This window comes from Petaurus breviceps, unplaced genomic scaffold (genome assembly GCF_028583685.1).
Source record: "Petaurus breviceps papuanus isolate PSGF00001 unplaced genomic scaffold, PetGlider_PUasm1.0 91133, whole genome shotgun sequence".
Lineage (NCBI taxonomy): Eukaryota > Metazoa > Chordata > Mammalia > Diprotodontia > Petauridae > Petaurus > Petaurus breviceps.
The window spans coordinates 88208440-88280528 of NW_027187419.1; the positions used below are offsets into that span (position 1 = coordinate 88208440).

At 36.8% G+C, this 72089-nt stretch overlaps 2 protein-coding genes across 3 annotated transcripts in view; both read right to left on the minus strand.

The window, feature by feature from the left end:
• Positions 1-3513: 3513 nt before the first annotated feature.
• Positions 3514-16024, minus strand: GCG (glucagon). Of its 2 annotated transcripts, XM_069080018.1 has the most exons (5): positions 15929-16024; positions 13055-13213; positions 7568-7705; positions 5781-5924; positions 3514-3971 (listed from the first exon to the last, which is right to left on the minus strand). In XM_069080018.1, exons 1-5 carry the CDS (start codon positions 16018-16020, stop codon positions 3965-3967), a joined length of 540 nt encoding a protein of 179 aa, XP_068936119.1. In that variant the 5' UTR covers positions 16021-16024; the 3' UTR covers positions 3514-3964. The 2 variants fall into 2 exon arrangements, with proteins under 2 accessions (XP_068936119.1, XP_068936120.1); XM_069080019.1 differs by lacking the exon at positions 3514-3971 and having other exon boundaries at positions 5777-5924.
• Positions 16025-46545: 30521 nt separating this feature from the next.
• The window catches only part of FAP (fibroblast activation protein alpha), a 92267-nt gene continuing 66723 nt past the window's right edge, over positions 46546-72089 (minus strand). Inside the window, exons 20-25 of the mRNA XM_069080190.1 lie at positions 61674-61728; positions 53541-53640; positions 52369-52433; positions 50687-50759; positions 50344-50417; positions 46546-46967 (exon numbers count right to left, since the gene is read on the minus strand). Of these exons, the coding sequence (XP_068936291.1) occupies positions 46866-46967; positions 50344-50417; positions 50687-50759; positions 52369-52433; positions 53541-53640; positions 61674-61728 (469 nt within the window). The 3' untranslated portion in view covers positions 46546-46865. The remainder of the gene's footprint in view (positions 46968-50343; positions 50418-50686; positions 50760-52368; positions 52434-53540; positions 53641-61673; positions 61729-72089) is intronic.

Genomic DNA, 72089 nt, shown 5'->3' on the forward strand with positions numbered 1-72089 from the left:
TTTATACTCAGGTCCTCCTGACTCCAGGACCAGCTCTCTATCCACTGTGTCACCTAGCTGCCCAGGATATAAAATAAAACCAAATAAATCATCAGCATACACACACACACTATATATAGTATAACACACAATATTTATATATACACACATTATACACATACACATATAACCAATAAAGTCCAACAGGAAGAAATAGAGAATATTCCCATAAAATAACTAAACAATTTAAAATTCTTGGGAATCTACCTGTCAAGGCAAACCCAAGAACTATATGAACTCAATTACAAAACATTTTGACATAAATATTGTCAAATCTAAACAACTGAAAAAAATAAGAATTGCTCATGGGTAGTCCAAGCCAATGTAAAAATGAGAATTCTACCTAAATTAATTTATTTATTCAGTGCCATACCAATCAAACTACCAAAATTATTTTATAGAGCTAGAAAAAATTGTAACAAGATTCATCTGGAAGAACAAGAGGCTGAGAATGCATACATACATATATACATACATACACGCACACATATGTTTCTAATGGCTTAAATTTTCTCAATAAAGTAAGAGGGAAAGTCCTTAGCTGAGAGGAAGGGAAGAGAGAAGTGTGGGAAGCCTTGGGGAAGGAAGAGCAGATTTGGAATAGCTTCCTTTGGGGAGTGAGAGAAGGAGTTAATTAGAGAGAATAAAAGGACTATCTTGTTACATTGAGTGCCTAATGGAAATAGGATGACATGTATTTATCATGTACCCAGCCAGCAAAGTCGTGAGACTTTCTTCAGATGTGTTCTACATTTTGTGAGTAAGAGCAGAAGAGGTCTATGGATGATGGAAGACATTTGGCTAGATATTAGTAGTAAGAGGGCAGTGGCACAAAGGATTTGGGAGAAGAGAACAGTTTGTACTCAACATGTGTAGCTATTGTGTTGAGATTGGAGAAGGAGATGTAAAGATCTGAGAAAGTACTCAGGGGTGGAGGCATCAGAGGATTCAGTGAGGGAAAAGAATATGATTTAGATGTTTAGGCATAAGGAGAGGTGGAATTATGGGAGTTTTTTGTCAGAATGTCAGAATTTCTAATTAGCATAGTGGAATGCTTGTGGATAATTGATCATGGTGAAATCTAATGTGTGACCATCCAGATGTGTGACTGAAGTAGAGTGAAGGAATAAGTCATGGGATTTAAGAAATCTGGGTAATCAGAAGATTGAGCAATCCGAGGAAGCATCTTTGTGGATATTAAAGTATAAGGATACAGATGGGGAAGAGAGGCAGATGGAAATCAAGGTGCTATACTCCTTGGGATAGGAGAAAGAATGACATGGTGTTCCGGTATATTATAGCCACCATGATTTGGATTGGGTAGAAATTTTCAATTGAGTGGGATTAAATGGAGGGAGTATTGTTGGGAAAAGGAGGCAAAGGGGGAGTCTTGTAGTGAAAGCAAAGAATATTAAACACTGTTGTTAGATAAGATATTAAGCAGATCTAAACAGTATTCTATGTTGTTATTTTGAATAGTATATATAAAATTCCATTATTTTTGTGATGATTTTCATAATTTCTATTAGTTTAATATTTCAAAGATCTATCATTTTATCAGCATTTTCTCCTCCATGTTAGATTGGAAACCCATCCAACACCTTCCTAGATTATCTTCAGCAGTTTCTGGTAGTAATTCAAAACCTGGTGGCTTCTCTTCTGATGATGAAGCTCATGTGCTTAAACAGACTGGTGAGAGAGGCTGTCAACAGGCTCATTATTTAAAAGCTTTTCCAAACTTGACTGGAGCTGCACAGTCTGCATTCCATTGGCATAGCTTTTGAGAACACAAACTCACCTTTATGACATGATGAGACATCAGAGTAGCAATTCAGTTGTATTCATTTTATTTATTTGGGGAAGTGTGAGGCAGTAAAGGATAAGGCATCTGCTAACATCAGACATAAGGAACACTCTTAAATTCCATACTGCTTTGCAACTCATTACTCAGAATGGTGAAACATTAGCCAACTGCCCTGTTGATGCCTTTTTAGACTCGGGGCATATCAGTGCCAGAAGAGATCTCTGTTATAGATTATCTGGTCTGATCTCCTCATTTTGTAGGAAATTGATGCCTAGTGAAGTGAAGTGATTTGTCCAAAGCCACAGAATTGTTTAGTGGGGGAATCAAGACTTTCCTATTCCTGGTGCATTTTTGTTTCTCCTCTGAATAATTAGCTAAGTTAAAAATTATATTTGTTAATTTTTACTGTCAGCTTTTATTTACAGGACATGGTTTAGAGCTCTACTTTTAATATCGTAGTATCTTACCATCGTATATTTCATTACATAAATTATGTCCAGGTGAAATAAAAGTCTATACAATTAATGCCTAGTTAAACACCTGTATGTCAGTAGTAGCATGGTATAGCCAACAGAAAGAGCTTCAGAGTCAGGAAGACCTGGGGTTTGAATCTGGTCTCTTGGCTTTGTGAATATGGGTTGTTTTTTGTTGTTGTTTAGTTGTTTTTGGTAATGCCCAGCTCTTTGTGACCCCATTTGGGGTTTTCTTGGCAAAGATACTGAAGTAGTTTGCCATTTCCTTCTCCAGCTCATTTTGCAGATGAGGAAACTGAGGCAAACAGGATAAAGGGACTTGTCCAGGGTCACACAACTAATAAGTGTCTGAGGTCTTCCTAAATCAGGTCTTCCTGACCCCAAGCTCTATCCACTGTACCACCTAGCTTGCCCTTGTGACCATGGGAATATCCCTTAATCACATAAAACTCCAACCAAGAAAGATTAAAAATTGCAGATCAGATCATGGTTTGGTAGCTGAAGTTTCCTATAGTCAAATAAAATCACAGATGCATACCAATAAAAAAAAACAAGTATTAGCCCAAGAGTTTTTTAAAAATTAGTTTTGTTTCTATATTTACTTTGGGACAAATTGTATTATATCTTAATTTTGGAGGAAGTTGGGGAAAGAAAGCAGGGTATAGTGGATAGAAAGCAGAACTGAGAATCTGTGCTCTCTAATTTTTTAGAGTGAATATTGAAATTTTGATAGAGTGCATTTCAGCAAAAAGACACTGGACTAACTCTTGTTAGGTGTGTGACTCATAGCACCTCTTTTAACCTCTGTTTCAATTTCTTCAACTGCAAAATGGGGAAACCTGTCTCAAAGGGTTCTTGTGGACTTCAAGAAAGATAATGCATGCAATAACTTTGTGAAACCTTAAAGTGCTATATAAATATCACTTATTATTATTATAATTCCCTTCTGTTTTGAAATAAAAAAATCTGGGAAGGGGCTAACACTCAGCCAATCTGTTCAATTGAAATTTATTGATAATCTAATATTAAGGATTATTTGTTTTCAATGGTAGTACTAGGAACACAGGATCAAAAGGAAGGGGTTAGTTGTGTGTGTGTGTGTGTGTGTGTGTGTGTGTGTGTGTGTGTGTAGAGAAACAGAACATAGTAAAGAAGCTTGAAAATTTTTATTTAAGGCTGCTGTTTGTTATCTTTGAAAGCTGAGCATTTTTATGACAAAGGTTTCAAGTGGAAAGACCTGTTTTCACATTCCCTGTTGTGGTTACCATTTCCTTTCTTCTTCTCTGATTACTAATTCAGACATTTTGTGATTGGAATCACTTATATGTACAAGCTGATTTTATAGAAAAAAAAATATTTCCATAGCTAAATGTAAACAGGTTGGAATTTTTTTTTGCCCAAAATAAATGGAAAATATGAGGATCTGGCACTTTTGTATTTTAAAGCTGTTATTTAAAGAGTCCTTTGACAATAGTTTATTCCAAAAACAATCCTTTGGCTACACAACACTGGAATGAAATTCATTTCTTGGCATGCAAAGCAGTAAGGCTTTAGGATATATTCTGTTAATTTACAGAACAGAAATTTTAAAACATCCCAAGAGGCCAGCAGGTGATGTGGTGGAGATGATCTTGAGTAATTATGCACTTTATTTCCTAGAGAAACAAAAAAACAGTGATTAAAGATAGCTATAATGCCCAGAGAATTTAAACATCCAATTTTGGAACACCTTTTCATGACTTCAGTTGATGTCACTTTTTGAAAAATTTAATCTTGCAAAACCCCCATATTTGTGGATGCTGAAAGTACTTGTTTCTAATGAAGATTTATCTTCATTAGATTTTCCACAAACCTTATATTAAAAATTTCCCATGAATACTTAGAAGAAAATAATCAATCTTTCAGCTAATTCACAAGCCTTCTTTAAATAATCTTTTTTTTAATTTTGAGATTATAACCATTATTTAGATATTTACTATAGTTTAGATGACTGTTAAGTATGTCATAATATAATGTCAGAAATGCCTTGGAGTCAGAATGACCTGGGCTCAAATCTTGACTCCTCTGCAGACTAGCTACTCAATTGCAGACAAATCATTTCACTTCATTGGCCCAAGTCACTGCCTGTGACTTCAGGTGTGTAGTAGAGAGAGAGAATGATGGCTAGCTAGATTTAGCATCAGAGACAGGGAGTTCAAATTCTGATTTTGTCACTCATTTGCTACCAGTGTTACATTGGGAAAGTCACATGCTTGCTTTGAGCTTCATTTTCCTCACCTGTAAAATCAGGTGGTTTGTCTAGATGACTTATTTCCCACCCTCACCCTCTTTTTATCTATAAATTTGGGATTTTACAAAATAACAGATTCCAATTTGCAGTGATGGATTGCATTTCTACATTGGGGGTTTTCTGCATAGATGAGTCATAGATTCAGATCAGATATCTCTCTTTTGCAATCTAGATGACACAGATAAATAACCTAAATAGACTTTTTTTTTTCCCTTTAGTGGAGAGAGTACTGGATCTGGAGTTAGGAAAGCCTGCCTCTGGAACCAGCACTTAACTAGCTGTGTGACCATGGGCAAGTCATTTAATCTTTCCGAGAGTTGGCTTCTTTTATCAATAACATGGCAATTAGGGTTCTGTGAAAACTACATCTTACATTGTTGAAAGATACGCATTTTTTTTTGTCTGCTAGACCTGTGATTGCATTGGTATGGGGCATTCCTAACAAAGAAACTTCTTGTATCAATGCAGGTGGTCACCTTCTCTGAAACTTAAGGCCGCAGTGTACTAACTTTAAAGTACTATAATATGTGTATTTAATATGCAATACTATATTATAATTAAATATATAACAATTTAGATAGATAGATAGGTAGGTAGGTAGATAGATAGATATACAGGGCATCCCAAAAATTTTAATGCATTTGTAAGCTAAGTGCACTAAGATTCTTGGGACACCCTATATTTGAACTGTTAGCTCCAGTATCTAAAATAATATTTTGAACACAATTAGTGCTTAATAAGATGCTGATGGAATTAAAATGAATCAATTTCTAATAGTACCATAATATGGAATAACAAAAAGTTGAGTAATTTTTTTTGGAGGGGGGAAGGCAAGGCAATTGAAATTAAGTGACTTCCCCAAGGTCACACAGCTAGTAAGTGTGTCAAGTGTCTGAGGCTGGATTTGAACTCAGTTCCTCCTAACTCCAGGGCCAATGCTCTATTCACTGTACCACCTAGCTGTCCTGAGTAATTAGGTTTTTAAAATGTTAAAATCTTTGGATTCTGTAGACTAAGGCTACAGAATAAAAATTAAAAATATTTATTAATTATATAAATTTAAAAAGCCCCAAACTATCTTCTTCCAATGTAGAACATAAGCAGAGGGTATATAATGATTGACTGCTTATGATAAAACTTGTTTTTTAGAACTGAGTGAAATGTAATCAATTACCTGTCAGTAACTTTAGTCTGAAGCAGCCAATTGATGAAATCCCTGGTAGCAAGGTTATCCAGAACCGTATTCATCTCATCAGAGAAAGAACCATCAGCATGTCTCCTGCCAAGCTCTTCAACTATAGTGACTTCTTCTGGAAAACTAAAGAAGGAGCAAATGAGAAACTAAAAAACTTTCTACTTAACTGATTTATTCGTTTTTTCAACACATGCTTCATGTCTTTATACCTCTGGAAATAGGTATAGAAATCTGCTAGAAAATTGTCATCAATTAAAAGCACAGAAACTGTTGCTAAGTCTGCAAGGTAGAGTGTATACCAGAGGTGCCAAATATGTGGCTCACAAAAGCCCCAAGTGAGGCCCAAACCAGACTAAAATGTAATTGGGAAATATTTTTAAAAATAAATAAAAACACAGTAAAACAGATAATTTACATTTTAAAACTGTCAGTATGTGCTCCATAGGGATTCTTATGTACAGATTAGTGGCCATGGTTTCTAATTTGAGTTTGATGCTATTGGTGTATCTAACTCACTCACAACCTCTTTACATTTCCTTTTTCTCCTTTAAACATCAGTTCCAAGAATCAGATGCTATAACTTAGCTTGAAAACAATGACACTCTCTAGGCCCATTTGGAACTGAGAAAAATCAAGTCAGTCTTTGGAAAGAGTGGGCATATCTTTGATAGCATTTCTTCCATTGGGAATTTCTCAGAGTATCAGAGATAGCATAAAGGGTGCCAGATTAGAGTAAAGAATATAAGTAGAGAAATGTGTGACTAAAAAGGAAGTTAGGCAATTCACACAGTGGGAGAAAAAGGGATAAAGGATGGCCTGTTTTTGTGTTCCCTCAGTATCCACCTGATGTCAAAAGGTCTAAAGGAAGGGTCCCAATATATCAAGTAGAGTGTCGTGGGATGAGATGACGTGGGTGAGTTAAAATCTGCACCTTTAGAAAGAGTGATCACATATTCATTCAGGTATTAAACTAGTGAGGGACATAAACTTTGTTTTTTAATTTTTAATTTTTATTTTATTTTTTGCTTTTTGGAGGGCAATTGGGGTTAAGTAACTTGGCCAAGGGTCCCACGGCTAGTTTTGTGTGTGTGTGTGTGTGTGTGTGTGTGTGTGTGTGTGTGTGTGTGTGTGTGTATTAAGTGTCTGAGGCCAGATCCGAACTCAGGTCCTCCTGACTCTGGGGCTGGTACTCTACTCACTGCACCACCTAGCAACCCCTGGGACATAAACTTTGTAAGAGATTTTTTTTTATACTTGTTTTTCACCATTTTTCTTAGCACCATGCATGGTGGTTGGTCAGTAAACATTTATCGATTTTGCTGATTTGAACAATCCTTAAATTACCCTGCATTATTTTCTTCATTGCTAGATCAGAAACCGCTTTCCTGATTTTCTATTCCAGTGATGATAGATGTGCTAGTAATGCAAATGCTAAAAATAAAGGATTATTTTCTTATCATTTTCTATTCCTTTTACCTTACCTTTTCTTGGCTGTACAATTCCCATTACCAAACATTTCTGCTTTATTGTGAAATGGACTTGTGGAAGTTACTATTTTAAAAAAGAGAATAGGAAAAATATCGGGGCTCTTAAAATTTCTCCTAGCTTACTGGGTCTATAAATTCCCTTCCTTTTGAGTAAGGAAAACTCCACCTATTAAATAAGAAAAATTGGTATTACAGATATAAGAAATTCTAGGTTTGATATTTAGACCAGAAACAAAAGCAACAAAAAAGCATTAGACAGATAGAAAGATATGCACTCACGCTCTCCTTCCTCTGCCTTTCACCAACCAAGCAATGAATTCCTTGGCAGCTTGACCTTCCAAATAAGAGCTGACATCACTGGTAAAGGTCCCCTCAGCATGTCTCTCAAATTCATCATGGCGTTTGGCAACTTTGTTCCTGAGAAAAGCAATAAAATGTTGAAATCATGGTTTGTGGCATAAATGTTGTCCTAGTGACCAAGTTAGGAAGACAGGGCAAATATTACTGTTTTGTTTTTACAGATGAGACAAAGTAGTCTCAGATTAGCTGAAAGTAACTGCCCAAAGTTACACAACTAATAAATAGTCAAGCAAAGATTCTTTGGACCCCAAGTCCAGGGTCCTATGTATTATATCAGACTGCCTTTTTTTTTTATTATTTTGTTGCTGCCGAGGCTTTTGGCTCAAATCTAATGATTTCATTTATGTAGGGAAGGTGGTAAAAAAAACTTTCCCAACCAATGCAGATTGGCACCTTCTCTGTACCTTAGAATCTTAGAGAGTTTTCTGGGACAATGAAAGATTAATTGATTGGCCCAGGGTCACACAGCCAATAGATATTAGAGGTGGGACCTAAACTTAGGCATTCTTGACTATCAGTCCACCTCTCCCTCCCCTAACTTATGTTGTCTGGGTAAAGATTAAAATAAGGTGAACAATTTGCTTCCCAGAAAGTGGAGTTCTTAACCTACCTGGACTAATTGGTAACTAACCTGCTATGTTTTGGTCTCATTCAGCCAAGGGTATCAACTGTGCTTATGATATTATCAACCCAAGAACTTTGAGTTAGTAACAAGTGTTAAGCTTTTTAAGTGTGATTGTTATTGCTTTCCTAATAATTGCTAATGTTCCAGAAGCATTCTAAGCCTGTGTGTTTGTAACATCTAAGATGAGGTTTTTCATCATCCTTACAGGACCGTGCCAAGCTGTGTACCATATTTTTGATCTCTCAAATGTGATCCTGAAGAAAGTGAATGTTTTGTAGAGAAATAATTTATAGCTTATTTTTCACTTGCCACTGTCAAAGTCTACCTTTTAACTAGCATTTATATATAATCTAGCCTTCATATAGTTTGCAAAGTGCTTTGCACATGTTAACCTATTTGATTCTCAGAACAACCTTATAAAGTGGGTGCTATTATTATCCCCATTTTACATATGAGGAAACTGAGATCAGAACAATTAAATGACTTGCCCAAGGTCACACAGCTAGTAATCACCTGAGGCTAGATTTGAACTCAGGAGGATGAATCTTCCTGACTTCAGTTCCACCACTCTATTCAGTTTGCCACGTAGTAGACAAGCATGATGGGATCTAGGTTTCAAGCTATGACCTAAGATCACAGGATCATAGTTTTTGGATTAATTTGCTTCCCATGTGTCACACAGACTTACCTATCTGAGGTAGAATTTGAACCCAGATCATCTTGACTACAAGTCTACCTCCATATGCATCATGCTATAACAGCCTTATTACTATTTTTTTTTGCTAAAATTACCTGACTGAATTAGTGAGTATATACACCTAAGTCAAACTTTATAGATTACATAGACATTCTGTTAATATTAATAACTATCATTTGCAAGCATTGCAAAGCATTTAGCTGTATGATCACATCTTATCCTCCCAGCTCTGTGAGGGAACTGCTTGCTGTATTTTACACGAAGGAAATTGAAACTGAGAGTATTTAAAGGCTATGACTTCCCCAAGTTCACACATATTGCAGGAGTCCAAAGTAGGATTAAAACTTGGGTCCCCTTGACTTCCTCTCCAGTTCTTTATCCACCATGCCACACTGGCAATATTGGTACAAAAACTTCTTTAGAACTTTGAAGTTGTGCCGTGCCCTGTCTCTACAACGCTAGAAAGTTAAATGATGACTGAAAGGTTTAATTAAGCATTGAGATATTCTCAAATATCTGGGTTTGGAGAGTTATGTCCATAAGACGTTTGGATGTTTTCCCACATATTTGATGCCACATAGACACAGCATGAAAGCAGAATAAAGAAATGGAAGAAAGACAGAAAGGCCTTGAAATTGTAACCACTACTTTGTAGAAGTCTGCTATGTGGGTTTTCTCCAAAAGGATATCCGAAAAAGATCTCCAAGTCCTTCTGGTTGCATACATACACACAAAGAAAGAAACCCCCAAAGTCCGCCAGGCCCCCAGCATTAATGATATTTTCTATACCTTACGATTAAATTTGAATCATGAAATCATACTTGACTGGTTAACCTCAAATATGTGACAGATATTTCCTCCTTCTCATCCATCCACCCTAAGCATTTAATGAATCATTTCTGATGATACGGCATAAAAGCTTCATGCTCAGGAACCAAAGGATTTGAGTTCATTATAAATGTGTCAGGGGTTGTGTCCAAGCAACAGAAAGGAAAGTGAATTGAGTCAGTTTTCAAGTATGTTTTTTCAAATAGCTGAATGTTTGACATGCCATGCCACGCCATGCCATGGATGCAATATCCAGATGACAGAGACTCACTTTTCACCCTGAGCTTTGCTGGTAACACAGATAGAGCCAAAAGATGGTCTTTCTTCTAGTTTCTATGGCTCAACAGGGACATCAAGTGGTTCAAGTTAGCACTGGCCCTTTATAAATGCTCTGTGAATTTATCAGCTGTTCTTTCTGAGGACATTCCTCTAAGAGGCCAGAATGACTCGGGCTTTGATTACCTTTCAAGGTTTTGATAACTTATTGATATCATCCTTTCTAATGATCAGTGTATATATGGAATGTCTTGGATTTGATGGTACTTGAACACAACCTTCCCTTTTCACTTGAATCCCTTCATTTTAATATCTTCCACACATCCTAGATTGAAGGTGTCACAAGTAGTTAAAATGCCCTTCCCGAATCTTTTCGTCTCCAGGCTAAAAATTCCCAGTTTTTTCAACAAATGCTTTCATGATCTGGACTTGAGGCCCTTTAACATCTTGGTAGCCCTTCTCTGGATATTCTCCAGCTTATTAATGTCCTTCCTAAATTTTGGTACCCACAACTAAGTACATTTCAGATGTGGTCTGATCAAGATAGAATATAGTGGGGCTCTTGTACTTATCCCTTGAAGCTATGTGCCTCTTCATTCAGCCCATGATTACAGTTACTGTTTTTTAAGGCTTCCACATCAATCTTCTGCTTCATAGTGAGCCAGAGGTCTTTTAACACCTTGAGATTTTTTTTCAGCGAACTCTAGTCTAACCATGCCTCCTCCCCTATTCTGTACTTGTGAAGCTGTTTTTGTTTTTTTTTTAAGCCAGGTGTAAAAATACGTTTACCTTTGCTGAATTTCATCTTGTTAGATTCAACACAAAGCTCTAGGTCAGAGATTCATAACCTTTTCTATGTCATGGATTCCTTTGGCATTCTGAAGCCTAGGAACCCTGTCTCAAAATAATGTTTTTAAATGGATAAAATAAAATACATAAGATTACAAAGGAACTCAATTACATTGAAATACAGTTATCCACATTTTTTTTTAAAGAACAACAAATTCATGGAACCCCTGCTTAGCCTGTCAAGACCTTTTGGTGGCTGATTCTGTCGTCTAGTGTTCGATAGGTTTGCCACATATGCCTTTAAGTAGTTGATAAAAATGTTAAACAAAGGAAATCAATGAAGGTGATTGTGGTTGGAATGGAATACTGAACCTCTGAGAAAAGTTGAAAGGAATCATGACCTTTTGTTAAAGGGAGAATGGAAACAATGCCATCTTCAAGTATCTGAAACATTCTCTATGACTTAAGGCAGTCCGATGTTCTCAGTTTTTACTGGGGAAACTGCTTTATTCTGCAGCAGGTGAGATTAGATGTAAGAAAGAAACTCTCTTAGAGCAAAGACTGTGAAATAGTGACATGAAGGTAATTAATAATTTAGATCTAGAGATAGTTTCAATGTCCTGCCTGGTTACAACATGATCTCTGTTTTTCCTTTCTGTTGTACAAAGAATGAGGGATAAGACGGGGGCTTTGATCACATCCCACCTCTGGTTTTCCTCACACTGTTCCCCTACCTGGAATGATCTCCCCATTCTTTTCTATTTATCCAGCCCTAAGCATGCTTGGAGATGCAGCAAAAATCACCCCTGAAGATTTTTCAACCTATCTCAGCCCACTGTGACCTTTGCCATTCCCCCCATCTTTCATTTGGCAATTATCCAATGTTTTTCTTGTCATGTTTTTAAACTGTTATTTTCTCTCTTATATTGTTTTTAACTTGCCATGTGTTTATAATTAGACTGCAAGGGCTTTAAAGGTTGAGATCATGCATTATCTTCACCATGGCCATCCCAGGTTTATATAGCACTTTAAAATTTACAAAATATATTCCTTAGAACTACTTTGCATACACTGTTGTGCCAGCCATAGTTTTTGCACATAGTAGGTTCTCAGTAAATATTTGTTGATTGACTAATGATTATTTTTAGTTCTAAAATATTGTGACCCTCCATGCTTCACTGAGTGGACTTTTAGTTCCTTAACAGGATTATCAGAATCATATTTCAACTTAGGTATTTCTAATACATAGCTCCCCTCCCTGTTTTACTTTCCAAATGCCCTTTGTCTCCTTTTTTTTTTTTTTGGTCTTTTTGGAGGGAGGAAGGCAGGGCAATTGGGGTTAAGTGACTTGCCCAAGGTAAGTGTTAAGTATCTGAGGCCGGATTTGAATTCAGGTTCTCCTGACTCCAGGGCCTGTGCTCTGTTCACTGTGCCACCTAGCTACCCTACCTTAAAGATTTTGTACAATTCCAGTCTCCATTCAACTTTTACTGATGATTTTCCTTTATTCTCCTGCCTACAGTTCCAACAAGCAATTAACACATCACAATACTAAGAATACTAAACATTGAAATTTATGCTTTACTATCAACTTGTATTTTTGCTCAGTTTTGTGTAATGTTGTGTAGCTGGCATGCCATTTTAAATGCATAGCTCTGATCTGTGTGGTCTACTTCAGAAAGCAAGACCCTACAGGGAAGAAACAACATCTTAATAGGCACTTAGGAAATGTTTATTCTATTCCATTCATTTGAGCTGAATTGTTAATGGCACTTGAAGAAATATGCTTGTATAGGGTGTTATTAAGGAATCCCTCTCAAGCTATATGAATCTGTTCTCTGGCTAAATTGGCTTTTATGTTTATACCTTGAACAGGTCAGTTTCTGAGTATCTGTGGGCAGTGGACAAGAAAGTTAAAATCAGTGAAAAATCCATCACCCCTAGAAGGAAAAACAGTTTAAAAGAGAGTCCTTATTGAGAGGGCGCAGGAGTGGAATACAAAGATAGCATATTACTAGAAAGTGGCATCTTAGCACAATGCTGGCATGAGGCCATGAGCATGTGGGCACTTAATACAGTTTGATGACCTAATGAAGAAGGATGGGATTCAAAATGCTTGTATTTGTATGAGAGTCGGGGGGGGGGGAGTTCTTTGCCCACACATTTCAGACACTTTGTTTAGATTTCTTACCCGTTCCGTTTGGTGTTCATCAACCACTGCACAAAATCTTGAGCTCGTCTGGAGTCCAGATACTTGCTGTAGTCACTGGTAAATGTGCCCTGTGAATGACGCTTGTCTTCATTCATCAGATTATCATCTAATGTCTCTGTCTGGGAATCTGTGTATGGTCTGTAAAACAAAGTTTTTAGCATTAACACAAATCTGAACTAAGGATTCTATATACCCTAGGAACTTTTTTCTTATCTCCTCTCTAATCTCACCCTCCCCCCCCCTTTCCACCAGCCCCATTGAGTATAGAATCTTATGATCAGAGATTTAGAAGTGGAAAGATCATTCTGAGAGGTTATTGAGCATAAACCATTGAAACTGAGACTCAGAGAGTTCATTCTGTCTACTCAGTTATATAACTTTTTGAAAGGCTGTGGTCCCCAGAGCCTCTAATCTCCTCTGACTCCAAATTCCAGGCTATAAGTTCTGGATTTATTTAGTGAATGAATTTCATTTGGAATCATATCTCTTCAAAAAGTTACATAACTGAGTAAACAGAATCAAGTTGCCCTACTCAGAGGCAGCAGGGTATATAGTCCAAAGATTAAACTGGAACCAGGGAGACCTAGGTCTGAATCATGCCTCTATCATTCACTAGCTTCTTGGCATCTTCTCAATTATTGTTAAATATATTCCTTCCTTTATGATCTCCTGCTTCTGATACCTCAGCTTTCTTGGCTTTTTCTCTTGTAAGAAGAATAAAATTCTTTTTCAACTAGTCAATCAATTCATGACCATCTATCTTAATAATAAAAGTAGCCAAAAGTCCAAAATTATATGTGTGTATGTGTATATTTAAAATAACAGACTTACCTTTCCAACTAATTTTGTTTCCTTATGCTGATAATGAAAAAGTATCATTACATGAGGACACGCTGTGTCCTCATATAATAGTGAAGGACAGTCACTTAGAAAAATGTTGAGTGATGGCATCAAGGTAGCCTGAAATTTTAAACTAGTCAAATGGATAGTGAAATGAGCCCTAGACACTACGTAAGGATAGGACCTGTAATTTTATTGGTAGAGGGGACTCTGCTCCAAGGCAGGTTCACACATCTTTGAAACTTAACAGTATTCTTCTGAGAATCGTTTAGAGTAGTAAGAGGTTAAGAGACTTGGCCAGGGTCACATAATTCAGAGTGAACCCACTTTTCCTTGCTTCAAGGCCAACACCCTGTCCATTACAACATGTTACCTCTCTAGCAAACAGAGCCATTTAAAAGTGGAATGGGCTGCCTAATCTGATGGTGGACTCCCTCACTCTGGAGGTCTTAACATGAAAATCTAGATGGCTGCTTGTCAGGAATGTTATTACAGGGATTTCTTGGGGGCCACCTCCAGTCGTCCTCATCTCTATCTTGCCACTGGACCCAGATGGCTCAGGAGGAGAGAAAGTGAGGCTGGTAACTTTGCACAGCCCTGCCTCACTTAAATCCAATTCACTTGCAAGTCATGGCATCATCTCCTGGATGTCATGGTTCTCTTTGAGAATAAAGGGCAAACTGCAGATAGAACTAGGTGTCTGCTGAGGCTCATTCTCACTCTCAGATTCTGTTAGTAATAGCGCTGGACATAGAATCAATCTGAGCACCTGGGTTAGAATTTTGCCTGCATTAACTTATTAACTCTATGACCTTAGGAAGGCCGTGGCCTTTCTAGGTCTTGGACTTCTTATAGTGAGCTACTAAGATAAGGTACAAAAATTATTTCATAATGATGTTGTACTATATAAATGTGAGCTATTGTTATTAAATATTCCACCTCCCAACTGAGAATTTTCACTTGCTATTCCTCATGCTTCAAATTTTCTCGCTTCTCATCTCTGTTTCCTGTTTTCTCTGATTTAAGTCTCAGCTAAAGATTCACCAAGATTCATCAACAATCCTTTCCCAATCCCCTTTAATGTTAGTGCCTTTCATCTGTTGATTGACTACCTCCAATTTAATCTACTGGATATATACATATAAATAGATAGATGGGGCAGCTAGGGGGCAATGGAGAGAGCGCTGATCTAGGAGTCCAGAAGAATTGAGTTCAAATTTGACATCAGACACTTACTAACTGTGTGACCCTGGGCAAGTCACTTAACCCTGTTTGCCTCAGTTTGCTTGTCTGTAAAATGAATTGGAGAAAGAAATGACAAACCCAGTTCAGTATCTTTGCCAAGAAAACCCCAAATAGGTCAGAAAGAGTCAGACAAAACTGGAGATAGATAGATAGATAGATAGATAGATAGATAGATAGATAGATAGATAGATAGATAGATAGATGATGGATGGATAGATGGATGGAAGGATGGATAGATAGATAGATGGATAGACTGTTTGTACAAAATTATTTGCATGTTGTCTCCTCCATTAGACTCTCCTTGAGAGTAGGACAATCCTCAATGCTTAGCACAATGTCTAGCACACAGTAGGCACTTAAATACTTGTTGATTGACTGACTGATAATCTACATGCTGATAATACTGAGTAGATTGCCCATGGTTAAAGTAAGCTACTCTATGATTATTTCATAGAGTAATAGTCTATAGAACGCGAATGTGCCATGAAATGTGCTCTTCTCCCTCTCCTACCCTTCTAACTATGAGTCAGGACATACTCTGATTTGTTTTCCAAAAATATAAACACCAGTTTTATCAAATAGCAACATTGTCAAGAATATTAATGATGGTTCCCTGAAAACCAATTCTTTAATCATGGGTTACATGAGTATCATGTATCTTTGACATACATACATATACATATATATATGATATACACATATTAGGAACATATATAGTTATATGTCTAACATGGTATTCTGCTAGTTGAGTGTCTGGAATTTTAATACCTGGGTTTTTCTTCTGTGTCTTGAAGGGAGTGCTGCCAACTGCTTTGTACCAGCATTATGAACAATCCAGCCAGGAAGTAAATGTTTTTCATTTTTACTGCCTGTTAGAAGAGAATAGGGAAAGAAAAAGGCAACCATATTGAATATATTGGGGCTAAATTTGTTTGATTACATCTAAATAAATGTTTTTACTAGAAAAAAACAATAGCCAACTGTGGACATAGGATGCAATTGTGTTTTCGTTACACCTAGTTTGACTTACCTCTATTCCTAATAAGAGAATATAAGCTGTTTTATATGGTGTCATTGTTTTGAAGGCAAATAAGAGTACAAAAGATATGCTCCATCATTTGGCTCTTTAGTTAAAGTAGGATGCTTGAGTTACTGATTAATAATGTCATTTTCAGACTTGAAATTGAAACATTCAAGTAAAAAATTTTAAATATCTAATGTAGCTGATACTCTACATATGGTTAGCCTGAATGGCACCCTATCCATAATGCTCCCCTTAACGATCACTCAGGCTTTCAATTAATAGGCCTTCATTTCCAAGGATTTACATTATACTGCATTTCAACCATCTTAAGCAGCCTCAGGCTAAAACTTGGCATACCAGCTGTCAGTTCAGATGTATTATTCATTTATATTTTAAATAGTGTAACTTGGTCTAGACTTTGTAATTGTAAAGCGGCCAACAGATTTGAGGTATTTTAGGGTTGTTTGACCTGTTCTAAATAAAAAAAATATATCATTTTAAAGACAAGAGTAATTTGCACGAAGACCTAATGCTTCTGGCAACTTGAACAATCTTCAACGAAGGAACTAAGATATCTGTGTCAAAAAGAAAATTAGTGCCTGTTACAGAAATCTTTAAAGTCATCAAGCTATTATTCTTGTAGTACTGAGTTCAAACCATATTGTTAATTGATGGGCACAGCCCAGACCTGGTTTTATGACACAGGACATAGTTTGTCAGTGTCCCAAGTTGATGACTCCTTGAATTGAGTGCAAACCTCATGAAAATGGCAGTGCAATGTGGATAGAGCCCAGCAATGGAAGGTGTTTGGTATGGGATAATAGAATGGGCTTGCCTATTTCCACACAAGAATACTAACACTCAATGCTTGGTGTACAGAAACTTCTCATGTTCTGCTACTCTTGAAAGTCAATCATGGTGTTCTTGCTTTCTTTGATGAAAGGTAATCACATCAGCTGGGTAGATTTAAATTTAAGTCTGATCATGCATATCTGTTAATAATTTGAGTGAGCATTTTTAGTAACAGACATTTGGTTTGAAATAAGAATTTGAAAACCATCAATCCTGCGGTTTTTAAACATCTTAACATATAAATTATGTTCGCTATGCATTCAAATATGGAGAAATTGAAATACTTGCAAAAGATTCTATTTTCCTTTGCAAAACCCAGCATGCTCCAGAGAAAGATCAGATAAATGATTTGCACAGAAGACATGGGGATTGACATTCTTAGCCAGTGGTGTGTTGGAGGAACCTCTTGGATGGTTCAAGAAAGACAATTGTTAAATTTTTAGTGTGAGCATTTACATCTGGGAAATCAGCAAACTATAGCAATCAGGGTTTGGTTTATTGTTTTATTGATTTTTAGTCTTAAGAAAATGTTGAAAAAATTGTCTCTAATGCAGATTAAACTTAAAAGTGTGTCCTGGGTACAGTTTCCTGCCGTCCCTCCAGTCAAAGTTATCAGCATATGCATGCTCTTAGCTATACATCAACATTGTCCTAACAACTTAGGAGTTAGTTTTTCTTTTTCTTTTTTTTTTTTGCCTTTTGGAGGGCAATTGGGGTTAAGTAACTTGCCCAAGGTTACACGGCAAGTTTTTTTGTGTTAAGTATTTGAGGCCGGAACTGAACTTGGGTCCTCCCAACTCTGGGACTGACACTTTACTCACTGCGCCACCTAGCCGCCCCTTGGAGATAGTTTTTCTATCCTTTATTCATCTAGAAGACTTGCTGAAAGTTATAGTACAAGGAAACATCTCACATGATATTAACTAAAGTTTATAGTTACCAGCTTGTAGTGACTTGAACTTATGGAAGTAGTAATACTTATGACTATATAATAGTTTGGAACATGTCTTGAGAAAGATTGATACTACATGAGTTTGGGGTAATTTGTTTAACCCAAGACCTCAAAGTGATTCCATAGCATTCTCTAACCCTATCAGTATTCCTGTAAGGGATATATAGAGAGAATAGTATTATCCCTATCTGAAAGATGACAAAATAAAAAATACCCAGAAGGATTCTTTTGGGTTCTAATGGTACTTTGAATATAGATTATCTGGTTTCTACTGAAAGAAGAAATCTGCTGCTGAAAAATCTATTTTTAAAAGAATAGATTTTAAAATAAAAACTGCCATGGAATTACAGATCCCTTAATAACACTGAATGTTATTCTCTCATTACTAAAGAGAAAGTGGATACCTATTTTGTATTATTATCAAAATCCTCTTCAACAGGGGAAAAATGAAAAGCACTTTTCTCTCCTTTTCATAGGAGACCAGATAGGGATATAATTAGCTAGTTTGGTAAGAACCAAGAAGCTCACTTAGAAGATGTTATGGTTAAGGTTTCATTATCTCTGGTTAGAATTAAAATTGAGTAATTAAACAATTAAAAAATTTGACCCTGGATCCAATTTATGAAGATAACTCATTGGTCCAGATTCTAAACTTTATTTTGTATGCCAATTGTATACCAGCTAATTCGTTCTTACAAACTAGTGAAACTAATCAACTGAATGCCATCTATTCCATTGGACAATTGTTGCTTTGGGTCTTTCTTCTCGGAATTTCAAATGTGTATTTTAGAAAAATGCCCCTCCCCTTTTCTCAATTTTAGTTAGCATATATTTTTGGAATATAAAAACTTTTGGATTATTCATTTTTGTATGTGTTTAATAAATATTTAATTCTTATTAACAAATTTTCTTCAGAGTTAACAAAGGGAGCTCCAAAATAGATGACATCTATTGGGATGATAAGCATGAGAAATATTTTCACAGAAAATACCAAAGATTTCATTTCCAGAAATCTGATTGTTTGACAGACTTAAAAAAAAAATAACTAAACTCTTTAAAAAAAATCATGATGAATCTGCTCCTTCTGAAGATCAAGTGCTTCAATTATAAGTAATGAAGATAATTAAATAAAATAACCCCTTTTATATACATGATTCCATTGCACTTTAATATATATATATATATTTTGTTCTTTAGAGTAGATTCAAATAAATGATTTGAATCTTGATTTAAAGGAAAACTGTTCTTAACTCATTTTAAAATGTATTTTTGTAACAGTCTAATACTTTTTATACAATATTTCTTTTAACATTCCTTATTTCTTTTTCTATTTTACAGAAAGGATTTAAATTCTTTTAAATGATTTTACTTTCATTCATTCCATTAAAGTAGATTTAAATTTCTTACCCTTTTCCCATCTCTGAGGGTGAAAGTATATATAAATAATAATAATAAAAAGATAAAACCCCAACAAGTTGATCCTTAGTCTTTATGTGACTTATGCATATTTAATTGTACAGGAAGAAATGAAGTCAGGTTATAGTCATCTAGTAAGATTCTTACCTTCTGACCACGCAGTCAAAAACAGCAGGTGGGGTAAGAGTGAAGAGTCTTTTTTCTGGACCTTAGAAAGTGTCCTGAGCTCTGGATTTCTGCATCTCTCACCCAGCTTTTATAGACTGTTCAGCTCTGCTTAGTGTCAAAGATATTACGCTGACAATATAAATTTCTCATCTGTAAATAATGGGGTTTTGTTACAAGCGATTTCACTCACCCACTCACTTTGCTCATCTATATTCTATGAGTATATCGGGTTGGATCATAGAGATCCGGAAACTTTTTCTTTTTCTCAATCTACTCCCTATGTTTTTTTTCCCTGGAAATGTGAAAGATAGTTTGGAAACATGTGCCCCACTTTTAGTGTAGGGGGAGGAAATTGATGCAGTAAACTGCTCTGAAATGGTAGCTGACACTGAAGACACAGAAATTTGAAATCCCAATTCTATGCCTAAAATGAGATTGAGTAAATGTTCCCTTCTGGGTATCAAAATCCCCTGTTTTAGAACCACTATCTAACAATGTTGAATTTCTCATTAGGAAATGTAAAAATACAAATAAGTTATACTACTGTGCTGTATGTATTATGTATACTACATCAATTTGAATTACTGTGAAGTAGTAGCAAGTTATTTTGAATAAGATCATATAGCTTCTGTGTTATAAGAGTGCTCAGAGAGGTTATAGAAGGATAACATAGAACAGTGGCAAGACAGGGAGCTCCATGCTGTCTCCCCTTTTAAAATTTTATTTAGCCTTTTCTTGAAGGTCAGTCGTGGCATGAAAACCAGGCTAGATAAGATGTTGGATTGGAGGTTAGGAAATTAAACTGATATAAATTGGTGGGAGAATATTAAATAAGATAGCTAATGCAGATTGATTGATAACAATGAGGTTGGAAGTATCAGAAGGTATTGGCTAAAATAATTCAAGAGCTGCTTTCTATAACTTTTAAGGAAAAGTATTTTTTGAGGAACCTGGGAAATATGGACTAGTGTCTATCCATCTTTGGAACAAACATCATTAAATGACTTAATTGGGTATTAATGATTTAGGAAAACTGTATCCCCTACCTGATGGATTCTGTGGAGATAAATCCTTCAGATAGGGTTATAATTCTTCCAATTCAATCTGAATCTGTTGAATTTTATGACTTGGGTCTGATGTTAGTAGATATAGATTGAATTAATTCAGTTCAACTCATTGAACTATTCAAGAGTAGTTCACGATTTCAATTTAGAAGAACTAGCTCAAGTCCTCCTGGAAGGATTTAGCAAGTATTATCATGTGAAAATTGATTTTGGACCTGATATGATAGCCAGCCCTCAGGGTTGATTTCTAGCTCTTGGATGAATTATCCTTTCCCTTTGCTTCTTTTTCTCTCTGGTGTTGCTAACATTTCGACCCTTCTGCTGCTTCTTAGCACTTCCACCAGAGGGTGTGAAGGGGCAGAGAAAGGAGGTCTAACTGTTCATGTCATTTCTGATGTTCAATGGTAATTCTTACTAATAATTTCATGGATAAAGTCAATGCTTTCTACTTACTGACTATAAGTTCTCCCTTATCTTTGTCACTGACCCCTTTTATTATGAATATTGTGTTGGTTTTTTTCCCATTAATTTTTCAACAGATAATATAGGGATCATGTTCATTACATATTTCCCACCCTCTCAACCCCCCAAGTTGGGGGTGGGTTTTCTGAGAAGAAAAGTTTCCTTCTGCCTTTCTCCATATGTGCTTCCCCTTAACTTCTATAGTCTCCTAAGCTCCTCACTCGCTCCAGTCATTAGCAACCTTTGGAGCTGCCAAGAGAGGGGTTTGATTACAGTACTTCAAAAGCAATGTGACCAAGCTCCCGTTGGCGAGTGTGCTAAAGCTACAGTGACCATATTTTCTGAACCAAGAATCAGGACACATGGTTTCACAAAGAATATTCCTTCGGCAAAGCTTCATTAAAAGTACACTTTCTTTTCTTGAAATGGGGGCTGTCCCAGAAAACCCAGGACATATGGTCATGGTAAACTAAATTTCTCAGTCCAACCCTAACTCTACTTCAAATGTAAGCTCAATCCTATCCTAGGAGAGTCAATAGATAACCTAAGTTCCCAAAGCTATCTAGCTAGAACCATGGGAGCAATTAGAAACACACTCAGACCAAATGGGCAAGAGAGGAAAATAGCGAATTGCCCCTATATAAAAATAATAATCGATACATAGAATAGCAGTTTCCAAAACGCTATACCTACATTTACTTCTTTGTTTCAACATCAACACCTCCGTTAGACAGACAATCCAAGTATTATCGTTCCCACTTCACACATGGGAACGCTGAAGCTGAGGAATTAACTAAGATCACTGTGTCAGAGCCTGGGCTCTGGACTCCAGACTCAGCACCGCTTCTACAAGACATTAAAACGTGAACAACCTCAGTCTGTCTTTCTAGACTTACTCCTCTTCTCATACTCATAACTTCTGTTAATTTATTGTTTTCTGCATGGGACATTCTGTCTTACATCCCTATGCCTTTGCCCAAGCCATTATATTTCTCATTCCTGAAATGCATTCCGATCTCGATTTTGTCTTTTAGAATTTTCAAGTTTTTCCTTCAAGTTTCAGCTTAAGTGTACTTCCCAGAATGCACCTCTCCCTGTTACTGCACCCACTTCTTATTACTTTGTATATATTTTATTTACTTTTATGTTAACTGTTGCTTTCTTCCAGCAGAATGTAAGCTCCATAAGGGCAGGGACTAATTCATTTTTGTCTTTGCGTCTCTAATGCTTAGTACAGTGCATGGTGCATAATAATGGCTTATTGAATGAATGACATTTAAAAAAATGCATGTAATTTTAAGATGATTACATTAAGACACATTAAAAAAAAAAGGGTGGTGGAAAGATTTAACAACAGTTTTTAAATGACAAAAAAAAGTCCTAGGCAAGATTAAAAAAAAAACAACAACAACCAGCCACTCTTCACATCTCCCTGAGGATAGAGCAAATGGAAATGATTTAATGGATAAGAAGAGGGCTCTAAAGGCAATAAAGGGATGAGCTTCCCGATAATGAATTATGGGTTAGCCAGAGAAGGTGAGAAATATCCTTCCTGGGAGATATTTAAGAGCCAATTAGACACCCATCCATCTGGAATGATTTCGAGGGAGCCTGCTAAAGGCAGGGGGAAGCATTATGAAATCAGTAGAGGTCCTGCCAGCCTCAGGGCTCTCTGACCCTGGAAAAAGGTTCAGATTTCATTTTTGGAAAGGGGATGGAACAACGTCCCACTTGGCAGACTTTGATTTTCCTCGGTTGTTCAATGCCACAGTATAATGAGTTGTTTGAGGCTGCTCTTCTAAGTTTCAGTTGTTATTTTTATGTAAAAGGAACAGGAGAGAGAGAAAACAAAATCACATTTGTACAAAAGAATCTTATCTCATAATTTAGAAGTGGAATATATATATATATATATATACATATCATTGAATGCATGTGTTATGCTACTATTTTTCACATATTGTAACTATAAAAAAACAAACCATATGTCATTACATTTATCCAACCTCTCGCTCATCTGGAATGATCTTTTTTTTTTCTGTATTTGCAAGAGTTTTTAGTTAAAACGTTGCAATTTTTCAAAGTATTTTGTGGAAGGAAACTCTGGACATTAGAAAACACAAGACTTAAAATCTATACCTTCCTCCAAATACAGGAAAGTCAAAACTGAGCTATTTTGACAAGTTCCTCTTCATAACTGCCTTGCTACAATATAGCATAACAGCTCCATAACATAGTGGTTCCAGAGTCAGGAAGACCTGAGTTTAAATCTTGCTCCAGATATCTACTAGCTGTATGACTTTGGGCAATACTCTTAACTTCTGTTTGCCTCAGTTTCCTCATATGTAAAATGAGGAAATGATCAAATGAGATATGTAAAGTACTTTGCAAATCTTAAAGTGTTACATAAATACCCTTATTAAGATATCTATTATTATATACCCCTGTCTCTGTGACTTCAGTGGCTTCCTGTTACTACTAGGAAAAATATGAAATCCTTCATCTGGCATTTAAAGTCCACTACAATCTGGCTGCCACCTTCTGGGGTTCTTTATATTTTCCTTTCACACGCTCTTCATGCCAGTCAAATTGGAATAAGAGATATTCTAAATACTTGACATTTAGTGTCCTACATTTAGTCAGTTGTTAAGTATTTATTAAGTACTTACTACATACCAGTCATTGTGCTCAGCACTGGGCATACAAAAAAAAGCAAAAGTTCATCCTTGCCTTTTGAGGAACTTGTAATTTAATGGGAGACATAGCATACAAACAACTTAAAGCAATTATTTTAAATAATATTTTATTTTTTTCTAATTAAATGTAAGAACAATTTTTAACATTCACTTTTAAAAATCGGGTTTCAAATTTTCTTCCACCTTCTCCCTACTCCCCAAATAAGAAAGCAAGCAATTTGATATGGAATATCCATGTGCAATCATGTAAAACATATTTACATATTAATTATGTTGTAAAAGAAAATAGAGCCCCCCAAAACCTGAAAAAAAAAGTGAAAAATATTATGCTTTGCTCTGCATTCATGTGCCATCAGTTCTTTCTCTGGCAACGTATAGCATTTTTCATCATGAGTCCCTTAAGATTTTCTTGGATCATTGTATTGCTGAGAATAGCTGTCATTCACAGTTGATTATTATACAATATTTCTGTTGCTGTATATAATCTTCTCCTGGTTCTGCTCACTTCACTTTGCATCTGTTCAAATAAGGTTCTTCAGGTTTTTCTGAAAACATCTTACTCATAATTTCTTATTGCACAATAGTATTTTGTCACAATCGTATAGCACTGCTTGTTCAGCTATTCCCCAATTGGTGTATATCCCCTCAATTTCCAATTCTTTGTTACCACAAAAAGAACTGCTATAAATATTTTTGTAACAATAAGTCCTTTTACTCTTAAAAAAATCTCCTTGGGATACAGACCTAGTAGTGGTATCACTAGATAAAAGGGTTTGCACAGTTTTATAGCCCTTTGGGCATAGTTCCAAATTGCTCTCCAGAATGGTTATATAAGTTCATAATTCCACCAACAGTGAGTGCATTAACCTCCCAATTTTCCAAACCCCCTCTAATATTGAAAACATTTATTAAGCACCTGCTGTTCCTTATATTATCATAGAATTTAAGAGTTGAAAGGACCTCAGGAGCTATCTAGTCTAGTCTATTCCTTCTCACTAGAAGTCTTAAAGGAAACACTGAAAACCATGTGTCAGGCATGTGATAGTTTGCATATAGGCTAGACTAAATAGCTCCTGAGGTCCTTCCAACTCTTAAATTCTATGATACTATGCGGAAAGAAAGAGCTGTGTAAAGTATTATATGTGTGTACATATGAGTTATTCTAACCATTATAAGATACCCAATGGTACTGGTAATATTTCAGTGAGAGTACTATATAGTACTTTAAAGATTATCTAGGTTGATCAACTGTGAAAGACTTGAGTACTCTCATCAATACAATGATCCAAGAGAATTCCAAAGGACTCATGATGAAAAATTGCTATCCGCCTCCAGAGAGAGCAAGCTGCTGAATTCTGAGTGCAAATTGAAGTATAATTTTCTCACTTTATTTTTCTTGGTTTTTCTAAAAAAAACCCAGCTAATATGGAAATATGTTTTGCATGACTTCTCATGTATAATTGATATCATATTGCTTGTCTTCTCAGTGGGCAAGGGAGGGGTGGACAGAGGGAAGTTGGAACTTGAAATTTCAATAGAAAAGAAAGTTATAAACAAATAATAAAAAATTAAAGTTAAAAAAATTAAGTATTACCTGGGCCATTGTCCTTGTACCCCATCTCCTTACCATCATCACCATTTTTAAAGCAGGGCTACCTAATCTATCACAGGAAGCTAGCTGGCTATGTTGTTTTCCAAAGATACATAGAAAATGAGTGTCTATAGTATTCCTTGATAATTTATTCCAGGGTCTCACAAATTGTATAGTTAGGGATTTCTTCATCTCAAATCTGCATTTCTCTGACTGAAATGTAGCCACATTCTCTTTTGCCTTGTAGGGATGGCTATTTTGTTCTTTTTAGAGAGCCTAGAAGGGTCCTTGCTATGTGTCCTACCTTGTAGCCGAAAGCAGTGACTCTCTCCTTCCAGTTCCCATAGGTCCTTGGTGTCTCATCAACATAGCCTTCTTCAAATATTCATCACATTAGTTCCTGGGTGGAAAAAAATGGTGATTTAAACATTTTTGTATGTCTCACAGCAATAAGACATTTGACTTAGTAAAAATAATAGCTCAGAGTACTGTATTGCTTTGAAGTTTACAAAGTATTTACCTCTCAACAACCCTATGAGATGTTGCAAATATTATTATTCCCATTTTACAAACTGATAATCTAAGAAGCTAAATTACTTATTCGAGGTCATTTAAGTAATGGAGAGCAGATGACAAGGTGCAGTAGGAGTGATGGATTTGGAGTCAGAGGATCTGATTTCAAATTCTGGCTCTGCCCTATGTGACCATAGACAAGTCACTCAATCTTCCTGGGACATCAGATTCCCCATCTGCATATAAAGAATTAAGGATCTTGTTCAATTTGATGAAGTTATAGGAAGGAAGCTCTTAATCTTCTGCATATAAAATGAAGAAGTTGAACTAGATGATCTTTAAGTTTTCTTCTGACTCCAAATCAATTACCCTAATATGTGCCTAAGTTGATATTTAAATAGAGAGTTTTGCTAACTGAGTCAGTACTTTTTTATACTACCATCACCTCTGTAGAAATGCTTTTTGATTTGATTACAAAGCACCCTACTGACATCTAGTGCTATACTAGACAAAGGTATAGGTCTTTTTGCTATTAAAATTTAGATTTCAAGGAAGAAGATGTTAATGTAGACAATTATGTAAAGGTCCAGAAAGGCTGAATCTATACACAGCCAAACATCTAGATAAGAAGTAAAAACCTTAATCATTCATCCAGATGGTTGATCTACAATGATACCAAGCATCTGGATGCTTGACTGAATATTTATTTTTCACTTGGAAATTAGCTATAATATAGATATTGTCTTAGACATCAGAATAAACAAATTTAAACACATTTTCTTATAAAATATATGTTGAGATCTTTTGTTTTTATATCAACTTTATTTCTGAATATATGCCTTTCCTTCCCCAACCTATCAAGCTATTCCTTGTAATGAATAATTAAAAAAAAGAAAAATATCAGTTGAACAAAATCAATTAATCTAGCAATTGAGTCTGATAGTTTATGCAATGTTCCTCACCTATAATTCCCTACCTTTACAAAGAAGAGCAAAGAGAGATGAATTTTCTCATCTCTTCTTTAGGTTCATTATTTCTCTATTGGTTATTATAATTATTTAACTAAGCACATATTTTTATAGATAGTGCAGAACACAGTTTTAGCTAAAAGACCTTGGATTCCTGAAATTTGACCAAATAGAAAAGATCGCATATATGTCAAAAGCATATACTGTACAGTATTTGTTTTTTACAGAAGATATCTTTTGCTGGATTTGTGTGGAAAACCATAATTAATAAAAAATGTGACAAATCTTTTTTTTCTTCCCCCATCCTCCCAAACAAATGCAGAAATAATGTCCACTTTTTGAAAGTTAGAATAGTGTAGTGGATAGATAGCTGATCTTTGAGTTAAGAAAATGTGAGTTCAAGATCCACCCCTTCAGAATGAAAGGGGAGATGATGGAGGGGAGGGCAGGTTGGGGGGGAAGGAAATTGGAAGCACACACTTTTGAAAAGGGACAAAGTAGAGAATAGAACAAGTGGGGGGCGGGATAGGACAGAGAGAAATATAGTCAATCTTTCACAATATATCCACTGTGGAAATGTTTTGCATAGCTACACATGTACAACCTATATTGAATTGATTATCTTCCCAGTAAGGGTGGGTGATGATGGAGGAAGGGAAAACATCTGGAATTCAAAGTTTTAAAATCAAATGTTTAAAAAATAGATTATTATTATTTTTACATGCAACTGGGAAATAAGATATACAGGCACTGGTGTATAGAGATCCATCTTGTCCTACTGGAAAGTTGGAGTGGGGATGGGGAAGGATATAGGAGAGAGAAGATTGGGGGAGGGGGTATACAGTGGGATTGCTGTTTTGGGGTGGTGGGTAGGGGAAAGATGGGGAGAAAATTTGTAACTCAAAATCTTGTGGAAATGAATGATGTGAACTAAAAATAAGCATAAAATTTAATTAAAAAAATAAATAGCTGGATGATGACTTTTAGAGTAAAAAAAAATCTACCCCTTCAATATACCAGATGTGTGACCCCTGGGAAAGTTGTTTAATCCCCCAGTCTCCCAAGAACCTTTCTAAGACAACCAATTATAATGAGTTGATAATCTTTATCACTGCACAGAGGAAGGACTTCAGGGTGTTGGTAGGATTCTCTAAAAAGAATTTACACAATCTTGTGAAAAGGATAGCACAGAGTAAGAAAGAATGAAGGAGCCATGCTCTGCACCAGTGGGGAGAGCACCCAAATTGAGATCATAGGTCCATCACAATATTTTAATCTGTTGGGATCCGATATTTCCTGCTCTAAAATTGCCATGGAAACCAATAGGAAATTATAAGTTGCTGTACTTTAAAAAATACCTTTTAGGAACATATTTCATGAACAAAGTAAAACCACACATATTGTGATTTGCGAAAATAAGGCAATTAAAAGTCATCACACATAATTACTAACTCAAACTCAGCACTTTAATTTTGGGAAAGCTTAGTCTCCCATTCAGTCATAGTGTTACCATTGAGTTGTCTAAGTGTTTCTAATAAAAACAGAGAATGAATTTAGAATCTACCCACTGTATACTTTTGTCTATCACTGTAGTGAATTTTCTGTGTACGTGAATTGGAGCTAGAGTTACACCAAATGCTGATAATTTCCTACATAATCTCTAGTTCTCTTGAAATGCTTTAGAGCCTTTTCAATGGTGTTTATCACATTCTGCATTGATATTTGAGTTATTATTATTTCTGAACCAATCTTGGGCTCCCTGGGAGACTGTAAACTCCTTGAAAACAATAACCTTTATACCATCAGCCTCTTTCCTAAACACCAATCATAGTAAACCACTCTTGGTTGATTCTCTGTAAAGATTTGTTGAATAAAATTATATATATGTATTTAAAATAAGAATACCAGGAAGACTTCTGGGTCATGTGAACAGCAAGATTAAAGACTAGACATTTTCTCTCATGTCCATGAAAAAACAAAAATTATGCTCCAGATATAAAGCCATTTCAATTGTTTCCATGATCTAGGACACTTGGAATTCAAAAGAAGGTTAAAAAAAAAAAGCAAAACCCAGTAACTGATGCTTTCTGACCCTAAGCTCACTCAGCATTCATCTCTCACCTCCTACATTTCCAGCATCAAGGCTGCACCAATAGATCCAAAGACATGACAGACTTACATCAAAACAATGCCTGTACTCTAGTCTGCCCTCTCTCTTTCCAGTGGCATAGAGCCCTGGCTCCAGGATGTAGAAGTTTCCTAAAGCCTCAACTGCCTGCTTGGCTACATAACTTTGAGAATAAAAGCCTTGGGGCGGGGGAGGCAGGGGGCTGAACTCTACAAGCCTCAATACTGATGTGGAGAAAGCAGCTTCTGTCAATGCCAGGAAAAACAGGCTCTCAATTATTGGTGCAAGCAGGATATGAACTTTGGGTACTGGACCAAAGAACTAAGGAAAAGAGGAAGTAAGATAGGACACCAACACAGGACACTGTCCATGTGGGGAGCCAGGTGACACTCCATCAAGCCTGAATGAAGAATACAGCATCCAGAAGATATCAGTTCTGATCACCTCAATGTCAGTTGGGGCAGAGACTCAGGTTGGCTAACCTTGGATTGCCCAACGTTGGAGGAGAATAAGATGTTTTGAGATCCAGTCCTTAAAGAAACCACATTCAGAGGGGAGGGAGTCAGAAGTGAGCAATAAGGAAAATAATAGGGGGGTGAGGGAACAACTAAAAGTACCAAAGATTCCCAGAAAGAGAAATCTCAAAGGCCTTGAACATAAATATATAAATCAATGGGGAAAACAGTAACAGAAGAAAATATGACCTCCATATCTAGTAAATGAGTTCAGACATCTATGAATAAATTCTGCAAAATTAAGGAAAATGGTCCAAAACCTAATAAGAAGAGGAGCTTGTGGAATTTGAGGAGAATGTGGAACCACAACAATTTCTTACGAATGGTTTAAAAGAGAAATGAGAATTATGAGAACAGAACTTATGTCCTGCACAGTACAAAATAATGAACAGAATGGAAAAACTTGAATTTGTAATGGAAAACCTCAAAAAAGAAAGAGAGAAAACTAGATTGAGAATGCAAATACACAGAAGTGAAAGACAACTTACAAGAAGAGAAACAAAAAATAAGTACATTCAAAGAAAATATGCCCATTGTACAAGCCAAACATAAAGATATAAAAGAAAGAATATGTAAAGACAACCTAAGGATCATAGGTCTCCCAAAAGAACACAATAGAGGGGAAACTAGGTAGTGCAGTAAATAGAGCATTGGCCCTGAAGTCAGGAGGACCTGAGTTCAAATGTGATTTCAGACACTTAATACTTACTAGCTGTGTGACCTTGGGCAAGTCACTTAACCCAAATTGCCCTGCCTTCCCCCTTCCAAAAAGACAAAAACAAAAACAAAACACCTAACACAGGGCAAAAACAAACAAACAAAAAACCATTAAAGCCATAATGAAGGAAATAGTAGAAGAGAATTGCCCAGAACAAATTTCAATTGAAATAATTCACAGAACACCTGTAGGGGAAAAAAGCTGCAAATTCCAAGGTACTTAGTTGTTAAATTGAACCATTCTATTAAAAAACAACAAGTTCTGCAAGTCATCAAAAGAAAGACCTTCAAATACAAAGGAAAGGACATTGGAATAATGCAAGACTATTTCACACTCAGGAGAAAAATGAGGGGATGGAATAATGTGTTCCAAAGAGTACCTGAGTTCAGGATACTGTCCAAGGTGCCCTTTCCTGCAAATCTGAGCTTACCCCTACATAACAAAAGATAGATGTTCAATAACAAAGAAGAATTTGAAACTTTTTTGGAAATAAAATCAGAACTGAAAAGATTATTTGCTTCTCAAACATCCTAAAAAATGGAAATACAGGAAGAATGAATAAATGCAGACAGCAACAGAGTGACAACAGAAAGACTAGTAAGATACTTCTTTCTAAATGTCCACAAATAGAAGTGAATGTGGAAATCTGGTAGAGGTAACAACGAAGAGGTGGACAGGGGGCATTATGGACAGAACCTAGTGACACCCTACCAGTAGGTTAATGCTTCTTTTGTGAGACTACATTACAACATGGGAGGGTACATCAAGGGGGTGGAATAAGAAATTAGATTAAAATCAAAAGATAGCAATGATGGGAAGATGATCTCTGTGATCTCAGAATAAGAGAAGTCTAAAGGGGAGCAGGTGAGGAGGAGGGAGTGAGGAATTTTAAAAGGGAAGAAAGAAAGGAAGCCTTACTTTGGAGGTGGAAGGGAGTTCCACTGATGAATGATTCTGCAGGTAAAGGGAGATGATAACCTTAAACTGGATGAGGTCTGAGGGATCTAGTGCCTGAAAAATCTATTTATCTGGGGAAGAGAGCAATTGGAACAATTGGTAACTGATACCTAGAGTAGTGGGAGAGCATGGACACAGAGAAAAGATTTTTGAGCAAATGTATGGGGCGGGGGGGAATGTCAGCAAGAGATGGTATAGATTAAGTGCCCTACCATAGGGCAGTGTCCTCTCTGACACCTGAAATAACAGTTATTGTTCTGGGAGTGAGATACAATGGAAAAGAGGAATCTATGAGGCAACCTTACAAGGCAGTGGCAGAAAGTGCCTAGAGAGCCGAGATTAGAATGGATATCTTAGAAACTGATTACATGAAGAATACAGAGAAAAGAGAGAGACTAGTTGATTGGGGAGGGGGCATGAATCAGAGAATGAGGGTCTAGAGCAAACAGCAAGAGGAGATGAATAATGAAGCAAATTAAAGAAATCCTTTTTTGAAAGGAAGACAAAAAATAAAGTAAAAAAAAATCTAATGAATAGGAATGGCTGAAGAGGAGGAGAAGAAAACAGAGGGGTGGGGGGAGAAACACATAACTGGTTAAATGCAAGAGAGCAGAACTAATAAAACCCTAAAGTGAAAGGGGTAGCAAATGAGAAGAGGGGGTCAGGGGAATGAGAGAAGAGCTGGTGGGAATAGTGCCACCTTGAAAAAAAAAATATTCAAGTGACCAAAGGAACATAATACTGTATTTATAGTAGAAGAGGGGAAAAATTCATAACCTGAAAAATAAAGCAATTTTAGGTATAGATGGAGGAAAATATAAACCTAACTCTTATTGCTTTAAATGTGAATGGATTAAATAATCCAATAAAATGAAAAAGAGTAATAGATTGGTCCAGAAAACAAAACCCCTAAATCTTTTGCTTGTAAGAAAAACATTTAAATAATAATAATACATACACAAAACAAAACCAATGGAATGGAAAAAATTTACACTTTATCAAATGAATTAAAAAAGCAGTTGTCACCATCAACCTATCAAACAAAACAAACACATGGTAATAATGTAAAAAAAAATACCAAAATTTCTGAGATGCAGCTAAAGTAATCCTGGAGGGAAAATAATAGTCTCACAAACATACATTAAAAAACAGAAGAAGAGAAGATTAACTAACTGAATATGCATTTAAAACATTAAAATTAGAAACAAAAAATCCTATATAATTTATAAATAAAACTAAAAGCTGGTTCTTTGAAAAAACTAGTAAAGTTGATAAACCATTAGAAGATAATCTGATCATAAATAAGACAGCAGAAAAGTCAAGTAAATAAAATAGCAAAAGAGCAAGGTGAAATCACAGCAAAACCAGAAGAAATAAAAAGAATAATCAGAATATATGTGCATATTAAAATCCAAAACAACAAAAACCACAACCGTGATCATCTCAGTAGACACAGAAAAAGTACAACACCCTTTTATGCTAGAAAACCCTACAAAGTAGAGACATAGAGGGTTATTTTTTTAAGTATCTACCTAAAATTAAAGGCAAGTGTCATGTGTAATAGGGATACTCTAGAACTTTTTCTAGTAAATTCAAGAGTGAAATAAGGATGCCTGCTCTCTCAACTATTATTTTATATAGTTTTGGTAATGTTAGCAATAGAAACACAGTAATTACAACAGTTTAAATGGGAAGAATGACACGTCAAAAAATTAAATATAACACAATTTTAGAAAGATCAAATAGGACTTGAATAAACAGATATGAGAAGATTGTTCCAATCTACTCCTTCATGGAGGTTAGGATGTTTAGAGGGGGGACAATATATCCATAAGTTGTTCTGACTTTATTTCCCCTCCCTAAAAAAATACTATTTGTCTTATGGGATGACTCTAAGGGAGGGGAAGGGATACATGAGGTACCACAGTCATGTAAGAAACAGAAAAAAATCAATAAAAACCCTAATAATAATAATAATAATAGGAATTGCCTGTAAATATGACACTCAATGGGCAGCACTGAGATAATTGAAAACTTATTTGGACAACAGCTTTTCAACTCATCCAAGCATGCTGTCATTCAAGGATGGTTCTGGGTCACTTTCCTTCCTCCACAATAAGTTTGGAATCTGAGTAATGGTCTCCTTTTCCATCCCTAAACCCTACTCACTTTGAACATCCTAAAGCCTCAAACTCCTCAACTCCCATGAGGTTCTGTCACCATTCTATAACAACCATCCATGGGAATGGTTATAACTTGGAGTTTATCATACTATCTGACCTTCATTCACTGGATTCCTAGTTATGGATCTGAGTGGGAGAGAAAAGGATGAATTTGGAGAGGAGTGAATTTAATCACTCTGAAACTCACTGAATTTAGGTGCAGGTTGTCTGCATACTAAGAAAGGCATGATGTCCCATACTAAGAAGGTGAGAGTTCTTGCTGTATTCTGCCTTGGTCAGATCAAGTCTGGAGTATTGTGTTCAGTCTGAGTACTGTATTTTAGGAAAGTAAGGTTGACAATTAGTAAGATGGAGACTATCCAGGGACTGGCCTCCAGCATGATATAGAGACTTAAGATCATGACATCTGAGACTCAGTTGAATAAAATGGGGGTGGATGAAAAATTGTGATGATAAACTTGAGTGAAAATCTTCATAATGACTAGAGCTATTTAAAAATGAAATGGGTTCCCTTGGAAGACAATGGGTTCCCTCCTTATTTCAGGTACTTGAACTAAGACTAGCTATCCATTTGTTGGATATTTTGTAGAGGGTAAGGAGCCTTCTTTAGTTACGGATGATATTAGATGACCTCTGAGCTTGCTTCCAACTCCAAGATTCTGTGATGCATGAAAGATGGTTGCATGAAATAAATTTGAAAAAGAAGAGAGGAACTAGATTGTTCAGGGCTTTCAAATGCCATGATAATGGATTTTTCTATTTATAGTATATAATGTGGGAGGGCAACTTAATATTTTTGATCACACTTGTATCAATAGATCTATGTATGCATAGGAATGATTACTTTGGCAAAAGCATAAGGAATGAATTAGGAAGAGTAGAAATTGGAGGTGAACTGGGTAGGGAGACCAGTTGGCAAGCTTATTACAATAGTCAAGGCAAGAAATTATGAGAAGGAATGGGGATGAGGAAAAATATGTTTCAAAAACTCTATAGAGGTAGCACCAATATAATGTATTAGCAGACTGGATGTGGAAAGAGAGAGAACAGGCAGATGGAGAGAGAGAGAGACAGAGAGAGAGAAAGAGAGAGACAGAGACAGAGAGAGGAGTCAAGAGGAATAACAGATTTTTTTTTTTTGCCTGAGAAACCAGAAGAATATGGGCCCCTTCAAAAAAAGTTGGAAGGAGGAGGTACAGGTTTTAGCAAGAAGGTAGAATACAGATATAGTTTTGGGACTGACTTTGAGGTGTTGGTAGGAAATGTTGGTGGGAAACTCCAAACAGCATTTAGAAATTCAGGACTAGAACTCAAGGAACAGATTAGGAGTAGAGATACAGATTTTTGTAGTCTTCTGAATAATGCCATGAGAATGGGTTACATCACAAAGCAGAAAGTATGGAGAGGGAACCAAAGAGATTTATGGACAGAACCCTGAGGATCCTTAAGGAATAGAAGGAAGAAGAGGACCCAAAGAAGGTGAAGGAGAAGAGTAGTCAGAGAAGGAAGGAGAAAGTCAAGATAGAAGAGAATTATTGAATCTCAGAGTTGGAAAGAACCTCAGCATTCATCTTTTTCAATTCATACCTGAACAGAAATCTCTTTTACAACATCCCTGACAAATGAACATTTGATAGATCTCCTGTGATAGAAAATCCCCAAGTCCCCCATATAGCTCATTTTACTTCAAGATAGCTCTCACTCTTAATAAACTTCCCCTTACTTTGTACTAATTATGAACTATTACAGAAACCAGGAGATGAACAATTTCAAGAGGAAAAGGATGATTACTAAGTAGTGTCAAATGTCAAGCTGTGAACTTGCTTTTATTTGACAAAATGACTATATGTTAGGATTAGAATTAACTTTGAGAAAGACTCAGGCTTTTTCATCTCTTTTTCTATGTGATGCTTATACTCTGTGTCCTTTACCTCCATGTGGTTAAATTGAAGGATATTATCTCATCTCTCTCTCTTTTTTTTTAAAGCAATTGGGGTTGCCCAATGTTACACAGCAAGTTTTTTGTGTGGGTGTTAAGTGTCTGAGGCTGGAACCAATCCTGGATCCTCCTGACTCCAGGGCTGGTGTTCTACTCACTACGCCACCTAGCTGCCCCCATCTCATCTCTTTTTCATCCACATGTTGTTTGCCTTTTTATTTTTCCCATATGTTGCATGTTTTCACTTACTCTTGTGAAAGAAAGAATATTCTTTCTCTTGCAATATCAAAGTCATCCTCAAAATCATCCTCCAAATTTCTTTTCCTGAGGGCTGCAGAGGACTGAATTTTCTGTTAGTTCATGACTGTTTGTGTCCACTGGGTTACTCCCTACCCCTTCCCGCTCCCTACCCCTTCCCTAGCTGTGAATATTATTCAATATCTAGTCTATGTATGGTTCATAAGATGGGGACCACAGAATGATTAGAGGATGTCTATAAACTTGGATAGGAAAAAAAATCATCTTTATTTCAACATAGTTGGTTTTCTTTGAAATCCTACGTATTTTATTTTATGAATTTTTAAAAAATCATTTTAGAAGTTCATAGGCTTCACCAGACTGCCAAAAGGGTCTGTGATACAAAAATAGTTAAGAATACTTGATCTGATATATCTTCTTAACTTCAGGATACTATCTGTAGACATCCTGACCCATCTTTACAACACAAAATCTTTAAAATGTATTAAAACTGACACATATGAATAATTAACACCAAGAAAAGAAGGATGATTCTTATAGGGCTGATATTTTGCTATTAGAGAAGACTACCCTTCTCTCCACAGTATCTTCAGGGGTTATATGGAGGGTTTGCTATGAAATGCAGCAAGCTAAGCAACACCACTCTCACAAACATGGCACAAAAAGAGATACCTCTGATGTTTCAGGCATAAAACAGGCTCCTAGTTCTATGATTCCTGGGAAGTTTTCATATGGATTACTTCTTCCAGAATGGGACTCCCAGACTCCTGGAAGAGAGAACTTAAGGTTCAAGGTCCTGGCTAGGTTTTGATGGGCAAAGACCAAGCCAAGAGATATTGATAATACCAATATGGTATTCTGAACATCAGTGAGAGTTTATGAAAGAAAGTTGACTACAATTTGGAATGCAAAATTTTAAAAATGTTAAAATTGTTTTTATATGTAATTATGGAAAAATAAAATATTAAATAAAATTTAAAAATAAAGTTGTCTACACTGCTAGGACTACTGAAATAAAAATATAATCTAGACCACACAATTGAAAAAAAAAACTGGTGTAATGGCAAGCACAGAAGTAGTTCACACCTTGTTTCAACTATTGAACTAACACCTTGTTTCAGTTCAAGTTTCTTCTGAGCCTTATATCAAGTCTGTTAAGAAACAGAAGTGTAATGGGGTGGCTAGGTGGCACAGTGAATAGAGCACCGGTGCTGGAATCAGGAGGACTTGAGTTCAAATCCAGCTTCAGACACTTAACACACAAACTAGCCGTGTGACCTTGTGCAAGTCATTTAACTCCAATTGCCCTTCCTTTCCCCCTCCAAACAGCAAAAAAAAGAAAGAAACAGAACATGTGAACCCCACAACTTGTGAACCCTAGAACTCAAGAACTCCTGCAACAGGAAGGGGAGGAGCTAATGACCATATATAAGGAGGGGTCCAGGCTAGAGATAGCAGAACTGAGAAGAGGACTCTTGTGGTGGCAGAGTCAAGAAGGAGAAAACTTGTGGTATCCTGGCACTCTGTTTGTCTGCTCTATGTTGATGTTTGTTTGTGATACTTTGTACAGAAGCCCTGGGACCTTACTGGAAGCCCTGACAGAGAATTTTCTGATTGTATGTTTACAGAAATCCTGGAGGAGGGTTTTGGAGGTCCTGGGACTTTAGTGATGATTTGTGCTGACCTCTTGGACCTTGTTTGTGGGTCTACGTTTATTTCTATGTTGATGATTTGTGTTGAGTTCTCAGACCTTGTTGGTGGGTCTGAGTTGATTTTACAGGCAGATAGTGAATTTGATGATGGTGCGGGCAATGTGTATGAATATTATTGTGGCTCTGTCTTCCCAGAAACAGGAACTGTGAAGGACTTGAGGTGGACTGGACACTGTGAAGTTCAATATGGAACAGGAACTAGATGAAGAACTGGACAAGGAACTGGCCTGCCTTTGAACCCAGGTCACAGTTGGAGCTGGGACCATGGAAGAGGAACCATGGAAGCTGAGCCAGCCTCAAGTCAAGATGAAAGAAGACTTTACTTGGATGCTGTGTACTGACTGAGAAGATTATGATTTACTGTGACCTAGGGGTGGAGAACTTTGACTTTTGTACTTTGTGATGGAATTAAGGATTTTGTGATTGACTAAATGAGTGTACTTTGTTTAAAACTATGTGACCACTTCAGTGAAAACTATGTGGCCATTTTAGTGATAAGTTGTTGAGTTGTGACATGGTAATGCTGTATTTTGATTTTCTGTGATAGGATGTAACATTGTGAATGCTGTATTTTGATTTTCTATGAATTAGAATTTCCATGAATGTATTTTGATTTTCTATGAATGTTTCTATGAATGCTCTGATTTGTTATTGAATAAATACAGAGTTCAATATACTATGTAATCAGAATCTTGAAAGCTGTTCACAGCAGCAGTCCTCTGGAAAGCTGCTCATGCTTGGCTTTACAACTGGGTGCTTGTCAACACGGCTAGTTTTTTGTGTGGCTGTTAAGTGTCCGAGGCCGGAACCGAACTCAGGCCCTCCCAACTCCAGAGCCAGCGCTTTACTTACTGCGCCACCTAGCCGCCCCCAGGAACTTACTATTTATGCATAAAAGTTAAAACATTCAGTGATGTTTCAAATGATTTATTGAACTTTTCTGAGCTTTCAAAATCTTTGCCAGCCAATTTGCATTTTGAAATATCATAGTAATGGTTCATCTGAATATAAGGAATAGGTACAATGTTAGTTAAGTACAATATTTAGTAAAGTGTATTTTTATTTATATAATTTTTATCCAAATTCTTTTTTCCCTAGTGCTCAACTTCTTTTTTTAATTATGCTTAACATGTTAGTTTCAGTTGTCTACCTTCTCTGGGTGATACCTATTTAAGCTTCTGATCAGGTCTTTTGTCTGATCCCTTACACTCAAGGCTACAAAAGAACTTTCAGTCTTTATGTCTCTATCTCACTTCTTGACCAAGAGAAGAACACAGCAGTGGCCACCATGACCCAAGATTATTGTTTTCAGAAGACATATGGAAGATTAGTAAGGTTGCTTTCATCTCTGACGATTTAAATTTGGAGAGGGGGATATGGGGGAGGTGAAATTTCATTAATATGGCCAATTTCCGGTGTAGAAACTCCTCCATTTTAATGCAAATCAATTGGTTATCTGTAACCCATAGTCTTAAAGGATTTCTTTGGCCACTGACAAGTTGAATAAATTGCTCATGGTCGCAAGGCCAAGTATGTTTTAGAAGGAGATCTTGAATCTAGGTCTTCTAGGTTAGAAGGCTGATGCTTTATTTGCACCATACTGCTCCCCTCTAGTATTCTATATAACAACATTTTTTACTATGAATCCATTTGCATGAATTTCAGGGTTAAAGAAGGTTTGTTTTCGTCTCTTTTGTGTGAACAGAGACTTTTATTTTTAGCATTTGCTTATTGAGTTCTGATAAGGTGCCTTTCCCCTAAGAATTATTTGCTGCTCCTTTGACAGTCTGACAAACATAGTAATATACTTAAGGAAAGGAGACACTAAGCTTGATATCTACAGTTTTGAAACCAATAACTTCTCAATGGGAACAAATAGGGGCAGATCACCATTTATTTTAAGTGAGTAAGAATTTGGTCTCTTCCAATAGGAATATTAATTGACATAGAAAAGGGACGTAAACTGGCCAGTGAAGCAAACAGTGAGGTATTTGAGGAAGGAAGTACTGAACAGAAATGAATAGAATAATATGGATGATAAGTTTCAAGAGATGGATATTATACACAAGTTATATTCTATTTTGAATATGAAAATTTGGCTGTTTTATTTTCACATAAAACTAAATTTAGTGGTGTATCTGTCCTAATTCATGACATTCAGTACAGTAAAAAGAGTGCTGGCTCTGAGGTCAGAAGACATGGGTTAAAATTCCATCTCTAATAATACCTGGGTGACCTTGTCAAATCACTTGAGTCCTTAGGCATCAATTTCTTCATTTGTAAAAATAACAAGGTTCAGCTAGGAGGTCTCTGAGATCCATTCCATCTCTAAAGCTATGGTCCCATTAATATGTCTAATGGATCCTGTTTGTCAGTCATTCCACATTTCTTAAACATCTACTATGTGCCACTCACAGTCCTAAGCACCAGTGATACAAACAATCTCTGTGCTCAAGGAACTCACAGACTGATCAGGAAGACAAAATGCAAACAACTGTGTCCAGACAAGACATAGAAAATATATATTGGCTGTAGTTGCAGAGGGAAAAAAAGGTCCTAAGAATATGGAAGACTAGAAAAGACTTCTTTCAGCAAGTAATACTTTTAACTGAGATTTGAAGGAAATTAAAGAAGCAGGGAGATGGAGCTGGGGAGAAAAAGTGTTGTCAGGGGGACAGTCAGTGAAAATGCATGGAATTGGAAGATGGAGTGCTGTGTATGGAGAGCAGTAAGGAGTGCTCTGTCATTGGATCGATGAATATGGAAAGGGGCCAAGTTTTGAAAGACTTCAAAAACCAAATAAAAAGATTTTAGATTTGATCTTGAAGGTAATAGGAAGTCAATGAACTTTATGGAATAGAAGAGGTGATACAATGAGGCCTGCATTTTAGAAAGATCAATTTGATAGGATAGTTTGGAGTGTTGAGATACTTGAGGCAGGGAGACCAACTAGCCTGCTATTGCAATAGTCCTGTTGTGATGTAATGAGGGACTGAATCAGGGTGGTGTTGGTTTCAGAGGAGAGAAGGGGACATATACAAAGAGAAGTGATGAAAGTAGAAATGATGAGATTTGACAACCAAATAAATATGGATATGAGAGTGAGCAGTTAAGGATGACCACTGGGTTGTAAACCTAGGTATCTGAGAGGACAGATACTCTAAAGTCTAGAGACAATACAGATTCTATATTGTGTAGAGTCTAGACAATAATAGTAAAGTTAGGAAGAGGGGAGAGTTTTAGGGAAAGATAATGATTCGGTTTTAGATGTAAGATCCCATGTCTAAGAGCACTAGATATTAAGGCAAGAGGACCTGGACATAAATAACAGGTTTGCTATTTACTATCTCTGTGATCTGGGAGAAGTCACCTCCCCTTTTGGGGCTCCATTTCTTCATTTGGCAAAACCAGAGGAGTTTGGCCTGGAGATAATCTCTAGAATCCGTTAGAGATCTAAATACAATGATTCTATGGTCTATATCACTTGGTGTCAAAGTCACAGAAACAGAGATAGCTAACCCAAGCATAAGAATCCCTATAGGTATATGTTAGAAAACCATATATTACCATTATCTATGTTTTAGTGGTTTTAAAAAAATTTATTTTGTTAAATATTTTCCAGTTACATTTTAATCTGATTCTGGCTGCCCTCAGAGGTGTTGTGGGACACATGGAACACATTTTGACATCTCTGATTTACATGAAGACTAATTTTAGTAAAATGTTAGAATACATAGTTTTTTTTCTTATTCAACATTTGAACAAGACATTTACTTCAAATCATTTTCTATTGTATAGATGAGGTCCAAAATGTTTACTAATTACAAGGTAAGGTGAAGTTGACTTTGCCTGTTAATGGGCTATATAGGTATAAAAATGAGAAAAGGTAATAAATGATTCCTGTAGCATTCATTAAATGATTGTTTTCATTTGTAGTGTCCAACTTCTGTAAGGATGTCTAGCGAAGTTTGAAAAACATTTAAAGTGAGTGTAACTTACAAAGTAACTACAGGCTATAGTGGAGGTAATTGTTGTTCAGTCTTGTCTGACTCTTTATGACCCCATTTGGGTTTACTTGGCAAAGATACTGGAGTGGTTTGCCATTTCCTTCTCCAGATCATTTTACAGATGAGGAAAATGAGGCAAACAGGATTAAATGACTTGCCCAGGGTCACACACATCTGAGACTGGTTTAAAACTCATGAAAATGAATCTTCCCAACTCCAAACCCAGAATGCTGGACCTCAAACCAAGAAGACCAAGGTCTGAGTCCTAAAGCACTTACCACTCAGGTTGTTGTGAAGATCACATGAAGGAACATATAAAGATGTTTAAGGTTTAATGCCATGTAAATTTCAGTTATTAATAAGGCAGAAGGTATTCTTAGCAACAGACTAAATACAGTAGTATACTTAGCCCAAGCACCCCATTATATGTGGAAAAGGAAACCAAAGGAGGAAAATAGTATAGGGAAACAAGTATTAGATCTGGTGTCAGGGTTGTTGTTCGGGAGCGTCTGACTTTCTGTTACCCCATTTGGGATTTTCTTGGCAAAGGTAATGGAGTGCTTTATCATCTCCTCCCCCAATTCAAGGGGGTTTGGAGAGTAGGAGTGGGTTAGATCACATTGTTGTTGTTGAGTCCTTTCAGTCATTTCTGACTGTTCACGGCCCCATTTGGGTTTTCTTGGCAAAGATACTGGAGAGGTTTGCCATTTCCTTTTCCTGCTCATTTTACAGATGAAGAAACTGAAGAAAACGAGGTTAAGTGACTTGCCCAGGGGCACATAGCTAGTAAGTGTCTGAGGACAGATTTGAACTTGGGAAGATGAATCTTTCTTACTGTAGGCCCCACTCTCTAACCACTATACCACCCAGCTGTCCCCAGAGTCAGGCTATCTGAGTTCAGCTCCTAACCTCTGCTATTTACTACTAACTTTGGTCAAGTCACCTAGGAAATCTTCATTTCCTCATCTGTAAAATAGATTTAAGATGGCCTCTGAGTTTCCTTCTGAATCTAAATATATGATGCTATGAACCTATACAGACATGCCCTGAATATATTTTTAAAACTGTTTACTTTTTTTCTGAAGACTTAATTCTTTTCTTTTAAACTAAGAATGCTCTGATAAAGACTACTGCTTCCATCCTCGTAAACTAGATGTCAGTCCGTTCCTAGTTGCCCAGGAGTATACTACCCATCATGCTCAGGGCTATTTGGCAGCCTACCTCTCATAGTCCATTGGAAAGTGACTTCACTCAGCTGCACTTTTCTAGAGTTTTATTGGCCATACTCAAGATATCTGACGAGAGTTTCTCTTCTTCTACTTCATAAAATAAAGAGCCTCTCTTCGACTTGCAAAATTACAACCTAATTGAAAGTATTGTTCTTCATTGAATCCTCTCAGAAGGCCACATAATCACCATTTTAATTAGCCCTAATTCATTTTACATTTGCTTATTTTGCTGTTAACTTTCCCAGAACTGTAATTTTTTTTTACAATTAGAACATCTGAATTTTAATTACATTACCATCAAGAAGCTCATTAAAGTCACTTAATTGGCAACATTTCCAAAAAAACCTTAGCTGAGTTTAATATATTTTAAAGAGTTCCTGTCAAAGTATAATTTAACCATTACAAACAGCTTGGCAACAACATTTGCATAAAGATCTGTCAGTCTCTGAAAAATGCTCAAATGTTGGGAAAATCAGATTCGTTACTCACACATTTCCTTTAATGAAACAGACTAGAAGGGTGGGAGGGGGAGGGAGAGATGTTACATATCATAGGGTTTACACTTTGCAATCCTTTTATAGCCATAATGAACCTGAGCTCTCATGTTTGAAAAGTTTCCTATTCAGAAAGCCCCATGAGGGGCTTCCCTCCCTATGCTCCTGCCTCTCCCTGCCAGTCCTTTCCTTCTCATTCAGTATTTTAAAATACTGGATCAAAGGCCCTGTGTAGATTTTGATTCCTGAAATGTTGACACCTGAAACATTTACCATAGCTAAGAGACTCCACCACTGTTGGATTGTTTCTCCTTATCTCTTTCATGTCTTTTATTGTATTGCCTTGTAATGCAGATATCTGGCAGCTCTCTAGTGTGTAAGTTTTCAAGGACAGATTCCCCCCACCCTTTTAATGTATCTCTGTATCCCAGTCTGTTTCCCATAGAAGAGGCTTAATAAATGTTTATTGAATGAATGGGTAAAATTTGTATTATTTGCTAAGGATGATATTTCTAAAAGCACTAATTGGAACTTTGAACTCTTTCCCTTTCTTAGTCCCCCTCAAAAAATCCCTAACAACCTGAAGGAAAATGTAATGATGGAGAATTATTCTTATCACTTAGCTTGCATGATATCTATCTTTCCTGAAAATAGAAAATGTGTGATCCTTTTAACCCTCCCTTATTATCATTTGGCACAGTTTTTTCCTTTGATATTGTTCCAGTTTGTTTGCACTTTAGCTGTGGATTCCAACCCAGAAGGAGAATCCAATAAAGATAACTACACCAAGGTCCCTTACAAAACTTGTTAGCCAATTTACTGAATCTTAGTTATGCCTATTAGTATAATATACAATCTTTTTTTTTCTTGTAGTGTATGTTTTTCTTAAATCTGAAAACCCATCATTACTACATCTTGTGCCTTATTCTTTAGCCATTAGGTATTCTGGAGCAGTTCTGAAAACAGAGTAATATATAATAAATAAAGATTTATTACATATTTATAGCAATCAAAATATTATGGCTGCTATATATTTTATTAGGTACTAACTTGTAATTTTCTCAGGGAGAGAAAATAAGTTGCTTTCCCAGGAAGATAAAATAAATTAAATCAATTCAATAGGTTGTTTAGTTGTTTTTCATTCTGAGTGTAGAGAAGGTTGAATTGGCTTATCGGAATCATCCCTGGGAGTTTGTCATCTCTGATGCACCAAAATGTTCACTTTTTTTTCCTAGAATTATTGGAATTTTCCAGGGAAGCTCTGGTTCCATCCTTCTTGCCTTTGGCTGCATTAGAGGTGATGAACGCCCTGGGATGGTTTCTACAGGGGAATTTAACCTCAGCTAGGAGAGGAAAATTATTACAACCTTTCTTATAAGGCTCTATTTTAGATACGTCTTAGTTAATGCCCCTAGAAAATCTGTTATTTAATCCTATTTCTGACCTCTACTACAGCTCCTATTCAAGGAAAGGATGGGTTTGTGATAATGAATTCTAGGGGTGGCTAGGTGGTGCAGTGAATAGAGTACCGGTCCTGGAGTCAGGAGGACCTGAGTTCAAATCTGACCTCAGATTAACACTAACTAACATTAACTTAACACACAAAAAAAAACTATCCATGTGACCTTGGGCAAGTCACTTAACCCCAACTGCCTCTCCAAAAAGCAAAAAAAAAAAAAAAGAATTCTGCATTGGCCTTTCTGGACTAGTTTCTATAGAGGGAGACAGTGTCTTCCCTGTGTTGCCTCACCTTTGTAATATCCTCATAGATCTTATAGGATCATAATTCTAGAGTTGGAAGGGACCTCAGAGACCATCTAGTCCAACACTATTTCTTTCTCTGTCCCCATTATACAGATGAGGACTCTGAGGACCAAGTAGTGACTTAGGTAATGAGCATCAGGGGTGGAATTTCAACCTGGATCCTCTGAATCCAGAGTCATTACACTTTCCACTGTGAGTCTGTTTAGATTTGGTCTGTATTCAGGATTAAAAGGACAATCAATTATTCATATTTGCCTCTTCGGAATGACCTACAAAGTTCCCTGACTTCATGAGAACTTCTTTCTTATTATAGGTAGAACCTGCTTGCCTGGAAGCTGCTCCACATGTGTGGGTGTGGGTGTGGGTTTGTGGGATAAACCAGATTTCAGCCATTTGGTCTATTCAGCATTTCATGAGGAGACAAATAGATCTTCCCCTTGTGTCTGGGAATAAGTATTGTCTCTGCCTTCTGAGCCCTAAAAGGAAAAAAAATTCAGCTGATTACAGTAAAACCTCCAGGCCAAATCTGTGTCCAAGGCAACAGTGGTAATGATAAGTCCTCATAAGCGTGGCCTTGTGGTTTCTGGGAAATTACCTAGTCTTGAGTAAATCCTTTGGTTCCTTGAAAATCAGACAACCCATATGTTTCCAATTGATGGTGTCAGCTATTGGCAATAGGGATTATGGTCATTACATTTACTTTTAAAACTCACTCCAGACTACAGAATTTAAACTCTCAGCATGATCACATAATCCAATGAAATTTTATCTGCTCCTGGATTTTGATCACTCTTTTCTTGGATTTGGAAACCTAGATTGTCATTGTAGTGATGCTAAACACAGCTATGAATGGGAGGAGCTACTCTTACAAGCCAGGAGTCGTTTCTTAAACCAGCCCAAGCATAAAATTCAGATCTAATCCTAACCTAACAATTATGACAAAATATGTATCATCAAATATATTATGAATATCTGAGATCTGGGGGGCATCTGGGTGGAGATATATGTATATGATAGATAAATAACATTGTGGAGGCAGTTGGTCAGACACTAGCTATGTGACAGGGGAAAGTCACTTAACTTCTGTCTCATTTTCCTCATCACTGAAATGGGGATAATGATAGAATCTATTTCCCATTGTTGTGTTGTGGATCAAAAAGGAAAATATATACAAAACCTTTTGAAAACCTTACAACACTATATAAGTTCTGGCTATTATTGTTATTATATTGCTAAGAGAAATCCTTTTGTGGGAATCACATTGCCTGAAGAGAAAATATCAGATCCTTCAGATAATTTAAATTTCAGGATATCTTGCTGAATCCAACCTTAAATTTGTTTCACTTCTAAATGAATAGAGGGCTGGCCTAGGAGTCAGGAAGACAGATTTGAGCCATGCCTCTGACAGATAATTGTGGCATTATTTGGCAAGTTATTCTTAGTGTACTAGTCATTCACCAAAGTTATAAATTACAGAAAATTGGCAATCTGCATCACTGGAGGGAAGTACCATAGCAAGGAATTCCCCACACCAAAGAGACAAGGTCCAGACACAAACAACAACAAACTTTTCCTGAATAGTTCTTTTATATCCATTGTACTTTTCCTACTATTTGGAGCTTTAATGAGACACTCAGGTCAATTATTCCAGTCTTTCTATTTTCTCAGAGACAGTTTACTTTATTTGTTCTCTCCAGCCAAGTACTTCTTTCTGACATAGAACCTGGGACTTAAATTTCATGGAAGTTGACGGAGGAATAGCATTTTAACTTGAATTCAATTCAACAAACATTTATTTATTCTGCTAGAGAACATGTAAATGAAACAGGTTATCAAAATCCTGCATCAATCCAAAGCAAACTTGGGACTTCATCCTCTCATACAGTATCAAAAGATATATGTAAACACAATTTAATTTAAACATCTCAAGCCCTCAGTTGGTAACCAGCTGCTAGAATATAATTGATTAAAGTGGCTACAAGAGCACACCCTTAATATTCTCACAGAAACAAGCAAGGGGGTTAAGAAGTTTACATTAAGATTTTGAAGACACTGACATGGATTTTATACCTCTCTTCCTTCTCCCTCCTGTTTATTAGTCTGACAAAGAAAAACATTGCTTTAGGAAATGGGTCATGTGTATATAGAGATGATTAGTTGACAGGCCTGACAAGCCGTGGTTCTGGTCCGAATACCACTGAAATAGAAAGGAAAGAAACTCATTTATTCCAGAAAAACTGAGCTTTGAATTTTTTTCTTTCTCTTTGTAAAAAGAAGCATTTTGACCATCTTGATAACATTTTGACTATATACTTTCATCATCATAATAATAATACAAATAATATCTAGTATTTATGTAGCTCTTTAGTTTTTTTAAGTGCTTTCCTCAAAATGGAAAATAATAACAAATTTTTTAGAAATAAGCCATTTAGGTTAGGAAATTTTTCAGTATCTCTTTCAAACCTTTACAAATGATTTTCATATTCTTTAAAAAACTATTTTGAATCTATAATAAATCAGATTTTTCCTAGTTGGAGGAAATGCAAGTCTAATATAAATGACAATCACTCTAGAAATTCATGATACTTAAAGAAATTGTATCATGGGAAAACTTGATCATTTTAAACTTTAATGCGGATGAAATCACATTATAATTAATAAAGCTAATAAAGAGAACAAGTTTTTTGTAAATCCATGCTATGCATATGTTACAGAGCCGTAACAAGGTTGAGGTCACTAGGGCTTTGCTTTGTCCCACTATATCAAAACTTAAACATTCAAAACTTTTATACACATTCTCCTTCAGCACCTAGAAGTCATTATGGTAACTAACATTCTGACAACCCCCCCACCCACAACTAAATTTGTCTTGGTTATTTCTTGTATTATTTTTCCCTTCATGAATTACAAAGATGATTTAAGGGCAGCGTTTTTGCTGCTTTCCCTGGAAACATTTTGTACTGTTTGCCTTGGGAACCAAAGTTGCTACTTAGGGTTTGGGTGACTGTGTAAGTTTTGGTTTCTTCTCAGCAAAATAAAGATTTCAGAAAGGTCCCTCATCATCATTGGTTAATTATAAATTTAGCGCCTCTCCAAAATAGAGAATCCCTTTTTTTTGGTGGGCACTTCTTTGATATAAGGAGTAGGGTCAATATTTATGCCTATGGAGAATATAAAATAAAGGAAACTAAAAGAACTCTTCACCCTTGCTCAGACTCTATTTCTCCTCTACTGCACTGGCCATTTTCCTCATGCAACCTAAAGTCAAATTAGCAGTTAGCCTTCAGCAAGGTTTAGAGTGACTAAGGCTTTGTACATCTCTTGGGGGAGGGTTCCCAGGTGATGGAAGCTTCCTCCCCACAGCAGTCTGAAAACAGCTCTATTCCTTGTTCTTTATAATCCTTTGCTGAGCTGCGCCACATGGCACATCCCCTTCTCTCACTTGACCTCAGGCTACCAGTATGAGGGTCCTATGGCTCCTTTTTGAGGGGCCTGTCTTTCCTAAGTAACCCCTTTGGGGATTTGAACAGGGTTCTCTGGAGGATGGCCCTTCCCCTCTCCCAGCATGGCTGCTTCTATATTGCCAATGTCCCCTGTGCAACAACTCTGTTTTACTTCAAGTGAAAGAATTCTTATCTAAGGCTTTATAGGCCATCACAAAGTGCCCTATCTAGGTCTTATTTCTATTATTATTCTATTTTTTCTTACATTCTATTTATAAAAGTTTTTTCCTTATTTATTTTATTTTTAATTTATGGAATAAAACAAGCATTTCTGTAACATATATAATAAAAAGATGATTGTACATGAAACTGCAAATCTACTATGCACAACTTGCTATTTCTTTCAAATACACAACAAAATTATCATGTAAATTTCTTTTCTTCCTTCCATCCTCCTCTTCCCCATAAAAGTAGATTTCAAAATTCTCCCTCCTTTGTAGTATTCTTTTGTGGTTTCCATTTCTGACAGGTGTTCACTGACTTGAACTTTCAGCTTTAAAAAAAAAAATCACTCTAAGCTATTCTTGGTCTAAAGTCTTCTGCAGAACTCCAGGAAGGCGCAGAATAGCCAATGGAAAGCATAAGAAAAAATGGACAGCCTCCTATACGTTACTGTTGTCTTATCGAATAGATTTTCAGGACAGATTTTTAGAGGATTCCAGAAGCATCTCCTAGTGTAATTGCCCAGTCAAGAGCAACAATGAGATTTCACCTGATTAAAGTGGTGGCAGACATAGTAAATTTTCTAATCTACAAATCAGAGAACTCACTATGATTTGGTTAGGTGATGTCTCATTAGTTAATTGTTCTGGTTAATTGTTCAGTTGCTTATCTGATGCCCTGAGCATTTTGGATAAGCATTACTTGTTCCTTCATTTAAAAAAACAAAACAAAACAGGATCTTTAATAAATAGTCAATTTCCTGCTAATATCTATTACATTACATTTCTTTCTTAAATTTACACCCAGAAAGAGCAGAGTCCAATAAAAAGATGGTTCACTCGTGTCTCTCTGAATTTGTCTTTTTTTTTTTTCTTTTTGGAGGGCAATTGGGATTAAGTGACTTGCCCAAAGTCACATGGCTAGTAATTGTGTCAAGCATCTTAGGCCAGTTTTGAACTCAGGTTCTCCTGACTCGGGCCGGTCCTCTATTCACTGCACCACCTAGCCACCCCTCTATACCTAAATTTGTATCGTGGCTAGATGAGAAAGTAGGAGTCAGGAGACCACAGAGCAGGTCATTTAACCTATTTCAGCCTTAGCTTTCTCATATGTAAAATGCTGATAATTCCTGCCCTATTTAACTGACATGGTCATTATAAGGGTCAAATGACACAACCAAGGTAATAGCACTATGTAAGCAAGTATAGGTAATGTAATAGGTTAAGTGTAAGACATAATGATATGGATGAAGTTCCAAGTGAACTGGGAGCTGATCAGTTCTCAAGGCGTGGAAGCATTGTCCTGATCTGCTCCGTGAAGCCTTCTTCCTGAGTTTTCCTTCCTCTCCACTCAGACCACACTTCCTAACTGTACCATACTTTGTAGTAACAGCTAATAGGGTATATTGTCTTCTCTAATCTTTTTGTAAGTATGGCATTTGGTTCTCCAGTAAGATTGTATGCTATTGAGAGAAGGGATTAATAATCTTGGGTTAATAGAACAATATGGTTAAAAGGGTAGAGTACTAAATATTAGAAGACTTGGGGTCTATTTCTAAACTAACTCATATAGGACCTCGTATGAGCCATTGCCACTCTGAGATAGTGGCCAAACCTAAAAAATATTGTACAAATATAAGAGAAGCTTAGCATGTTAGTGCTGAAAAAGGCCTTAGAAATAATATTATCTGGACTCCTCTTTTTATACATCAGGAAACTGAGGCCCAGACAGAAGTGACTTGTTCAAGTCCTTCAAGTCATTTGTTGAAAACTGAGTAACAGAATGGAGATTGGAACCTAGTCTCCCAACTCCAAATCCTGTCCTTTTTCTATCAGGTTTCACCAAATGTTCCGATTTCTTGCCTGGGGCCTACAGTGCTAAAAAAACAAATAATAAGAAATTATGTACCATTGCTTGGAAATCCACTTGTGCATTCACCAAAGCCTTAGCAATCTGTGCTGAGTTCTGAAAGTGTACATTATCTGCAAGAGAGAGATTTGAAGTGCTATTAAAACCTGGTAAATATCAGAAAGCATGGAGTGACAATACACTGACTGGAAATGAACACCAACAATTATCTAGTCATAGAGTTGACACCGTCAGCAGTGAGTAAGCGAACTTCTATATGGAAATGTCCTTAACACCTCTGTACTGACCCTGAGCACAGGCATAGGAGGATGCTTAATGTTGCTCAAACAAAGTGATGCTGGCTCAGTATTTTTATGTGTAAGAGTCTTTCTTAAAACCTCACCATCTGCTGTTCCATGGATGAGAAGATAGTCGACATTTTTGAAATATTCTGCCCTTGCCATCACTGTTGAATTCTGAAAAAGAAAGAATATTATCAGCTCAGTAGCTGTAAGTTCTAACACATTGTGCCCATAGAAAACCACCTAAATTAGCAGCCAGAGGACCAGGCACTACTATTGGAATTATTTATTACATTGGCTGAAAAATGTTTAGGCATTAAAGTATCACATTTTCATCACCTCTTAAATTACCTCAATTAAAATAATGTAAATCTAAAAGATTCTTAGCTTATAAAACTACAAGAGTAGCAAGGTATAGAACAAGACATTGATTTTTTGGACATGGCCAGTTCAAGAATTTGCTGCTTGAGTATTTTTTTTTTTTAAGCAATCAGGGTTAAGTAACTTGCTCAAGGTTACACGGCCAGTTATTTCTGGGTGTGGTGCTGAGTGTCTGAGCCTGGGATTCGATCTCCAGGTCGTCCCAATACTGGAGCTGGTGCTCTTACTCGCTGAGCCACCTGGCAAGTAACTTGCTCAAGGTTACACGGCCAGGTGTTTCTGGGTGGGTGCTAAGTGTCTGAGCCCGGGATTCGATCTCCACGTCAGTCTGACACTGGAGGCGGTGCTCTTACTCGCTGTGCTACCTGGCCGCCCCCGCTGCTTGAGTATTGCGTATTTGTTATGAAGGTTTTATTTTTCTTTTTTTTAAATTGTTGTTTCGGGGGATGGGGAGAAAAAAATGAATGCTTGTCAAAAAAAAAATACTATGAGAATGAAATCAGTAACTTACTGAAACCAAAGATCTGGTCAAGTCATATCTCTACTCAGAAATATTCAATGGCTCCCAATTGTTCAATGAGTAATTCAGATTCTTTTGTTCTATATTCAAGGCCCTCCACAATCTGGCAGCTCCACGTTTTATCAGTCATATCTCATATTAGTCCCTTCTATGACTATCATGGCCCAGCCTAACTCTCGTATGCTCTCTTCCCTGAATATTCCCATAGCTGTGCTTTTTCTTACACTCTAGTCACATTTTATTGACTAGAATATCATTTCCTCCCCTTTGCCTGTTGAATTTCTACTTTTCCTTTATGGTCAAACCCAAATGTCACAAAAGCTTCCTGGATCACTTTTTTTAAAAAAAATTTTATTAATGCTCTCCCCCCTTTCACAGAGTCTTCTGCTTTGAACCTTGTATAATACTTTGTCTTATAATTCTTGAATGCACTTTTTACATAATATTCTCTGGTATATCTGTTTGTTCTTGTCTTCTCCCCTTACTAGATTGTAAATTCCATGAAGGTAGACATTTTTGTACCTTTCTGAATTTTTCCTTTCATGCCCAGTGCTCACCCATGTGTGATTGATAAATATTTATTGACTGAATGTTAATTGTACACATAAACAATGCCTTGAAAATTTATGTCTGAAGTAGAGGTGGAGGGTACCACAAAAAAAGAAATAATAGCTAAATTCCATTTAATTAAACAGTTACATTAAACATCCATAATGGCCAAGCAATATTTTATTTTTTGGCAATATTCAGCTTTACAAGAGATAAAGAGTTGGATCTTTGATTAGTTGTCCAGAGTTTAAAGCTTGCATACCTAAATGACTCAGAATTCTTTAGCACAGTTGAAATTAAAACCACAGAATGAAGAAAATATAAAATTCTTACTTTATAGTGTTCAAGATTATCTGACTTTGTGGGAAGACCCATGAAGCGCTCGGTGTAGATAGATGCTGAAATACATTTTGTAAGAGTTTATAGCTCCACATGTTACTTTATTTTCCAGTTAGCCCATACCAGTGTTTTCCCCAGCCCATGAGATTAGTTTGGTTGAAATTTGTGACTTTTTTTAACCATGCTCTAATGATCATATCATCATCAGAGACTTTGTGATGGGGCTTCCCCTGTTGGACCAAAATTAGCAGTGCTTATTTGACTAAACTGGACCCACAGAAAGGAAAGGATGTGATTAAGGGAAGCAATATATCCAACATTTTGGGAGATTTTGTTGCTATAGGAAGGGGTGGGCTTCAAGTCCCAGCTTGTCTACTGTCACCTGTAGCCTTGTTAAAAAGAAATGGGTTACCATAGAGAAGAATGACATCTCCAAGATAGCATTCTCTAGAAATATATCCAAAGGGAGATCTTTGTTATTGTTGTTGAGAGAACCTCTTGAAACCATCTCTTCCTTTCTCACTCTACCTCTATTCAATACCACAGCTCCTCTTCTTCCTCACCCATCCCTCACCCCCTCCCCAAGGAAAGATAAGATTAACTAGTGAATATTCATTTGATCACTTACTAAAATGAATTCAAATCACTTAATCCATCCTACATGAATTTTGACATTTTTAAAAGGCTGCATGTGGAAGGTGCAGCACTGAAGTAACATCAATGTTTTTAGTTTCTGGAGCTATTGAGTTGGCACCTTCAAGCTGTGTAGGGTAAATGCATTGATATCTCAGCCCCAGGGCTTCATTTACACCAGATGTGTTTGGAAGTCTGTTATGATTGCAATGTGGTAACATGTAAAGTTATGGACTTGATTGGGTTTTTAAAGATTAGGTTCAAAGGTGGCACAAGGCATTTCAGAGAAAATAAGAATTATGAAAATATAAATGAGAATTTACACTTAAGACGACACATTTTCATTGTTGTAATGCAGTTGTGATGATTTAGATAAACATATCCATTTGTGGATTCTTATTTTCTGCTCATGATGGGGGTAGATTTGGCTGCAATCGTGCTTTGTTTTGTTTTTTTTTGGTTAGCAATTTCATATATAGGGTGATTTTGTGCTAAATGATTTCCCACTTATCATTTATGAGATGCTTCCATACCATAATATTCCCAGCTGGAGACTGGAGCCACTGCTATCCCACATTTGAATAAACCAGTTCCAGATCCAAGGGCCAGTGAAGATACATATCCACCATAGGACTGAAAAGAAATTAATCAAAAGTTAGCATCATATTTACGTGGCTTGACATTATTTTTTTGCAAACATTTCACTGCTAAAAAGGGGAGAAGAAGTTTGAAATTATGAGTTTGGGTCTATTCAAATTGAACCTCTTAAAACATGGTAGGAGTAGTTAAAGAACTATGGACAGTAGTAATGGGAAAAGTTTTGTTTTCTCTTCTGAATTGTTTCCTTTCCATCTCTAGTCCTAGAATGATCCCATTATAAGAAAAAGCATTTTACTTGAAGAAATTACAAAAAGTAATGAAATCATACTCCTAAGGAAAAAATGCAAATACAGCTCCATTATTTACAAAAGCCATGAGGAGCACAGTTTACCCTCCCTTTGATCCTCTCCAGTTAGCAATCCTGATCAAAGGAAAAGAAAAAAGGTGAGAAAGTCCTTCTTGATTATGTCACCATCAAGTACATTTCTGAATGCAAAAGGACAAGTGTGTTGAAGAGTCTTACTAAATTCAACAATTGACTGATGAACCTTTTGGCCAGTCCATATTTTTAGCTTCTGAAAAAAATCATCTAGAAATTGATCAGAGACTGCAAATGAATGAAATAATACTCATTTATCATTAAGACTTTTACTTCATTTTCAACTCCTGAAAAATGCCTTTAATAGGTCATGGTTACAGAACATGCTCATTAGCAAAAACCCTCCTGAATAAAAAGAAGCCATCTAGATTAAGGCATAACCAGGTCCTGCCTGAGAAAGAAGAAACTCTTTAAAATAAACTTTGATAGAGAAAAAATGTATTTTTTTTCTTGTGTGTTTTTTAAAGACAGAATGAACTAAATAGTTTGGAAATCATTTTGGTAAGTGACAATATTATACCTATTTCAAGCTTTCATTTGAAATGTAAAAATAATTTGTTCTGATTAGTAGACTAACAACAACTATTTTGGGAACTGAAGCTATTTCACTCTTAATTTTAGCTTCTAATGACTGTAGAATGAGCTTGGGTTCTTTATACAAAGGGCCCTCTAGAAACGTCATTATTGTTCTTGATTTTATTGAAATAGTTCATACTTCCCATAGAGAAATAATGTACCACTTCACTTCACTTCTAGACCTGTAAAATGACCAAAGAATGCAAAGTAATGGAATAATACTCATAACAACTTTTATTTCAGCCTTTCAGGTCAGTCTTCTGGAATAATTTATCTAGCCTCTCTCTCTATGTGAATGATCACATTGATTTAGATGAAATTTCCAGATTCAACCTAAGGTGAATTAAATAACTTGAGTCTTTAGAAACAAAAGTCAAAATTCCCTGAGAGACAGAATGACCATGGATGCACATTTTAAATCTCACCCAGTTTGGAAAAGTAAGTCTGCAAGTAGAGATGACTTTTTCTGCTCTGACATGTGGGTGCGCCTCCCAGGCAGAGTGGGCACCGGAGGTGAGAAAGAGCCCACTTAGCAGAGCTGAAATGAGAATTCTAGAATGCTGTCCTTTGCACTTGGAGACATCTTGCCATTTTGTTTAAAGTATAATTTAAAACATAGTTTCATTTACATAGGAAATCTTGTTGAGATTTACAAAATTCTGTATGCGAACATGTACTAGAGCAAACCCAGTTGGTTGGGGAGAAGGCTAGGTGACAGACCAGAGGGTAACCTGACTGTAGGTTCTACCCCAGATGGGGGAGGGGGTGAGATGCAGTGGCACAGGAAGGGACAATCAGTCCCATAGAGAAACCATGCTCAGAAGTGTTTGGGGCAGGGGGAAGCATCTCTGGGAGAGAAGATCCATAGCAACAGAACTCAACTTAGCAGGAGGACTTGTATATTCTATGCTTCTAGTGGTCAGTGGGGCCTTGTGGTAGCTTTAGGAAGGAAGCAAAAGACCCACCTTCCCCCAATGTTAGCAACCTGAAGCAAAAATTCATGTGTCCTGTGCTATTTATGGCTCTGTATAGCTATGACATTGGGGTGGCTGGGTGGTATAGAGGATAGAGCACCATAGAGTCAGGAAGATGTGAGTTAAAATCTGACCTTAGATACTCGCTAGGTGTGTGACCCTGGGCAAGTCACTTAACCCTCATTTGCCTCAGTTCCTCATCTGTAAAATGGGGGCACACTGGAGAAGGAAATGGCAGACAATTTCATTATCTTTGCCAAGAGTCACATAGAGTCAGACCCAGCTAAATGACTGAACAAAAAGCCACAAAATAGCCATAACAAGCATGCTGGAATCTTCTCCCACCTGCCCTCCGCACGAGAGCCTTAAAATGCAGGTGGAATCTTTTTTGTTGCCTAATCCCCATGTTCACTGTTGATGATCTCTATTGATCAGAACTGACTTTAGCTACTGGAAGAGAAAGAAACCCATCTTCTGAACTACTGTTTGCTCATCACCACCTAGCCAGACAGGCTTCATTATATTAACTACATAAAGTCATAACTTGGCATTCTAAGCCCAGTCCTTCAGATGGAACCTACACTTGTACTTCATCTATCCGAACGACTCAATTCTCCAAAACAAACAACATTTAATACGGTGTTGGGCCCATATTGAGAAAGCAATAAATACACTAAATTTAATTGAAAAGTGGACAGTTCATAGCGATGGAAAAAGGTCTGAACTGGAGCCCTGCCCCTGCTGTCCCTTTCTAGATGAGTGACAATAAGTCAGTCATTTGCCCTTCCTATTTCTGAGTTTTCTCCTCTATAAATTAAGTGGGATAATGGACAGAGTGCTGCACTTGAAGTCACTGAGTTCAAATCCTTCTTTTGACATTGATGATGAATAAGTCAATCCAATAAGCATTTTTAAAGCATTTCTTATGTGTCAGGCACTCTGCTAAGCACTGGGTATATAAACAAATACAGAAACGTCTCTGCTTTTAAGGAGTTTGTGGTCTAATAGGGAATACCACATGTAAAAAACCCAAAATATATGCAGCATAAATTGGAAATAATCTCAGAAAGAAGGCAATAAGATTAAGGAGCAGAAAAGACTTCTTGCAGAAGGTGAGACTTTAGCTGAGACTGAGGCATGCCAGGAAGTGGGATGAGGTAGGAGAGAGCTCCAGGCATGGCAGACAGCCAGTGAAAATGCCCAGAGTTGGGAGATGGAGAGTCATGTTTGAGGAACTGCAAGGAGGCCAGTATTGCTGGATCACAGAGTATATGGAGGCGTGCGAAGTGTAAAAATGCTAGAATAGTAGAAAGGGGTCTGGTTATGAGGGGCTCACACAGCTACTGTATATACCAAATGAGATAATACATAAGGGGGATTATAAAACATTAAAGCACTACTTAAATGCTAAATTTGTTATTATTACTGTGAGATTGAAGGAGTCGGGCTAAGATGACCACTTAAAGTCCCTTCTGGTTCTAACATTCAATGTACATCAGACATTTTATATATTAAGGCCAAAAAATGTGAAAAGGCGAGGATACATGTTACTCATCTAGAAGACTGAGGCCAAGCATGGTGACAGTCAGTTAATCAATTAGCTACTAAACATTTTCAAAATGCTTACTATGTGCCAGTTACTGTTTTAAGCACAGGAGGTAAAAGAAAGGCAAAACCACAACCCCTACCCTCTCACTTCTAATGGGGAGGCCACATAAAACTTTTACATCTAAAAGGGATCTGAGATAAGTAAAAAATATTCTCAAAGGGAAAGTGCTGGGAAGAAGGAGAGAGAGGGACTGTGAAAGGCTTCCTACAGAAGGTGGGATTTGATCTGAGCCTAGAAGGAAGCTAGGGAAGCAAAGAGGCCAAGGTCAGGAAAGAAAGCTTTTCAGCCATGAAAGAAAGGCAGTGAAAAAGCATCACGGGAAGTAGGTATAACCTTTTTCCCATAACCTCTACTCCTCCAGTGCAAGTACCTCTGGGGCAAAGTATATACTATTCACCCTTTTCAGTAAAATCTTATTTTCTCATTGATCTAGGAGAGCTTCTTAAACTGTGGGTTTAAGCTTAACTGTGGGTTTTATGACTCCAAAAGGGGGTCATAAAAAATTTGGCAACAGTAAAAGGTTTCTAACATGCAAGGACCAAAAATTAATTCAAAACCAAACAAATAATGAATCAGAGGTGTTTCTGATAGTGCTTGCCCATGTTGCATCGGGCAACTTCACTGCAACCTTGATTCTGAGCACAAAGCAAGGGCACCTTGCCCTGCGCACGCCCTCAGGCCATTCAACACCAACAAATGCTGCAAAAAGGCAAAAAAGGGTCAGGAGTTGAAAAAGTTTAAGAAACACACTAGGTAGTTGAGGAAACACACTAGGTATAGTATTCTATATAGAATCTAAGATTCTATATATGTCCTATATAGAATCTAAGATTCTATATAATAGATGCTAGAGTCTAAAAACACCTGAGTGAGAGTAAATATCTTGTTCAATGGATGTGTTTTTGGCTCAGGGCCTTAAGGAGATGATGTGACTCCCGGAAAAATATCCTGTTCCATGCTCTTTGAAAGGATCTGGAAAACCACAACTTCTCTGGCCAAGCAAAGGTGTCATCTGTCACACCTCTTAATTAGGTCTTAATTATGTATATCTTACCACCTCTTATTTCATTACCCATCACCCAAATACCCAGACATGTCTCTATATTTTTCCCTCCCTTCATCTCCTTCCAGTTTAGGGCTTGACTCCCAGGGGTTTGGAAATGAATTTTATTCATTCATTTGTTTATTTATTTGAGGCAATTGGAGTTAAGTGACTTGCTCAGAGTTACATAGTTAGTCAGTGTCAAATATCTGAGGACAGATTTGAAATCAGGTTCTCCTGACTCCAGGGCTGGTACTCTATCCACTGTGCCACCTAGCTGCCCTGGAAGTAAATTTTATTACTCAAACAGGAATTGAAATTGTCTTTTCAATCAGTCAATTAATCAACAAGAGTGAACTGTGCTAGAGGTACAAACACAAAAATGAAAAAAATGAGTTTACATTCTATCAGGAGAGCCATTATGGAAATTTTTGTGGGAGGCAATAACAGGTGAGGGAATCTGGAGAGGTCTCATGTAGAAGGCAGCATTTTGAGCTGAACTTTAAAGGAAACTAAGTATTCTAAGAGGCAAAGACAAGGAGGGAATGCAATACCTGGGCAAAGGCACAGAGATAAGAAATGGATGTTGTACATGAGGAACAGTAAAGAGGCCCCTTTAGATGAACCAAAGGGCAGTAATGTTTAATAAGCCTGGAAAGGCAGGTTGGATCCAGGTTGTAAAGGGCTTTAAATTCCAAACAAAGGAGCATGTATTTTATACTAGATACATATACACACAGGGATATGTATGATCCCTAGTTAGTAGGACTATACTGTGGCTTATTTAGCCAGGGAATGACAGGGTCAGACTCGTGCTTTCAGAATATCACTTTGGTAGGTGTTTGGAGGAGAAATTGGAGTTGGGGAAGACTTGAAGGAGGAAGATCAGCTAGTGTTGGTAAGAGGAGGTTGGTGACTGTATGAGTGGAAAGAAGGGAACAGATGTGAGAGATGTTGTGGGAGTAGAATTGACAAGACTTGGCAACTGTATGGATATGTGGGGTGAGAGAGAGGAGTTGAGACTTAAAGCCTGGATGACAGGAAGGATGGCAATTCCCTTGACAGAAATAGGGAAGTTCAGGAGAGGGATGTGCTCTGGAGGAGAGATAATCAGTTCTGTTTTGGCAATGTTGAGTTTGAGAGGCCTAAGGGACATTCCGTTGTGAATATCTAATAAGCAATTGGTGTATATATACATATATATGTACACACATATACATATATACAGACACATATACACACAAACATACACCTGCATGTACACATACACATCTATACGTCATTTGGGTTTGATGTGTTATTCCTTCCAAGATGTTGTTGAACATCTAAATAGTGGTGATATTTTAGGTGGTAGGGGAGTTATTTGTGCAGAAGGGTGAACCCTATATATATAGCCATCCTCCAAGAGCCCTCTATATCTATATGTCCCTTGAGAAAGATAAGGGAATGAGGAAACAGAGCTTGTGGTTTAAAAATGTTTGCTATTATTATTATTAAAACTTTCATCAAAACTTTAAGCAAATGAAAATGACTGTGATTTCATATAATTGTTATACCTAATATTTGGATACTGAGATCATTTACTTTGGGGATTTCAAGATGGCTACACAATAAGGAATTTCATTGCTGAAATACTTCACTGGGATACTTCATCTATTACCACATTCCACTTGGTCTAGGCAGTTACCGCTTGCCTGTTTTAAGAGGGACCAAATAGCCAATTTCAGGAGATAACTTTCCCTTCATTCACAATCTGAGTGGTTTGGCCACTGTTAAGGGTGGAGAGGAATCTTGCAAATTCTGTTTCAGGCTTGATTTCCCTCACTCCACATCATGGGGGCCCTTTAGAGAAAAAACAGGCAAGAAAAGCAAGCAGAGCAAATAACTATGAAGTAACAGCCGTTAGCTGGTCAGAGTACAAGTCCAGCTGAAAGGGGAAGAAAATTGGAAACTTTCTTGAGCTGTAATTAGAATAATTTATAATCAGAACATTGGAGAATATGCCAATATTTTTCATCAATTCTCATTACCTCACCAGCTGTGCCCAACACAGGATGCCACTACTTCAGTCAGTGTGCCTTTTTTTTCATACTTGAAACTGCTTTTCCAATGTAACAAACTATCTCTATGACCTACAAATTGGAAACTGAAAGCTACTTACTCCCCTCTTTTACACAAATGGAAATTAGGTCTGGAGAAGGAATTTACTTGCCAAAGAAAATATGAGAAAGCCAGGATATGACTGGATTGGGCTGTATATTAAGGAGGTTATATTTTAAAAGTTCACATGCCAAAATAACAGAGGGCTAGTGAAGCATGAGCGAATAGTGAAAAAAGATGTCTAAAATTTAAAAAGAAAAGAAACCTAAATCTTCTGAGTCTTGCCAGTTTTTAAAATCTTGTTCCATCTTCCCAAAAACATAGTAGAGACCTGACAAATGTCAGTTAATTTAAGTAGTCAGATTATTATTTTATCAGTGGAGAGATACAATTATTAATTAATTTTATCAATGGAGAGAGACAATTCACAAGATAGAAATTCATTAGAAATAAGAAGGGCGGGGCAGCTAGGAGGCACAGTGAACCAGTTCTGCAGTCAGGAGAACCTAAGTTCAAATCAGGCCTCAGACACTTAACACACACAAAAAAACTAGCCGTGTGACCTTGGGCAAGTACTTAACCCCAAAACCTTTCCCCCTCCAAAAAAGCAAAAAAAAAAAAAAAAAAAGAAGAAGGGGGAGGGGTCTAAATGATCTAAATCGACTGTCCCCAAATCAATGCATCCCCCACAGATCTGCCAAAGTGATTTTCCTAAAAGGCGTTTCTTATCATGTCATTCCCTCACACGATAAATTCCAGTGGCTCCCTACTATCACTAGGAGAAAATATCTCCTCTTGTCAGCATTTTAAAGCACTTCACAACTTGTTCCTAACATACCTTTCCAGCCTTATAATATTCTAACATTGCCTGCCCACCTTGCATCCTACAAAATCTAGTCAATTGGTCTTCTTATTGTTCCTTAAATAGGGCACTCCATTACCCATCTCCATGTCTTGTCCTCCATGCCTGGAATGGAGTTTCCCTCACTTCTACCTCTGGTAAATCTTGGTTTCTTTCAAGATTCCTCTCAAGGGCTGTCTTTTGCATAAAGCCTTTCCTGATTTCCTCCGCTGTGAGTATCACCAACCTCTAGCCCCTTGTATATATTTGCTGTTGGTTTTGTGTTTCCCAATATATGCTGACCCTGAGAGCATGTAAACTCCTTGAAGGACTGTTTTACTTTTGCATGTTTTTCTAGCACCTGACACAATGACTGGCAAAAGGGCACTTAATACATTCTTATTGATAGATTGATCAAACAATATTGCTAAATTTTCACTTCACTCTATGGTGGAAAATAGTATCAAGGGAACCATACAGAGCACGTTAGAAAATAATTATAGTTACATTGACTATCAGGCATAGAAATATACAAAACAACTTACCCAGCCCCATATGGCTATTCTCTTTTCATCAATGAAACCCATTTCTATGAATTTTCTAAAGTAAAGGAAACACATGTTAAAATATGTACATACTACACTTATTGTGAATTATATTTATTTAGAGCTAAATAATTTTTAAAAGGTCAATTTTTTCTTTTTAAACTCATTGACCCTAATGCAGAGTTTACATATGATGACAAGGCTATTAGCTTCACTTTCTGCACAGGGCAAAAGAATTTCAGGCCCCCTAGTATCTGTATTTCAACATAATTTGTTATTCAAAATAATTTCAACATAAAAGTTTCCTTCATAATTCTATGCATTTCATTTTATGCATTTAAAAACATTCTGAGAAGAGATTCATGGAATTCATTGGTCAATGTCAAGAAACAAACATGAAAGGAGTGGATCTTGGGCTTATTTAAAAGGACCTCATTGCAGAATTGCCAAGTACCTAGTGATGGCATGTGGTCTACACCAACTGTGGTTTAATTCAGTGCTGGTTAGGAAGAAACTTGAGAAAATTCCCAAGAAACAGATGCAGTACCAGAATGAACCTGCAGAAAAGCAATGGCACAGTGTCCATATTCCAACAGAAATAGGCAAAAAGACAGAGGTAATGTAGATAGAGCCATAAAATGTTCTTTATTCATGCCGTTCAGGTTTTTTGTTCGCTGCCATCTGGGCAGAGGGGTGAGTAATTGTGATTTGTTGACTCCGTGAGTTTCTTAAAAGGATTTCAGACACATTCTCCCTTGACTCTAATGTTCACAGTGTGTAGGTTCCAAAGGTGTGGATGACTGGCAAAGTTATCCAAGCAAAGCTGCCATAATCTCTATGCATAAGCAAACAGGATGAGGTACTGTTAGCCACAGCTGTCACCTGGAGCTCTAGGTGCAACTGAGGATTTGGGAGGGAGAAGTAAAGCATCAGTGTCCATGCAAATGATGTTGCCAGGAAAGAAGAGAAAACAGGCAGCAAATTGGTACTTATTTCAGCCATTCCTTCACAGCCTGGGCTAGATTCTCTGTTAAGGTGGAAGATGTTAAATGATGGAGGGGAAAATTTTAACATTTAAAATTTTTTTTTCTTTGCCTCTGATGCTTGATGGCCACTTCTGAGATATAAAATGCAATTTATGGCTTTATGATAATCCAGAAGCTAGTGATGAGACTGCCTTAGATGGATGAGAAAAAGCAAATAACAGATGCTACCTGGGAACAGGAAATTCTTAATGGCCCTCTTCTTTGTTTTATCCTGAAAAGGACTTGAACAGGAAATGATAGTGTAATAGTTAACAGGGAAATTAAACAAGAACACGTATTGTAGTGAAAATGTCAGAAATGATCGTGTAATAAATAACAGGGAAATTAAACAAGAACACATATTGTAGTAAAAATAAGTCAAAGGGCTATCACATAATCTAAATGCAATAAAATACACTCCTGAATTTTTTTTTTTAGAATGCCAAACAGAAGAGTTTATATTTGATTCTGGAAGTAGCCATTGGAAAATATTGCATGGGAGGTTGGTGGGGGTGGTATGATTAGACTTACACTTTAGGAAAATCTTTTTGACCAGCTGTGTGGAGGATGAACTTGAGTAGTTAGAAACTTAAGGCAGGGTTTGTGAGGAGATTTTAGGAGAGGTACTAAGAAAGAATACAAGTGCTCAAGGATCACAACTCAGGCAGTGTCACTTCCCAGTGCTTCAAATCGATGGACAAGCATGGACTGTGGTTTAGGTATAGAATAGGAGGAGCTGTTCCTTAATCAAGATCCCAGAACTCTGGATCACTATCTTTATATTTGACTGCTGTTATTAGGCAGATTCATAGGGACCAAGGGGGAGGGAAAGCTTTGGGGAAGTCAACTGGTGAGTGGACAGACCATGATACCCTTCTCCCTCCCCCCCTTCCCATCCTTCCCTCCTTTCTGCCACTGTTAACCACAAGGACATTTTGATTAGAAAAGTTCGCTGAACTAATTATGATTAGGACAACCTTGCAGACCCTGCCTAAATGAAGTTGGCTTAACCAGTTTTTGAGTAAATAGGAACTTTCCAGTGCATAGGTGGACCAATCAGTGGTCAAACATGGAGTCACCTTTTTCAGCTAGAGCCTAGCAAAAAGCCAATCATCACAGGGATTGTTAATTAGGAAGCTATGGCAATAGTCCAGGTGAGAAGTCATGAATATAATTCAAAATTTCTGGGGTGTAGCAAAAGCAATCCAGATGGGAAAAATCATATCCCTTATTATACTTCTTTTGAGTCTTGTGTCTGAATGTTACATTTTCTGTTTTTCATTAGGAATACTTAGAAGTATTCTATTTCATTAAATATTCATTCCCCTCCTCACCCTCACCCCATAGGATTATACTCACTTTTGCTGGGTAGGTTATTCTTGGTTGTAATTCTAACTCCTTTGCTTTCTGGAATACATGTTCCAAGCCCTCTACTTCTTTTTTTTTTTTTTTTTAAGTAATTGGGGTTAAGTAACTTGCTCAAGTTTACACAGCCAGTTATTTCTGGGTGTGGTGCTAAGTATCTGAGCCCCGATTCGATCCCCCGGGTCATCCCGACAATGGGGCCGGTGCTCTTACTCGCTGAGCCACCTAGCCGCCCCCCTCTACTTCTTTATAGTGGTAGATACAAAATTTTGTGTGAGCCTTACTATAGCTTCACAATATTTGAATGGTTTCTTTCTGACTGCTTTAAATATTTTCTACTTGATCTTGGAGCTCTGGAATTTGGCTATAATATTCCTGGGAATTTTCATTTTGGAATCTCTTTGAGGAGGTGATCAGTGTATTCTTTAAATTTCTAATTTGCCCTCTCGTTCTAAGAGATATCCAGGCAATTTTCCTTTCCAATTTCTTGAAATATAATGTCTAGGTTTTTGATCACAGCTTTCCGGTAGTCTAGTAATTTTTAGGTTATCTCTCCTCAATCTATTTTCCAGGTCAGTTATTTGATGAAATGAGATATTTCACATTTTCTTCTATTTTTTCATTCTTTTGACTTTGATTTATTGTTTCTTGATGCCTCATGGAGGCAATAGTTTTGACTTGCCCAATTCTAATTTTTTTTCTTTTTTTTTGGAGGGGGAAGGCAGGGCAATTGGGGTTAAGTGACCTGCCCAAAGTCACCTAGCCACCTCCCAATTCTAATTTTTTAAGGAATTATTTTTTTCTGTGCACTTTTATATACCTTTTTGTCCATTCAGCCAATTCCAATTTTTAATGAGTTATTTTCTTCTGCTTCTTTTACCAAACTGTTAATTCTCTTTTCATAATTGCCCCTCTTATTTCCTCTCCTTTGATTTTTAAAATATTTTTTTATGCTCTTTTTAAAAAATCATTTCTTTAGCTCTTCCAGAGATTCTTCTTGGACTTATGTCCAATCTGATTTTTTTTTGTCCAAATGCTCCTTTTACTCTGACATCTTGGCTCTGCCCCTGCCCCCCGAATTCTAAGGAACTTTGGGATAGATGTTGATTTAGATTACACATATTTATTTTGCCCTCACTGTGTGCAAAGTGCTTGTGGGTGATGACAAAGGTAATGGAAACACTATCCCTGTCCTTAAGTCAGTCAACAAGTATTTATTAGCACCTGAAATAAAGCAGACACTGGGACAGACACAATATATGTATGTATGTATATGTATAGATGTATATAAATGTATATACTAGTGTGTATATATATATATACTAGCCCATAATATGTATTGTTCATTATGTATAACAAGCACAGAGGATACAAAGAAATTCTATAGCCAGTTCCTGCTCTCAGAGAACTGAGGTCTCATGGAGAAGACAACATGAAAACAACTACGTACAAACAAGATGTATAGAGGATCAATCGTAGATAAGGATTTGGAAAGGAGAGCAAAAGCATTAATGCTTAGCTTAGTGAAATTCACAGGTTATTGTAAAAGGGTATGTTTTATCTGGTTCTTGGCCACCACTAGATTCAACTTTTACAACAGGCAGTATGTAAGCATGCACTTTGTCCTAAACTTGCAAGAACAGATAGGTGCCACAGGAGATAGAGTGTTGGACTGGGAGTCAGGAAGACCTGAGTTCAAATCCAGCCCCACTTGTTTGCTCTGTGACCCTGGGCAAATCACTTATACTTTGCCTGCCTCTTTTTCTTCATATGTGAAACAGGGATAATGATAACACCTGTTGTTATCTGGTGAGAGATTTGTAAAGTGCTTTGTGAATCTGAAAAGTGTTATAATATAAGTGCTAGTTTTTATTATTTACTATTATTACTCTTCCTTTTGACTTTACTAATTCTGATAATGACCCCACTATTCATCTAGTTTTCTATGTTTGAAATCTTGGAATCATTTTTGATTCTTCTTTCTCTATTTCTGGTAGCGAATTGGTTACCAAGTTCTATCTAACATCTGTTATGTCCCTCTATTCCCCTTTGTTGTCACTTTAAGACTGTGGTACAAAGATTGGCTAGATGCTACAGTGAATAGAGCACTGGCCCTGGAGTCAGGAGGACCTGAGTTCAAATCTGGCCTCAGATCAGACACTTAGCACTTACTAGCCATGTGACCTTGAGCAAATCACTTAACCCCAATTGCCCTGCCTTCCCCCGCTCCAAAAAAGGAAAAAAAAAAAAGACAAGACAGTGGTACAGGCTATCATTACAACTCATTGGGACTATGTCCTCTTAGTGGATCTACCAAACTTTACCCTCTCTGCCCTCCAATACACCCCTTACGTCACTGCTAGACTCATCTTCTTTATGTGTCCATTTAGTCATGTTACTCTTCTGCTCATCAGTCTTCAGTGGCTCCCTATTTTCTACATAGTATTGTTGCTACCTGAAAAATCAAGAGCGTTTGCAATCTGGTAGCACCTTACTCTTCCAATTTAGGGAGGCAGCATGTAGCAGTAGAAAGAATATTCACTGAGTCAGAGGACCTGGGTTCAAATGTTACCAGTGTGACATTGGGCAAATAATTTAACATTTTGGGGCCTCAGTTTCCTCATGTAAAATGAAGGAGCTTGGACTAGATGACCTTTAAGGTCCTATCCAGATTTTGCTGTATGATTCTTATTTTATACACATTTCTACTAACCACACGCTTTATAGTCCATTTAACTGCACCTGGTTTCCACATATTACAACCTCACATAAGTGCTTTGTTTCTACCTCTCTAATTCATTTATTATATATTATTTAAATATATGTGTACTAGTCATGGACCCTAGAATGGTATTATGGCCTCCTTCCTGTGCTCCATTCACAACATTCTATCTCCTACTTTTTCACAAATGGTGGCTGTGCATGGAATGCTCTCTTTCTCCTAACCTCTGTACTTGGTATCCCTAGTTCCCTCCAAGGCTCAACTCGAGTACCACCTCTTCCATAAGGCCTTTCCTGCTTCTCCCAATTATTAGTCCCCTCTCTTAATCTCTGAAATTCTTTTGTTTTCACTCATTTGCTTTCATGCTTTATTCCACACTCCCTTAACTCCAGGACAGTGTATGCTTCTAGAGGATGAGGGCTGTTTAATTTTGAGGCTTTGTTTCTCCATGCTTGGCATGATGCATGGTACTTAATAAATGGTGACCGAAGTGTATTAAATGAATCTGACTACAAACTTTGTTAGGCCAGGGATCTAAACTTGCTGTCTCAACAGGATAGCCTGCATGTTGATTTGTAGTAAGATGGAAATGGATAAGGATTCAAGTAATTAATTCATATGCTATCTTGGGGAAAAAAAATCTCTTCACTGACATATTATGTAAAAATATCTGAAAAATATGTAATCTGTTTTAAAACATTCATCAGGAATATGATTTATTGAATTTATGATTTAGGGTATATTATGGTTTCAGTCATTTCCATGGATTTCTGATGGTCAGCCCATTGGTGGTTTCCTTAGTAAAGATTCTGTAGTAGTTTGCCGTCTTCTCCAGCTCATTTTACAGATAAGGAATTGAGGTAAACAGGGTTAAGTGACTTATCCAGGGTCACACAGCTAATAAATGTCTGAGGTCGGGTTTTGAACTCAGGAAGATTTTTCCTGATTCCAGGCCCAATACTCCATCAACTGTGCTGCCAAACTGCCATATTTATAGTATACTGGCCTCTAATTTCATATTCAAGTGCTCCTTGCCCCTCTTCCCCCCCCCCCAGTCTCCTCAGTATACCAACTTGCCCCACCATACTATCACTGATACATAACTTCTGGTAATAGTATTATTTGTTCAGATAAATTTGAAAAGTTATGAATTATATTTGGGCATTGAAAGCAAAAGAGGCCATACCCATTATGTTGCTCTGCCAACTTGAAGACCATAAAACATATCCTGTTTAGGGTCAGGCCAATTGCAAATCTGTATTCTGATGAAAAGTCCTGAAGCAGATGTGCATTAGCTTCCCTCATTCTATTCCTCCCAATCACCTCCTACCCTGCTTTAAGTTATTCTTTGGGGGGAGGGGTGTGGTAGAGTGCAAAGGAATATTTGTTGTTGCTTGAGCTTTTTTTCTATTAGAATAGCAAGAATTTATGACTGAGGTCTCATTTTGCACAAAATTTAGCAGGACAAATTCTATTCTTTGGGGGGAATTATGGAGGAGACAATGGAGGGATTATATTGCCTAGGTAACTATGAGCCACTTGGTGTCTCATTCCCAGACACTCCTCTGGGAGAGTTCAAACTGTGGATTATCATTATAATTCTATCCTTTTTATTTTTCTTGGCTTCTCAAAGCATCATGTTTCCTGGCTTACCTTTCACCTTTGTAGGGCAATAGCTTTCTAGCAAAGGATGCCACCATCCTGCAGTCTCTACAGTTGCAACAACTGTTGCATATATGTTCATGGTAGCCAATAAAGTTCCTTGATTTCTGTAGTTCTTTAAGTGCTCATGAAAAGAGTCTAAACTAAAAGCTCTTGGAAACCAATTCCTGGATTTATTCACTATGTACAGTTCTTACCTCTAAGTGCCCTGAGGGAAGGGCCTCTGTCTTTTGCATCTTTGTATTCTCCACTGTGCCTAGCACAGTGCTTTACAATGACCTACTAAACAAATGAATCCTAAATCCTACCTTTATTTGAAAGGAATTCAACATACAGGTTAATAGTCCCTCAAATACAGTGCCTCAGCCTAGTTCTCTCCCATGATCTTTGCTTCCACTCTACCTTAAATACTCGTAAGATGGGAATACCCTTCATCTGGCCATCACCCAAAAGTTTTCCACATTCACGTTTTAGATCTTTGAATTTCCTTTACTCATTCATCATCTTTTATCTTTCCATTTCGCCTATGCTAAATTCCTCCTACACCTACTCTTTATCTTCCCTGTGATTTCCCTCAAAGCTGTCCCAGGTCATCACTCTTGTGCTGCCTACAGTTCCTCCTTTCCTAAATCTCAAACCCTTGGGGAATCAGTTCAGTGCTTTACTATCTTCTACTCTAAGTCCTTGTTTTTTCCTTTTTTCTTTATGTCAGTAATGCTTAATATAGTGTCTTGGAACATAGTAAATAAGTTAATAAAAATGTCAATGTATCGAGTGCTTGAATAAAGGAATGAAAGAAGAGATATGAATGACATTCAGTTTTTCTGTAGACTCTAGATCAATAAGATGGAAGAAAGCAAGGATATGCAATAACTAAGCCCATCCTACTCTCATCTGTATATGAATCCCATTATTTAATTGGTGTTGTTATGGTAACCAATGAGATTTGTGCTTTCCTGTTTTGTGGTGCTAAAAATGAAGGAGGTTGGACTGGATAGTCTGTAAGATTTCTGTCAGATCGAGGATTATGATCCTATGGTCCTCTGTTTATCAGAGATAACATATTTCATCAAGACCTATCTGTGGTGTTCACATGTAATGTGCCCACACTAACCAAGCAACATGAGAAGATGCTAAATATTTCTTGAGCAGCCACATGAGCACTCATTCTCCTTAAATTTGCATGTTGCACTTTATAGTAGTAAGTAAATATAAATAAAGTAAAATGTGGAATGACCTGTGGTCCAAAGAAGTTTTTTTTTTTTGTATGTGGCTTATTTTGTTTGTGTGGTTGAGTATGTTTCTTTCTTTCTTTCTTTTTTCTTTTCTTTTCTTTTTTTTTAAAATACTAGGACCACTGCCAAAACAAGTAAGTTTTTAGCTCTACCAACCTTGGGAAAGATCCTATTGAATTACAAATGAGACATAATGTTCATCCTTGTATTTTAATGTAATCCTCAGGATTACAAGACATTTGGAACTTGTAAACCAAAAGTTGGTTTCCATTGCATGATAGAATACAAAAATGTGAACCACAGTGACAAAAAGCACACAATGCACTATGGAATAATGGTTATAATATGGTTAATAATGTTAATATTCTTATTAAAGACAGGCCTTATTATTAAAGACAGTATTAGATAATACTGCCATGAAAGTTTATATTACATAAGGAATATGAAATGGTGAGGTCCAGGTAAATCTGCTGGGATTCAGTACCATACCTGTGCATTGGCTGTATTGGTCATCTAATAATTTACCTATCAGTTTACCATTTATTATTCAAGCAAATCTATATTATTTGAGGTATATAATTTATGTGAATATGAGTATTCGTGAACGTACATCTCTACAACAGGGAAGAATAAATACAAATTAATGAATCAGAATCTTGTATACTTCTTAATATTAAAGAATCCTTTTCTGTTTAAATATACTTGAGACATAAGTTATTTGTATCAAATACAATTTGTGTGGAATATATATAATATATATGTATATGTTTTATATGTGTGTGTGTGTATATATATATATATATATATCTTTCCTGGCAGCTATTAATGACTTGAAGGACTTCTAACTTAAAAGGAGGGCCAATAAGGTGGTGCACTGGATAGAACACTGGGCCAGGAGTCAGGAAAATCTAAGTTCAAATCTGGCCTCAGCTACTTACTAGATATGTGATACATGGAAACTCATTTAATGCTTTTTAACTCAATTTCCTCATCTGCAAAATGAGCTGGAGAAGGAAATGGCAAACCATTTAGTATCTTTTATCAATAAAAACCCAAATGCAATCATGAGGAGTCAGATACAACTAAAAAAAAAATGACAACTTAAAAGAAAACTTTTAGCAAATCAATGTAAACTAATGAAAAATAGTAATAGTAATAAAGATAGAGAGAGGAACTGTGATTTTATTGTTTATATGTAACTCTTAGTTGATGAAACATCCCTACCAATGGAGGTTAGCACTTTTTCTGCATCTTATAGTCACAGAGAATTGCCTAGAACCCTTAAGAGCTAAGGGATTTGTCCAAGATCCCATAGGCAGTGTATGTTTAAAATGAGACTAGATCACAGATTTTCCTGGCTTTGAGGTCAGTGCTCTACCCACATGACACACTGTCTGTGATAATAATAATACTAATGATGATGGTAATGATAATAATATAACACTAGTTAATATTTACAAAGTATTTTAAGGTTAGCAAGGCACTTTTTTTTCTTGCTTTTTTGGAAGGGGGAAGGAAGGGCAATTGGGGTTGTGATTTGCCCAAGGTCACACGGTTAATAAGTGTTAAGTGTCTGAGGCTAGATTTGAACTCAGGTTCTCCTGACTCCAGGGCTGGTGCTCTATTTACTGTGCCACCTAGCTACCCTAGCAAGGCACTTTACATGTATTATCTCACTTAAGATAATTTAATTGTTCTTCCTTGCTATATAATTGCTATTGGTCTTCTGGTGTAACACCTATATGTGATTTATATGAACAAGATTGAAATTAGTTTAGCTTTGTGAGTTGTAATTGCTTATTTTTTCAACAAATATACTTTGAACATGGTCTACGTAAAGGTTCTGTGTTGGGCATTGAAAAGGACACAAAAACATATGTTTTCAATATTATTTACCCATACATGAAACAATGACAAGAAGTCAGAAACTCTGGATAAATACCAATACATATTTATGGCTGGTGCCTCTGATTAATGTTTCTAATGACTATTTTCTTAATATTTCTGACAAAAATAAAGGGAGCCAAAATTATATTTGGGAATGAATCTGGGTGAAAATATTAGATTCTGAAACATATTTTAAAAATTCCATCTATCTTTCCAAGATTAACTCTTTGGGAGTGGCTAGGTGGCACAGTGAATAGAGCACTGGCCCTGGAGTCAGCAGGACCTATGTTCAAATCTGGCCTCAGACACTTAACACTTACCAGCTGTGTTACCTTGGGCAAGTCACTTAATCCCAATTACCCTCCAAAAAGCAAAAAAAAAAAAAAGATTAATTCTTCAACGATATGTGATAGAGGTTCAGAAAATGTTTGTAAGGCCATGGTGTTCCCTAGAGATAACTGGTTTAACAACAACAATCATCTGTCATAAAATCTTTAGTGTGGCAGAACTCTGAACTCAA

Excerpts from the sequence above, each read along its gene's own strand:
- GCG (XM_069080018.1), bottom strand. The coding sequence starts at position 16,020 with ATGAAAAACATTTACTTCCTGGCTGGATTGTTCATAATGCTGGTACAA. Across the intron at positions 7,706-13,054 it reads ATGAACACCAAACGGAACGG|GAACAAAGTTGCCAAACGCC; the intron begins GTAAGAAATCTA and ends TGCTTTTCTCAG. Across the intron at positions 5,925-7,567 it reads AAAGGCAGAGGAAGGAGAGC|TTTTCCAGAAGAAGTCACTA; the intron begins GTGAGTGCATAT and ends CTCCTTCTTTAG.